Source organism: Phoenix dactylifera, chromosome 12, assembly GCF_009389715.1.
Source record: "Phoenix dactylifera cultivar Barhee BC4 chromosome 12, palm_55x_up_171113_PBpolish2nd_filt_p, whole genome shotgun sequence".
Classification (NCBI taxonomy): Eukaryota; Viridiplantae; Streptophyta; class Magnoliopsida; order Arecales; family Arecaceae; genus Phoenix; species Phoenix dactylifera.
The window spans coordinates 10,716,160-10,786,094 of record NC_052403.1 but is presented as its reverse complement, the minus strand read 5'-3'; the positions used below and the strand labels follow the sequence as shown (position 1 = coordinate 10,786,094).

Genomic DNA, 69,935 nt, shown 5'->3' with positions numbered 1-69,935 from the left:
CTTTCGGCTACCATTTGAAGATCCGAAGAGACGTGTCTCTTCGGTTTTGAAACCTCTTTAACATAGGACTGATTTAATTGAAATCAAACGGTTCAAAAAATTCAATAAAATCGTGAAACGTTTGGCGTTCACTCTTCCCTTTTGCCGTTTTCTCTTCCCTGGTTCAGCCTTTTCTTTGCCTATAAATAGGCTGGGGTTCTCTTCATTCTTTGCTAGAGATTTGATCTGGGGAGAGGGGAGATTCGTGATCTTTTGAGTAGCTTGAAAAGAGAGGAAAAGGAAACGGGAAGAAAGAGGAAAAGGAAACGGGAAAAAAAAAAAAAAAAAAAAGGGGGAAGAAAGAATTTTTGAAATTCTTTTCTTCCAGGGGCTTATTTGCAAAAGGGTTTTTGCACTATACAGACATCATCCTACCTTCCTGCATTTCTTGGCGTGCGTGTGAAGTAGAGGGTCCGTACATCCGGGCCTTGCATTGCACCAGATCCATCAGTACCAGATCCGGCACCAGATCCAGTTCCAGATCCAGTTTCCGATCCAGTACCAGATCTAGCATCTGATCCAGTATCTGATCCAGCACTTGGCCCTGTACCAGATTCTGTTCCTGAGTACCTTGACCATCTTCCGCTGCGGGATCGAGGTATGGTAAACATAATATAGTTATGTTATTTATTTATACCTGTTATAAATAATAGATAAAATTTTAAAACTGATTTTCTGACCTGGCATCCGATTTTATCGGATTTTGCGGGATATTTTTTCTTCACAACTGGCGATCCGATTTTTCCAGGTAACGCCTCAATTAGCATTTAATACCCTTCTGGTGTTCCCCAGGCGACGCTTGGAGAATAGGAGAAACACGATCGTAGCTGGCCACGGAGAAATCCCGTCGAGCGGCAAGCGACAGGCGCGTGGCCAACGAGCGGAATTTTCCGAGGCTCGGCCCTCGGATGCCAGGCTAACCCGATGATCATCCCGGGAGCAGACTAGCCTGAAGCCCCGACCGGTCGCCTCGGCTTGCGCCAGCCTTGGCCGACCAACGAGCGGAATTTCCCGAGGCTCGGCCCTCGGATGCCAGGCTAACCCGATGATCATCCCGAGAGCAGACTAGCCTGAAGCCCCGACCGGTCACCTCGGCTTGCGCCAGCCTTGGCAGACCAACGAGCGGAATTTTCCGAGGCTCGGCCCTCGGATGCCAGGCTAACCCGATGATCATCCCGGGAGCAGACTAGCCTGAAGCCCCGACCGGTCGCCTCGGCTTGCGCCAGCCTTGGCCGACCAATGAGCGGAATTCTCCGAGGCTCGGCCCTCGGATGCCAGGCTAACCCGATGACCATCCCGGGGGCAGACTAGCCTGAAGCCCCGACCGGTCGCCTCGGCTTGCGCCAGCCTTGGCCGACCAACGAGCGGAATTTTCTGAGGCCTAACCCTCGGATGCCTGGCCTAGCGCCGGAAGAATTTCCTGAGGCCTAACCTCGGATGCCTGGCCTAGCGCCGGAAGAATTTCCTGAGGCCTAACCCTCGGATGCCTGGCCTAGCGCCGGAAGAATTTCCTGAGGCCTAACCCTCGGATGCCTGGCCTAGTGCCGGAAGAATTTCCTGAGGCCTAATCCTCGGATGCCTGGCCTAGCGCCGGATGAATTTCCTGAGGCCTAACCCTCGGATGCCTGGCCTAGCGCCGGAAGAATTTCCTGAGGCCTAACCCTCGGATGCCTGGCCTAGCGCCGGATGAATTTCCTGAGGCCTAACCCTCGGATGCCTGGCCTAGCGCCGGAAGAATTTTCTGAGGCCTAACCCTCGGATGCCTGGCCTAGCGCCGGATGAATTTCCTGAGGCCTAACCCTCGGATGCCTGGCCTAGCGCCGGAAGAATTTTCTGAGGCCTAACCCTCGGATGCCTGGCCTAGCGCCGGAAGAATTTTCTGAGGCCTAACCCTCGGATGCCTGGCCTAGCGCCGGATGAATTTCCTGAGGCCTAACCCTCGGATGCCTGGCCTAGCGCCGGAGGAACTTCAAGAGTCAGGAGTCGGCGAGGCGCTACCGAGAGTTAAAAAGAGGAAGGATGAAAGTGAAATGAGGAAACACTCTATTTGCATTAACTTTCGTTGCACCAGGGCCGAGACCCATACAACATGGCAAAACGCCAACATACAAAGAAAAGAACAAAGAAAAATACAGAGGGTCAGCTTGGAGGAACCCCTGGGTCGGAAACGGCGAGCACACCCGCAAGGGGTAGGGAGACAGTTGGAGAATCAGCAGGCAATGGCATCGAAGGGGAGTCGAGGAGGGAGACCCCACTCAGGTCAATTTCGGGGTATCTAGCGGACACCCTCGCCAGGCCTTCATCGAAGCCTAAGACAAAGGAGTCGGACCCCGCGTCCGACATGTCACGGATGAACTCGGCGGACTGACGATAGGCCTGTACCGCCTGACGCCCGATTTCCGCGCTCTTCTCGGCCAGCGCCGCCTCCGCTCGCTCCGTAATCTGAGCTTTCGCCTCCATGACCTTCGCCACAATCCGGTCGTCCGCCTCGGAGGAGACCCTCAGCAGATCGGCCCGAGCCTCCATGTGCTTCGCCTCGGCAGCAATGCGAGCAGCCTCAGCCTCCTCCAGGCGCGAATGAAGCTCCTAGTTGCTCACGCGGGACTCCTCCAAGGACGATTCCAATTCGGCCAGCTTGGCTTCAAGAGATCGGGCTCGGTTGCGGGCGTTGTCGGCTGACTGCTGGGCCTTCTCCCACCTCTCCCGGAAGTCGGCAGCCTTCCGGGACTGCTCTTCGGCCCGCTCCTCCGCCTTCCTAATCTCGCCTTCGAGACCCGAGGCAACCTTGAGTTGCTCCTGAGTCTCCAACAGTTGCCTCTCGAGGGCGGCGAAGCCGAGTACCCGCTCTTCGGCCACCTGGAGCCTCGTCTCGAGGTCCCTGGTCGTCCTCCCCGCCGCAGCCTGGCCTCCCTCCTCTACAGCTTTCAGTCGGCTCTCGGCCCTCGCCAGAAGCCTCGCCTGTTCCTCGTGGCTCTCCTCCAGACGGATCATGTACTGGGCGAGCTAAGAGATAGGAAAAATGAGGGCGTCAGGCGGGGATCAATAGAGCCTATAAATGACGAAAGCGGCCAGAAGAACACTCACCGACATGAGACAGACGCAGCTGGCAGCTCCGACGTCAGGGATCCCCATCTGCCGGACCCGCCTACGGTCACTCTCCAGCAGCACCGTCTCGATGAGGTTTCGGGCGCCGGCGAAAGTGAAGGCTGACCCCGACTTCGCCCCGGAGCCGGACGGTGGTTCTGCGGCCTTACCCTTACCCATTGCTTGGGGGAGAGTCATGCTGACCGTGCTCGGGGCGGGGGCCGCTCCAGAAATCGACAGGGTCCCGCTCGGCCGGGGCCTCGGCGCGCTCCTTCTCGTATCATCCGAAGCCGACCGAGTCGAAGGCCGGGCTGGGGACCGATCGCGTCCGACCCGGCCGTCTCGGGCGCGCCCGGGTGACGCCTCCGGAAAAGCGGTAATCTCATCACCGGAGGGCTGATACGGCGTCAACTGTCGGTCCGAGCCCGCGGCGTCCCCCTGATCGGTGGGTCCGGACCCGTCTGTCGGCGTCGGAGTCGCCTGCTGGCGGGACTTCTTCGCCGGTGGGACCCCGCTCGGAGGAGTCCGTTTCTTCCTCCGGACCGCTTCCAGTAGGGACGCCCTACTGACAGCCATCGCCTTGTCCGACCGCATGACGTCGTCGATTTCTGCAAAAAGGACGAGATGGTCGGAGACTGAGAAACTGATGGAAAGAAGAAACGAAAGAGGAGAAAAGAGCTAAAAAAGAAGTGGTGGCGGGCTCACGGTCGGCGGGGACCGAGCTCAGACCGACGTTCACCAAGGCATCCTCGGAAATAAGGCGGGCCACCGGGGGAAGCCGGCCCTCGGCAACCAGCCCCCTCAAGACGGCAACGCCATCGGACTCCTCCCTCGACAACCTCGATAAGCCGATCGGGGACTTCATCGGCGTCTCCCAGGTTGTCCCGATTCCCCAAGAGGGATCTACGTCAATGAAAAAGAAACGCTCCTTCCAGCCGTGAATGGAGGAAGGAGCATCCTTGACGAGGCCGCACCCTCGCCGCGCCACGAAGCACCACCACCCTCTGTCCCGGGGGTGGCCGTTCAGGCCGTAGCATTCCCAAAAGACATTCAGGGTGGCGGGAACCTCATGCATGCGGCAGAGAACCTGGAAGGCCGTCAGGGTGCGCCATGAGTTCGGCACCAGTTGCGTCGGCGCCACTCTTAAACCCCGAAGCACCTGCACGACTAAGTCCGAGGGGGAAAAGCGGAACCCAGCCCGAAGGATGTCCTCATTGATGGCGACCTTCCCTGGAGGAGGATGGGACATCCTCTCCTCAGGCCCCGGGAGCGTAATGTTGCAGGCTTCGGAAAGGTGGTACCGGGCCACGAACCTATCTAGGTCTTCAGGGACCAGCTCCGACTGAATGCGGTCCGCCCTTACTTCGTCCATCCCTAATGGCCAGTGAACCTACGGTCAGGACGGGGTCAAGAGGGGGGAAGGCACCGGAACGACTGGAGTACACTAACACGAAAGGAGAAAGTACGGAGAGCCCTAAATTGAAGAGTGGGGCAACTCACCGGAAAGGAAGGAAGAACGGCTCCGAGAGCGTCAAAGGAGGAGCGAACGAACAGTTCGGCGGCAACGGCAGCGGCACAAGGGAGAAACTTGAAGATGCCTGTGAAGAGAAAGGCGGACGGGGGAGGGCCCCCGGTTAAATAGGCGGAAAGGCGGGTGACGCCTCGGTGACGCCAGAGGACGCCTGGCTGCCGAAAGTTTGTTCACGCCTCAAAGGCGAATCGACGCCATTAAGGAAGGATGTCCGCCGAAATCCGCAGACCGCCAGATCAGCGACAACTGCCATACGCCATAAAGAAGGCGGAAAGCTCGGAGCGCGCGCGCCTTTCCGAGAGATGGCGGCAATCTCGAAGCATCACTCCCTTCACCCGTTCCCCTCCTGGTTCCAAGCTCGGGAGTGGGGGGCTACTGTTACGGGGAAACTTAGCCACCATGCCCCACGTGACCAGCGCGCGCGCCCAGGAAGACTACGGCTGCCCCTTGATCCAGCAATCCGACCTCGGGTCGGATATCTTCGGCTCCGCAGCCCGACCCCGAGTCGGCTGCCCCTTGATCCAGCAATCCGACCTCGGGTCGGATATCTTCGGCTCCGCAGCCCGACCCCGAGTCGGCTGCCCCTTGATCCAGCAATCCGACCCCGAGTCGGCAATCTCTCGACAACAACAGACTGTTCCTCTGAGGCACGCCGCGGCCCCCTGCTCCACTACTCCCTGCAACGGCCGTATCCGGCGCTGCCCCACGATCCCCTGTAACAGCCGTACAAAGCGGAGCTCCACTATGCCCTGCCATGGCTGTACCCAGCGCTGCCCCACGACGCCCTGTAACGGCCATGTCAGTGGCAGCCCCATCGTGCCACACGATGACGAATCCCCGGAAAAACCCCCCAGCCTGATATATATGAGGCTGGGGGGGAAGGGGGAGGGTAAGATATATCTTCCAGAGTATCATCTCACCTGCTACCTTCTCCTTCTCCTTCTCCTTCTCCTTCGATCTCCTCTGACTTGATCGTCGGAGGGCCCCCACTGCCCCGGTGGTGGTGCGAGGCTTGCTTGCAGGTTTCACGGCGGAGGGCGGAGCGCAACCAAAGCAACTCAAAGGGAACCCCGTTCACACCGCTGTGCCAATCGTTCTCGGTTTGGACGACCAGCAACACTTTTGAACTTGAATCTTGGGCCAATGAAGTGTGGCTTTCTTCCAACTTTTCTTGAGAGCTTTTGAGGCCTTCTTGTATTTTTCCAACTTGCTATGTTCTTTGCAAAACAAATTATCTTTCTTCTTGCAACACAAACATTAGTAATTATACTTCAAAGTTTTATGATCATCAAAATCAATCTTTGGGTCAGCAAAGTTTTAGCATGAAAGCATGAAATCAGCATCAAACATTTATACTCGAGAGAGAATTTAGATTTTGAAAACTCAAAGAACGAAGTTATGCATATTCATCATCATGCAAGCACTAGAAGATTTCATGCTAAGGTTATTGAGATAAAATTTATTATACATATAAAGCATTTAGTAAATATTCAATAGCATAATTGAATTTACAAAGTTAAGCATATCAAGATATGAAATTACATTCACATATAATGAAATAAAATTTGTTTTTAAGTCATGTGTCATGGCACCTAGTTAAGAGTTTCACATGAGTTTCAAGGGCTGCTTTGACACATTTACAAGATAATTTTTGTTATTCATTTTAGGTACCCATGCTTGCTTGGGTCTTTGAGGGTTAGGATGTATGGTTCCTTTTGGAATCCAAATCTGTTTAATTGTAATAACTTTACCACTTGATTTAATTATGTCAGAATGATAGATAAAGTTATTATACCCATTCTTTTCATGTTTGAAATAAGTTATCTTATTTGATTGTTTGCTTGGTGAATTGATAACCTTTTTCTCTAGAGATTTATTATTAAACAAGGGAGTCAAGCGAAGTCTTGATTTATCAAAAACAGCATGTTGGCTTTCAAACATCATTTTTAATCTTTCTGAACTTACAGTGAATTTGTTAATAAGAGATTTCAATTGGTTAACTTCTTCACTTAAGTTTTTGTTTTCTTTAATTAAGTTATGATTTTTCTGAATCAATTCTTCTGAATTTAACCTTAAGCTTTCATTTTTAGAATTTAATTTGTCTTGTATTTCAGCAATAGAATTTCTTTCTTATGAAATTTTTGGATTTAGCTTTTTAAGATTCTTGTTCTTCATAGACAATTTTTTTTATATTCACCATACAAATCATGAAAAGCATTTAATAGTTCATCATAAGAGTATTCTTTATGAAATTCATTTAGTGTAAAATTAGATTCAAATTCTACTTTATCTTTTTGTGCCATAAAACATAAGTTAGTTACCTCTTGTAGTTCTTTGGAGCTAATGTCATCATTGTTGCTCCTACCTTTTAATTTCTTGCTTGACTCTCTCTTGGTTAAGGCTTTTTTGCTTTTAATTTCTTTCTTTCTTTCTTCTTGCTTCCTTTTCTTCTTTGTCTTTAAGAAGCTTTTGAATTTTTTTGATGTTTGAGGATGGATCCTTGGTTTCATCACTGAATTCTTCATTTATTGCTCTTTCTTCCTGATTGGAAGATTCAAAAGCTTTTCCTGCAGTCTCACTATTAGTATGTAATTGAAGCATATGTGAGCTAATCTAGGATTTATCATAAATATTTTCTAAAGTATCCCAGATCTCCTTAGCAGATAAGCATGCAGAGATTTTATTAAATATAATTTCATAAATAGCACAATATAATATATTCATAGTATTAGCATTTAACTGTGCTAAGTCTTTTTCATTATCAACAGTTTGAGAGAGTGTGTGAGGGCCATTTTCTATGATGATCCAAAGGTCATAGTTTTGTGATTGAATAAAGATTTTCATTCTAGCTTTCCATTGAATATAGTTATTTCATCAAATAGTGGGGGTCTGTTTGTAGAAAGTCCCTCAGTGAATAGTACATTATGCGGGGCTGCCATAATCTTTGGCTCTAGTCGGTTAAGACTGCAAATAATAAGAGAGCACCTGCTCTGATACCACTTGTTGTCTAGTGATGCAGCCCAAGAGGGGGAGGGTGAATTGGAGTTTTAAAACTTTTCAACTACTTCCAAACTTTTCAGTTAATTAAGCTAAGTTATATGGATGCATAATGGAATTTAAACTTAGCAACAGATTAAGTATAATCTAATTAAGATTAATACTTTTAAGCAGAGGATATATAAGCTCGGTAAAGGATTTGTCTAAGTATGCCCAAGCATGCAATTCAATGAATCTTTATACAGATTTATCAAGCGAAACTTTGTTAACCAATTTGAATGTAATTGCAACTAAAGGATGTGCGAATATGAGCAATTCAATCAGGTGTTTGTCTAAGTAAATAAGTGAAAAAAATTAAACAATAAAAGAAAGCATTGCAAACACAACAAACATATAGTGGTTCGGTGCCAACTGCATCTACGTCCACTCTCCAAGCTCTCTTGAAAATTCCACTATAATCCTAAGACTACAGTCCGGTTGTTTTACAAGCTCACAACCTAACTTGTTATATTTTTAGGATCACAACGAACCCAAGTTGGTTTTTCCAGGCTCACCAATCCAAAACCTATCCCGATTGTTTTCCGGATTTACAATCAACCTAGTTGATTTTTCTAAAGGCTCACCAACCAAAACCTTTACAACGTTTGTTTTCCAGGCTCACAAACAACCCAGTTGGTTTTTTCCAAGGCTCACCAACCAAAACCTACAACATTGGTTTTCACTAGCTCACCAACAAACCTTAATCCCTTGATTCAATTCCTTGATTGAATCAAGTTACAAGATATCAGAATAGGAGTTTAAAACAAATACAAGCTTCTCAAACAAGTTTTGCAGATGAAAGAACTCGGCTTCTTCTTTACTTGACCCTCTTCTGATTTTGCACGAGGTAAAGGATCATTGAGGCAGCACACAGTTTGAGAGGAAGCTTTGGGATTCTCTCAGCTGCTCTTCTTCTCTCTCTTTTGCTTTGAATGGCTCTTTCGTTCTTTTGGAAGATTTCTCTTGAAATCTCTTTGAAATCTTTTTCCTATGTGTTCTCTCCCACTTCTTGTTTTCTTCCCTTGCCCTCTCCTTGATTTTATAGCTTTGGATGGCGTGGATAAAAGATCTAGCCGTTAGAGACAAAAACAGAGCCGTTAGAGTTGAGAAAAAACTAGCTGTTATGCCTTCCAGCGTGCTCGAGTCGATCCAGCTGAAGCAGGAGTCGGCTCGTGAATAGGAGTCTGCTCGGCACTGTAGCTGGAGTCGACTCGGCGCTGTAGCGAATCGACTCGGCATTGTAGCGCTAAAAATTGCTTTCTGTCCTGACTGATAGTGAGTCGGCTCAAATAATAGGAGTTGGCTCGGCATTGTAGCGAGTCAACTCGGCACTATAGCTGGAGTCGGCTCGAGCACTATAGCGCTATGCCATGGCACTCTAAAGTACCAGAGTTGACTCTAAGCTTTCAGAAGTCGACTCGAGGACTGTTCTTTTGAATTTTTCTTTAGAATTGTCCCTCAACTTGATTTCTTTGTACTTGAAACTTGGGCCAATGAAGTGTGGCTTTCTTCCAACTTTTTTTGAGAACTTTTGAGGCCTTCTTGTATTCTTCCAACTTGCTATATTCCTTGCAAAATAAATTATTTTTCTTCTTGCAACACAAATATTAGTAATTATACTTCAAAGTTTTATGGTCATTAAAATTAATCTTTGAGTCAATAGTATCGTTCACTCTTGACTGATTGAGGAGGTTTTAGGTCTCATGGGCATACATCTAATGTAAATAATCTACCCAACTCAGCTCACATTCGCATCTCATGCAAATAAAGCACATTGCAGGCAGATATCAATTAATGCTAAAAGCAATAATTAAAAGCTGTAAATTTAAACTGGTGATGATTATGGATCCAGTTTGGGTTATATTACAAACACATGTACGCCAATCGGTTAGATCGTCTTCAACTCTTGTTCTGATCCTAAGCACCCTTGATTCGATCCTGATCAACACCTTGATCCATCACCATCAATCGCTCAGATCACGCCACGCATCTCATGCTTGATCATCAATCAACCGTTGACGTACATCACATCACAGATTGCAACCCAGAAATAATAATTAATATTACAACCCTTTTATGAGATGCACAGGTCCCTCAAATACATCAAATTAAGATGCACACAGGCATCTAAAATTTAAAGATTAGATGACATTACAAACATCACAGGTCTTTACAATTTGATACCAAAAGAGTTCGATCCATTGATCATCACCACATGCATCTCATGCATGAAAATCTCAAATCTGTATTTTTAATTCATAATACTATCCTCTGAAATTCAGATCATGCAATACTTGAATTTAAACATTGCAATCTCATTACAATTCTAAAAACAATATTATAAGATCAAAGAAAATAAAATCTGCATGCTAAAAATTTCAGCAATCTGAAATTTCTGTGCGCAGAAAATTTTAGCAAGCATTAAAATTAAAAATCAAATCTAATAATGACTTAATCAAACTTTTAAATCTTAATCATGCTCCCAAAAAATGTGGCTCTAATATCACTGTTGTGTTTTCCCATGCGCGATGCGATGATCGTAACGGAAATCATGCATGGGGCGTCGTTCATCAGATGAACTTGCTACGGATCGTTGAATTCAAAAAAAATTTTGGATTCAATAATCCAAAAGATCTCTTTGAATTCATAAGGGAGAGGGGATTAAGATTAAAAACTTGATTACAAAACCAAAAACAAAAATCAGAAGAAGTAAAGATCTCATCTTTACCTTTGTGCGGGTAGATGTTCGCCGCAATCTGATGATTGTTGTATAAGTTCTCCTTGTAGCCGTACACATGTCCGGCCTCTACAAGTATCCACACGAGGATCTGAAAATCAGAGAATAGGATCTCACCGGGGTGCTAGCTCCTTGCAGAGATCTCTCCTAATTGTCGTAGAAGAAAGGAAGAAGAATAGCAACCAATCCTTGCTCCTTGAAGAAGAAACTCTTTCTTCTTCTTCTACCTTGCTTGCTTGCTTTCGAAGAGGAGAAGGAAAGGAACTTTCCTTGCTGCCATGGAAGAGAAAGGAGAGGAAGAGGGGCCTTGGCGTGGAGGAAGAACTCCCTTTTTTTTCACACGCCTCCCCTCCCTCCTTCTTATACTAGGCATTTAGGGTTTAGTCCATCCTAGGATTAATGCTAAGTGTCCATGGCACCTTGATCCAGAGGATTAAAATCTCTTTATGTCGCCCACCCTTGGATGCATGCCATGTGTCCCACGGCTAAATCCTAATCAAATTAGGAGAAGGAGGGGAGGCACCATGCATGATTCAGTGTCATGTGGACTTTGGAGTCCGCGTGGTGTGAACACGACTTAAGACATATTTATCCTACAATGCTATGTAGACTTTAGAGTCCGCATGGTGTGAACACGACTTAAGGCATATTTCCAAGAATATACCCTGATCTAATCAAGGTCCAATGATTTGACCCAATCATGATCCAATTAAATTTGAATCGATTTGACTCATCAAATCAGCCTAATTGCAATCTAATTGCAATCAATTCTACTCAATTTTTCTTTCTTTAACTCACTAACACTTAGTGGGTTAATTCAATCACTAATCATATTAATAATTGATACTAATTGTGATTCTAAATCACAATTACGATAATCTAACTAATCAAATCCTCTACGTGTGTGACTCTATAGGTTCTATTCTGTCTGGTAGTGAAATATATTGAGATCCCCATCTCAATATCACTGAAACTCCTTTTAGTGGACTGAAACGATTTCAGTTTTACTCATTAGGATTTACCGATCATCAGATAAATGCCCGTGAGCCTCACAATCCCCTAGTGACAACTAGCAGTATGTAGTGGCAACCCAACAGAATGGAATGTATGAATCTGTAGGTAAAGTTAGCGTATGATATAGTCCCTCTATTATGGATCCCGATAGGACGGAGGTTATGTTGGGAATTGTGTCCCAAAGCCAATTTTTAATTGTAAGAAATTGGATTATGTATATATTTTATTAAAATGAATAAAAATTTATTCTGGCAATTTTCTATTCATCACAAGTGTTACATCTTCAAATTGAACTCCTGTGTATTGTGATGAAGTCCTTAGGACTAATTTAGTGGATAAAAGAGGTTTTATCATTTAGTCCTTAAACCAGTTCGCGACCAAATGATGAGCTGTCAATTGGACAATAGCTATGTCAAGTATAGGTCGTTGTGTGTCATTTAGTTGGTTGTCCTCTTAAACCAAGAAGTGTGGAGACACTGTATGGCATACAGGTGAGATGTAGGAGTACATCATCACTGAACAGTGACTCACCTGCGTAGCACTCTACTGTCGGGAGTTAGCTCGCAAAGCGTATGGGCATAAGTACCCCTTAGACCTGAGACTGTCACGGTGACTTGCAAGCAACTCACTGTACTTAGGCACTGGATGACCTGAATTTCTAATTCAGGGATCGGAAGGATGCTGGGTGCAGTCAAGTACTCGCGAAGTCTGTGTACGAGTCAAGATGGGATTGACCGCTCCAGATTATAGGAGTTGATGTCTCGCTGTATTTCAATTCAGTAAAACCTTGGCCAGGGTAAACCAAGTGATGGTCACTTGATTTGATTAATTGAAATACACTATGGATGACCGGACCCAGAGTTCGACAGTCCACTCTGAGGTCATCTTGAGCATCGATGGTCATAGGGATGAATTATGCAACAACCATACGTCTAGGTTCTTGAATGTTGCTTTGCATATTCGATCTATCCGGACGTCGGGTATCATTGCTAGATGGTCACCTCGATTAGTGCATGGAGTAGTCCATGTACTACCGGCTTAGTGTTCGAACCTATCGGAGTCACGCACATTAGTCAAACTAAGTAAGAAGGTCTTGACCCAATTTAATTAAGAATTAAATTGTGGGTCATTTGGAATTTGGTTCTGTCTATGTTCAGCTAGCACTGAACATGAGGTACATGCTAAATTTCATGGATGAACAACTAATTAAGTCTGTATTTCGGGTCAATCAAGTTTCAATTAATGTAATGGAACTTGATCAGGACTCAATTGTTGAGATTGGATTTGATTGGGTCTAAATTAGTGTAATTGGGCTCGATCATGATTTAAGTGGGATTTAATTTCGTATTTGTTCTGATCTAAGTCGGACTTGGATCGAGCCGAAACTGGACCCAATTGAATTCCCCATGAGTCGGACTCATGTGGAATTTTTTCCGAGTCAAAAATCATTTAAATCGGCTGTCAATTTGGATTAGAACCAAATAGGCTTGCTTTATTACAAAATGGGCTAACCCATTTCCTATTTGGCTAAAACCATTTCAATGGTTAACGGCTGACTTGGTTTTTAAATCCCATTTAAATACCTCCTGTGGACCCATGGACCCTTAAGCTCATGGACCCTTAAGAGATGCTTGTGAGCCGCGATGGAAAGGAAGCCTGAGAGCAAAAATAGAGTCTTCTCCATCCTTGGTTCAACGCCACGACGTGCCACCATCCGGACTCCGTTCGGCTTGCCGTCTGGACCGGAATGTTCGGTTTTGAACCGGCTACATTCCGGTTCATTTAGATCTTTGAAATCTGGCACGTTTTCATCGATTCATTAGTTTTTTCCCACCGTTTGTTTTGAAACAAGCGTTATGAAATTCATCCATAAATGAATTCTTTAATGCTTGGTCAATAGCGCCTCTTAACTCCTCTTAGCGTTGGCCTATTTGAGGCCACCGTATCATCTTGAAGACGAGAGGATGAGAATTTTCTTGAGAAGAAAATAGTCAGACAGAAGGAGTTTTTGATTCTGTGGAGAAGAAGAAGAAGAGAGAGGAAGGAGTCCTTTCTCTCTGGTGGTTTGGGGCTCGGCCCAGATCCGATGTCCTCTCCTCCCTTCTATTCCCTCTGTGATCAGGATCAAGAGACGGGCGTCTGTGGCTTAGGCGTGCTGTGAAGAAACGGGAGAAAAGAAACCGAAGAAAGAAAGAAAGAGAAGAAAGAAAGAAAGAGAAAAGGGAAGGTCCTTTTTCTGGATTTCTTTTCTTCCAAGGGTCCCTTTTGCAAAAGATTGTTTTGCACGAGTAAAGACATCATCCAACCTTCTTGCGAAGCTTGACGTGCGTGCGAAGTAGAGGGCTTGCAGATCCAGGCCTTGCAGAGCTACCTTCAGGGATCCAGATCCAGATCCAGATTCAAATTACCTCGACCAACTTCCGCTACGGGCTTGAGGTAATTTTATATAAAATTTAAATTTAATATTTATAATTGTTATAAATAAAATAAAAAAAAAATTTAAAACTGATTTTTCATGCCTGGCGTTCGATTTTATCGGACAACTCGGGAAATTTTCCCTTCAACTGGTATCAGAGCCAGGTTGGCCGATGGAATTGGCCTATAATATCTAGAATTATGCATGATTTAATTTTTAAATTTAGATTAGATCTAGATTTATTGATAAAATATCAATCTTGTGCTGAATTATAAGGTTGTCCTGCTATAAGGTTAACCCCTTATAGTGAAAAGGTTGTCCTAGCACAAAATTGAGATTAATTTATATCATAAAATAAATAGTTTATTTTTGTGAAATTATGCATAATTGATGTTTATGAAATTTCAGTTTTAAATTTATTATGACCACAAAATTTAAATATAAATTGTTTATATTTGGAATAAATTGACACCTTGAATCCATGATCATAATGCATTTAATAAAGAATTAAATGTTGAATTTAAAATTTAAAATTTGAATTTCAAATAAAGATTTAAAATTCAAAATTTGAAATTCGAATTAAAATTTAAATTTGAACATGGGATTTGGGGATGGGTTAGCACAATCAGATTAGTTGACTAGGTTAGACCTAATCATGAAATCAAATTGAAATGGACTAACTTAAGAAACATGATTTAATCTAATCAATAGTTGAACTAGACTAAATCAAGGTTTATAAAATGATCAAACTCAATAGTTGTAGTTTATCATATCCAAACATTTCAATTGGATCTGATTGTGGCTTAGTGGTCGAGCCCGAGTTCCCAAGGATAACCTAAATCAACTTGATAAACCAATTGGTGTCTAAGGTAAGTCGGCATTTGATCATGGTTTTTAATTGGGGCTACCTCTTACCTGGCCAACATAGTTGGTGTCTAGGAAAGAGGTTAATGGCGTAACCCTCCCATGATCTCTCTTACCTGGCCAATTTGGTCGATCAAGTTTTGATTAAGGTACCTTGATACTTGGCACTCACCCATGCCATTAAGAAAAATCAGTGTGACTGATTTAGGTGTCTAATAGACCAATAAGAGCTAGTCCTCTATATGATTTGGTGAAGTCAGTGGGAGGATTTAGAATTATCGGTCAGTGTTACATATCATTTAAAATCCTCTAAATTATTAGGTCCTTAAAATGATAAAGTTATATAGATAACTAGATCATAGCCTCCCATTAAGGTGAATGATAATAAGTCCAATATTACAGTTGAACATGCAGGACGCTTCCGTCTGGTGTTCCTCTAAATACTGGAATTATCCTTCATTATATGATAGCTTTTTGAGCTATCTAATTGTGATTAGGTTGGCCGAGCCTTCCTCGGGCCTGATCATACATTAGGTAGTATCATCGAGTTAGTTCATTAATGGTTGGACCTAACCAGGATTTTCAGTGGAGGCCTCCGCCTACTGATTACCACTTGGGGCAAAATTGATTGCTAGAAATTGTTTAGAGAAATAATTGGTAATGTACCTACACTTAGATGCACATGGGTTGGCCGAGCCTTCCTCGGGCCCGTATGCAGTCTATGCGGATTCTAGTACCCACTAGAAAATTAAAGTAATTCCTCGAATTAAAGGTAGAGGCTATTAATTCGATTAAAATAGTGGGAGAAAACTTTAGACTAAAGTCCAAGTCTTTAGGATTAAATAAATCATATACTGATTAGTTGGGTTTTTCCTTTATTTTTCAGATATGGCTAACTCATTGTCCCTCCGAACACTATTAGACAATGATAAGCTTAATGGACCTAACTTCGATAGCTGGTATCGAAAGATGAAAATAGTATTAGAGCATGAGCGGATCCTGTATGTGATATCGGATCCTGCACCTGAGGAACCTGCAGCCAATGCACCACGTGCAATCAGAGACGCTTATCAGAAGTGGCTCAACGATCGCACTACAGTGCGTTGCATCATGAGGGCCTCGATGAATGATGAGTTTAGTCGTAAATTCGAGGAAGCGCAGCCAGTGGAAATCCTTCAAATGTTGAAGGAGTCTTTCGGCACACCTGATGATGTTGAACGACATAAAACCTCCTGCGCTATATTCAATGCCCGCATGAGGGAAGGAGCATCGGTCACCGATCATGTATTGTACATGGTCGAACAAATCGATCGCCTAAGTAAACTTGGCTTTCCTTTGCACGAGCAATTGGGCAAGGACGCCATTTTAAACTCACTTCCCAAGTCCTACCTGACCTTCCTTAGTCATTATAGAATGACTAAACCTGAAGTATCCTATCATGGTTTGCTAGGTTTACTGCAGACCTATGAGAAGGATCACCAACTCAAAAAGGAGTCGGTGAATGTGGTAGGTGGGACTTCTGCAGGACTTTCTTTCTTTAAGAAAGGAAAGAAGAAGAAGGTGCAGAAAGCTCGTGCTGGGGTCTCTAAGCCCAGCCAGACTAAGAAGCATAAAGCCAATAAGAGCAAGGCAGAGTGCTTCTTCTGTAAGAAGATGGGTCATTGGAAGCGGAACTGTCCGGCTTACATAGCGTCCCTTGATCCAAACAGGCCTAAGAAGAAAAAGCAGCAAACAGTTGCTGCACAAGGTAATTATATGATAACACCTTGTAATTTTTCAATTTATGATTCTACCACTTGGGTATTGGATACCGGAAGTCCAATTAATATTTGCAATTTGTTGCAGGGACTTCAAGTTAGTAGAAGATTCAAGAATGACGAGAGATTCCTGAACGTTGGAGATGGAAGATCAGTTCCAGTCCTAGCTTTAGGAGTCATTCAGCTTGTTTTTGAATCTAGAGTAGTCATATTAGATGATTGTCATTATTGTCCAACATTTTTAATGAATGTCATCTCTGTAGGCCTTTTGGCCAAAAATGGTTATTGTTTATCAATAAAAGAAAATTTTTGTGATATCATTTTGAATAGTATTAAAATTTTTCGTGGACAATTGAAATATGGCATTTATACTCTATCACTGCCTGTGAATGTAATGTACACCTCTAATAAACGCCCTAAGTTAGATAATGTCAATGAAGCCTATTTGTGGCATTGCCGGTTAGGTCACATAAATAAAAATAGGATAAACAGGTTAGCCCAACAGGGCATTTTAGAAATCAATGATTGTGAATCATTGCCAACTTGTGAATCCTGTCTTCTGGGTAAGATGACCAAGTCACCTTTTTCTGGAAAGGGTGAACGAGCCAGCGATATTCTTGGCCTCATACATACTGATGTATGTGGACCTATGAACGTAAGTGCCAAAGGTGGTTATGCCTACTTCATAACCTTCACAGATGACCTATCCAGGTATGGGTATGTCTATCTGATGAAGCACAAGTCGGAATCATTTGAAATGTTCAAACAATTTCGTAATGAAGTAGAAAAACAGACTGGAAAGAGTATTAAGATCCTTCGGTCAGACCGAGGAGGAGAATACCTTTCTGGTGATTTCTTGACTTATCTAGAGGAGAATGGGATTCTCTCACAATTGACCCCTCCAGGAACACCTCAGCACAATGGTGTATCCGAAAGGAGGAATCGAACTCTGTTAGACATGGTTCGATCCATGATGGGGTTTACTAGTCTGCCTGTATCTTTTTGGGGTTATGCTTTAGAGTCTGCGTGTATAATACTAAATAAGGTTCCAAGTAAGTCTGTTGAGAAGACTCCATATGAGATATGGACTGGGCGTAAGCCGACACTTTCATACCTTAGGGTTTGGGGATGTCCGGCTTATGTTAAACGTTCTCAAACTGACAAACTTGGTCCTAGGTCCGATAAGTGTTATTTTGTAGGGTACCCCAAGGAAACTAGGGGTTATTACTTCTACCTTCCTGATGAACAAAAGGTGTTCGTAGGACTTAAGGCAACCTTTTTGGAAAAAGAATTCCTTAGTGAAGGAATTGTTGCCTCTAAGGTTGAACTTAATGAAGCTCAGCAGATGGAAGATTTAACACAAACTACTGAACCCACAGAACCGGATTCGATTAGATCAAACCCGGAGCCCAATGTAGAAGCACCATTAAGGCGATCAGGTAGAGTACCGCGTCAAGTGGACAGATACTACAATTTCTTGGTCCAAGATGCAGATCCTAATGAGCTTGATGAGAACAATGAGGATCCGATTACCTATATGGATGCTATGCAAAGGTCCGACTCTGAGTTATGGCTTAACGCCATGAGATCCGAAATGGAATCCATGGAAATCAATAGTGTATGGACACTAGTTGATCCACCCGAAGGGATAAAACCCATAGGGTGCAAATGGATCTTCAAAAGAAAAAGAGGCGCAGACGGAAAGGTGGAAACCTATAAAGTCCGTCTGGTTGCCAAGGGGTATCGTCAACGTTATGGTATCGATTATGACGAGACTTTTTCCCCTGTGGCAATGTTAAAATCTATTCGGATCATGCTAGCTATAGCAGCATATATGGATTATGAAATCTGGCAAATGGATGTGAAAACAGCTTTTCTAAATGGAGAGCTGGAAGAAGAGGTGTATATGATACAACCTGAGGGTTTCACATCCATAGACGAGTCCAAAGTATGCAAGCTACAAAAGTCCATTTATGGACTTAAGCAAGCTTCTCGAAGTTGGAACATACGTTTCGATAAAACTATCAAAAACATATGGCTTCGTTAAGAACGAAGAAGAACCTTGTGTCTACAAGTGGGTTAACGGTTCAGTGATCACATTTCTTGTGTTGTATGTGGATGACATTCTCTTAATTGGGAATGACATTCCTGCATTACAAAATGTGAAACTTTGGCTGTCATCACAATTCTCCATGAAGGATTTGGGAGAAGCATCCTACATCTTAGGGATGAAGATCTATAGAGATAGATCTAAGAAGTTGCTTGGATTGTCCCAATCCACGTACATCGACACTATGTTGAAGCGGTTCAACATGGAGAATTCCAAGAAGGGCTATCTTCCGATAGGCCAAGAAATTTCTCTCTCTAAGAAAGATTGTCCGACAACTTCCGAAGAGAGAGAGCGTATGAGTAGAATCCCATATGCTTCTGCAATAGGTTCTATCATGTACGCCATGACATGTACAAGACCGGATGTTGCTTACTCACTAGCAGTAGCGAGTAGGTATCAGTCTGATCCGGGTGAGAACCATTGGAAGGTGGTGAAAACCATCCTTAAGTATTTAAGAAATACTAAGGACCAATGGTTAATCTATGGAGAATCTGACTTAAAACTTGTGGGGTTTACAGACTCTAGTTTTCAGTCAGACCATGATGACAGTAAGAGTATGTCAGGATTTGTGTTTACCCTGAATGGAGGAGCAGTCTGCTGGAAAAGTTCCAAGCAGCATTCAGTAGCCGATTCCGTATGCGAAGCAGAGTATGTTGCTGCATCAGATGCGGCAAAGGAAGCTGTTTGGATCAAGAAGTTTGTAAATCAACTTGGTGTTGCTCCCTCAATCAATGGTCCAGTTCTTTTGTATTGTGACAATACTGGAGCCATTGCACAAGCAAAGGAGCCAAAGTCTCACCATAGAACCAAGCACATTCTGCGTCGCTACCACCTTGTACGAGAGATTGTGGAACGAGGTGACGTCAATCTTCAGAAGATCGATGGAAAGGAGAACCTAGCTGACCCATTCACTAAAGCCCTTTCTGTAAAGGAGTTCGATTATCACAAATTGAAGATGGGTATAAGATACTGTACAAATTGGCTTTAGTCCAAGTGGGAGTTGTTGGGAATTGTGTCCCAAAGCCAATTTTTAATTGTAAGAAATTGGATTATGTATATATTTTATTAAAATGAATAAAAATTTATTCTGGCAATTTTCTATTCATCACAAGTGTTACATCTTCAAATTGAACTTCTGTGTATTGTGATGAAGTCCTTAGGACTAATTTAGTGGATAAAAGAGGTTTTATCATTTAGTCCTTAAACCAGTTCGCGACCAAATGATGAGCTGTCAATTGGACAATAGCTATGTCAAGTATAGGTCGTTGTGTGTCATTTAGTTGGTTGTCCTCTTAAACCAAGAAGTATGGAGACACTGTATGGCATACAGGTGAGATGTAGGAGTACATCATCACTGAACAGTGACTCACCTGCGTAGCACTCTACTGTCGGGAGTTAGCTCGCAAAGCGTATGGGCATAAGTACCCCTTAGACCTGAGACTGTCACGGTGACTTGCAAGCAACTCATTGTACTTAGGCACTGGATGACCTGAATTTCTAATTCAGGGATCGGAAGGATGCTGGGTGCAGTCAAGTACTCGCGAAGTCTGTGTACGAGTCAAGATGGGATTGACCGCTCCAGATTATAGGAGTTGATGTCTCGCTGTATTTCAATTCAGTAAAACCTTGGCCAGGGTAAACCAAGTGATGGCAACTTGATTTGATTAATTGAAATACACTATGGATGACCGGACCCAGAGTTCGACAGTCCACTCTGAGGTCATCTTGAGCATCGATGGTCATAGGGATGAATTATGCAACAACCATACGTCTAGGTTCTTGAATGTTGCTTTGCATATTCGACCTATCCGGACGTCGGGTATCATTGCTAGATGGTCACCTCGATTAGTGCATGGAGTAGTCCATGTACTACCGGCTTAGTGTTCAAACCTATCGGAGTCACGCACATTAGTCAAACTAAGTAAGAAGGTCTTGACCCAATTTAATTAAGAATTAAATTGTGGGTCATTTGGAATTTGGTTCTGTCTATGTTCAGCTAGCACTGAACATGAGGTACATGCTAAATTTCATGGATGAACAACTAATTAAGTCTGTATTCGGGTCAATCAAGTTTCAATTAATGTAATGGAACTTGATCAGGACTCAATTGTTGAGATTGGATTTGATTGGGTCTAAATTAGTGTAATTGGGCTCGATCATGATTTAAGTGGGATTTAATTTCGTATTTGTTCTGATCTAAGTCGGACTTGGATCGAGCCGAAACTGGACCCAATTGAATTCCCCATGAGTCGGACTCATGTGGAATTTTTTCCGAGTCAAAAATCATTTAAATCGGCTGTCAATTTGGATTAGAACCAAATAGGCTTGCTTTATTACAAAATGGGCTAACCCATTTCCTATTTGGCTAAAACCATTTCAATGGTTAACGGCTGACTTGGTTTTTAAATCCCATTTAAATACCTCCTGTGGACCCACGGACCCTTAAGCTCATGGACCCTTAAGAGATGCTTGTGAGCCGCGATGGAAAGGAAGCCTGGGAGCAAAAACAGAGTCTTCTCCGTCCTTGGTTCAACGCCACGACGTGCCACCATCCGGACTCCGTTCGGCTTGCCGTCTGGACCGGAATGTTCGGTTTTGAACCGGCTACATTCCGGTTCATTTAGATCTTTGAAATCTGGCACGTTTTCATCGATTCATTAGTTTTTTCCCACCGTTTGTTTTGAAACAAGCGTTATGAAATTCATCCATAAATGAATTCTTTAATGCTTGGTCAATAGCGCCTCTTAACTCCTCTTAGCGTTGGCCTATTTGAGGCCACCGTATCATCTTGAAGACGAGAGGATGAGAATTTTCTTGAGAAGAAAATAGTCAGACAGTAGGAGTTTTTGATTCTGTGGAGAAGAAGAAGAAGAGAGAGGAAGGAGTCCTTTCTCTCTGGTGGTTTGGAGCTCGGCCCAGATCCGATGTCCTCTCCTCCCTTCTATTCCCTCTGTGATCAGGATCAAGAGACGGGCGTCTGTGGCTTAGGCGTGCTGTGAAGAAACGGGAGAAAAGAAACCGAAGAAAGAAAGAAAGAGAAGAAAGAAAGAAAGAGAAAAGGGAAGGTCCTTTTTCTGGATTTCTTTTCTTCCAAGGGTCCCTTTTGCAAAAGATTGTTTTGCACGAGTAAAGACATCATCCAACCTTCTTGCGAAGCTTGACGTGCGTGCGAAGTAGAGGGCTTGCAGATCCAGGCCTTGCAGAGCTACCTTCAGGGATCCAGATTCAAATTACCTCGACCAACTTCCGCTACGGGCTTGAGGTAATTTTATATAAAATTTTTATAATTGTTATAAATAAAATAAAAAAAAATTTAAAACTGATTTTTCATGCCTGGCGTTCGATTTTATCGGACAACTCGGGAAATTTTCCCTTCAGGTTATGGATAACTCGTCAAACCCCATCATCTAATATATGTAAGATTTATTTGACTCTAGTTTGAGATTTGGAAAACTCCTTTTTCAAAATGCCTGGCCAGGAATTTAATCGAACTCAGTCTCATAAATTACATAAGATCACTCCTAATCTATCAAAGTCGATAGATCCCTTCTGGATGCACTCCTATTCCTACAGTGAACCTACTGCAGCCAATATGTATGATAAGGACCCAAATGGCTAGGGCCCATGTGTATGTACTCGTTAAACTACAACAACCTCATAGTGAATAGCCGAGGTACCGCAGGTTAAAGGACCAGTCATACAACTGTAGCATAAGTATGTCACTGACGAGTGGATAGACATCCATGTGACTACTTGCTTTGGTCACGCTTAGTACCCTTGTTCTCTATCAAGCATTGGCACAATCACTCCAGTGTTCCCATACTGTGGACTCGAGACTCATCCATCTGACTAAGTGATATGTGCACTAATCTCATCGGATTGATCACCGTCCTCGTAAAGATCCATCGATTAGGAGCATTTTAGGAATTAATCACTAATGACACATGCCTCAAATTCTCAACTCTTGAGAATATATGTCATCATCTTATTAATTCCTTAGACGATTCATGGACACATACAAATATGAATGGAAATAATGCCCAATCTTATTAATAAATAATAAGGGTCAAGTACAAATTTATGTCCTAGATTATAAATATGCGTCAGCCATATTGGCCTCTAGGGCATACTTCTACCAAAATGATGGGAGGCAAAATGGATCGTCCTACTCTAGCATGGAGTCACCTAATTCCGGCCGAGCAGACCTCAGAACCTTGTGGGCCGAAGAGGCTCCCTCGACCGCAGGCAACGACGCTTTGCCAAAAGCCGAGCAGACCTCGGTCCCACTAAGAGCCAGGCCGACCTCGATCAGAGGCCAGGCCGACCTCAGCCCGCCAAAGACCGAGCCGACCTCAAGAGGGAGGTCCGGCCGACCTCAGCCCGCCGAAGGCCAAGCTGACCTCGAACCTCGCTGAAGGTCGAGCCGACCTCAGCCTTGTCAATCTTGATCCCGTCGAAGATCCCGCGGATCCCATGCCCAGGGCACCGAGCGGCCAGATCGTGCCATGTGGCAGACCCAGAGGCTCCCTCAGCAGATCTTCTTGAATCATGGTGTTAAAAGCCGACCATTATGACAGCCACCTTAGGGGGCAGAGCATTGATGACTGGCCCCTCGCATACCAATAGGTAACGCCTCGGAGTGAATGCGCACACAATGCATTAAAGAACTCCCTCGACCACCTCCGTTTGGAATGACGTGGCAGACCCTCAGAATAGATTCGAAAAGATATCTCCCGAATTCTCCGCCCGCAGGATTGATCTCTATGCTGTACGACGCCTCTAATTGATGACAAGCTAACCACGAATCGATCGAGATTTCAAATAACGGCCGAGACCCTTACCCTATAAAAAGGAGTAGGGAAAGGCCTTCTGTTAGCCATTATAAGCTATTACAAGCATTATCAAGTGATAAGAGGCCATATAAGGCATTCAGAAACTTTCCATAAGTTCGGCTAACTTAGCCATCGAAGGATCTTTTGCACGATGCCATGGAATTGTGCCTCATGTACATATGAGGACACTTCAAATTTTATCTTTTCTCAAACTGTACGGATCTCAAATGATAATTGCACTATTTATTGGTCGATTCGTGAGAAGAAGGATGAACTCTTTTTTGACCCAAAAAAAAAAAAAAAAAACAAAACCTCTGCCGTTGCTGGGTTGCGTTGAGCGGAGCCTCAAGGTGGCTTGGTTCGAAAGGAGGCTTCTATCCAACGGCTCAAGATCTGTCCCCAGACGTCAGACGGTAGGCCCACCCCCGTCCGCTCGTATCCGCCCGCAGAATTCGCCGCCCCCAGCTTTTTCCTTTAAGATCTTAACCCTTTTATTTAGGTACGCCCAGCCACAACACATCTCCCATCATGACCATCAAATTCATATCCAACGGCCATAATCCTACTCCAGATCGATTCCCGTCACGTCTGGACACGCACCCGTACCGACTTCAACGCCTCTGTCTCAAGCCCCTATGCAACCATCCCGTCTCCAACTCTAACCCTAACCCTAACACTAACCCTAATCCCCAAATAAATCGCACCCAATTCCCGTAAACCCTAATCCCAATTTGGTCTCCAGTACTCTCTGTTCTCCGGGAAGCCAAGACGACGACGACGATGGCGTCCACCGCCGAAGACGACGAGCGCGACGCCGCCGTCTACGACGAAGAGGTCGACGGACGACTCTGACGATGGCGTCGACTCCGACGAGGAGTACGACGACGACGTCGTCGCCGACGGCCACTTGGCGGCGCCGCCTGCCCCTCCGCCCCCCGCCGCTGCCGCAGACCAGCAAATACTCCGTTCCTCCTCCTCCTCCTCCGTCCCCAATCCTAACCGAAATCCTTCCGCCTCCTTTCCCAATCCCCAGAACGGGCGCCGGCGGCGGGGCCTGGGGCGTCGCCTTCGTGGCCTCTCCCGACGGAAAGCGCCAGAGGATCTCCCCTCCGGGGGAGGAGAGGAAGCCCCTGGCGGTGGCGTACGACGAGTCGCGGCGCATATTCCAGAAGCTATGGACGGATGCGGACGAGATCACGATTCTGCAAGGGTTCTTGGAGTTCACGTCGCAGCGAGGGACGACGCACGCCAACTACCAGCACGACACGGGGCCCTTCTACGACCAGATCAAGAGCCGCCTTCAGCTGGAATTCAACAAGAACCAGCTGGTCGAGAAGCTCCGCCGCCTGAAGAAGAAGTACCGCAACATGGTAAGCCGGATCGCGGCCGGGAAGGAGTTTGTCTTCAAGAGCCCCCACGACAAGGCTACCTTCGAGATCGCCAGCAAGATCTGGAGCCCCAGCTTCAAGAAGACCCGCAACCGGGACTCCTGCAATGCGCCCAACCTCCAGCTTCAAGAAAGAAGCAATCTTGTCCCCGTCCAGGTCGCCGAGGACGTTCGCGCTGAGCTCCGATCAGATGATGTCGATGTCTCGGAGAAAGAGATCGGATGGAGAGGTGGCGCGGGAGATGGAGGTGGCCGTGGCTACTCCGGTGGTCTTTGTCCCCGTGGTACAGCAGACGCCATGCTCATCCGCTCCGATCCCAAATGCCAGTCTTATCGAGCAGACAGTGAAGAGCTGCCTCTCGCCTTTGTTCAAGGAACTGCTTCAATATGCCATTGGAGGGCCGTGTGTGCCGGGAGGGGCTGGTGATGGGGGAGCGGCGCTGAATCCTCTTCTGCTGAGCAGTGCGGGCGGCTCAGGGGCAGTGCAGGTGGACGAGAAGTGGGAGAGAGCAGCAGATTCTGGAGCTGGAGGTGTACTTTGGAGCGGGTGGAGCTTGTTCATGAGCAGGTAAATCGAAACTTGAGGAGCTTAGGTCGATGGGGAGCAGCTGATCAGAGGTTTTCTTCACAGAAAAAAAAAGAAAAGAAAAAAACTTGATGCTTAAGCTGTCATACTTTTACTAATTTATGGTAGCATGTTAGATCTTCTTTGTTTTGTTGAAAGGTATAGAGAACATTTGAACAATGCTGCTTTTCTTTTTTCTTTTTCCTATTTTTCTTTTTTCTTTTTCTTTTCCTCCTTTGTTTATAAAATCCTCTCCTTTCTGTGAGTTTTCTTTGAGTTCAGTTTTCTTTGGTGCTGTGGTCCAAAACTTTCATAAACAATGAACTGGAGGAATCCTGGAAAGAGAAGGGGTGAGAACAGCTATCATTTGTGTATATATTCAATAGTAATATTTATTTTACTTCTGGAATTAATGGTATGCGGACTAGCCCGTCTTGTTATTTGAGTTGCGTGCCAAACATCACCTAGATGTTTTTTACCCTCCTGCATTCATGTGATTATCTCAAGAATTACTTCTAATTTTTTTCATGCATGCTTGGAGACGTCTCTGTAGATAAGATTTAGTTATGTTGAAAGGATGTTATCTTTGTTTTCTTATATGCACAGAAAGTGTTGTACAGTTCTTTTTAACCTATGAATGACAAATGTTCTCCATTAAACAGCAAATCTAGTTTTTCTTTATCTGTGATGTACAATGGTGTTGCTAAATTTGCTATTGATCGAAGGGAGGCTAACATCTGCTGATATTCACAACCATGGCTTCTAATTCTTATAATTTTCATTGAATTTCGTACAGTTTATTGATGGTGAAATGGTGAAGGTGGTGTGTTTGGACATACAAAAGTATCAGGCAATCCATCACATATTATGATTTTTATTGTGATGCTGCCATTGAGAATAACTTATGTTAATCTGCTGGAAATTTTACCTTAATCGTCAGTCTTTACTCTGGATATTCAATCCTACTTTCTTGTCACTATTCTAAACCTTACATTTAGGCGCTTCTCTTCTTAACCTTTATGAGAACCTTTGCTTGATCCATTCTGCTTTATTTTTTTGGATACAATGTTTTTTGCAATTCCATATCAATCAATGTTGAATCCACTGATCACAAGATAGGTTATAGTATGCCCAAACTATGCTCAATCTATTTTCCTACGGTACAATCATAATTCACTTGGGCTGCCAAGCAAATCATATGGTCAAAAAGCTTCTCAATTAGAATGGCTTGACAAAATTTTCCTATCATTTGCATTGGTAATTTATATTTCTTTGCTTCACTTACAATTAAAGAGTGGATCATTCATGAAGTTGATATACATTAAGAAGAACGGGAAATCTGGTTCTTTCAATTTGCCATTTTAGTTCTTCATTCTCTATTTGCTAGTTTTTTCCTAGGATATGTGATATTGGAAAAAGCATTTTATAGATTGGAAAGGTAGTTAGATGTGTGCTAGGAATGCTATTGCATGTGTAAATGTTATATATGAAAGTGTGATGATTAGATGAGCCTGCAGAATACATGGACATGATCAAGGAAAGTGCCATAACGTTCTAGACCTATTTCTGGCTTATTGATTGCAAGTCTTTATGCAGGTGTGCTAACACCCACAGTCTAAACTTTAGATTCCATCTTGTTGCACATGGTTTTTTTAATTAAATTGATTATTGATGGCTTTCTAGATGTATTTCTAACATTAGTAAGCTAAGTGATCTCAAAGTATGTATACTATTTCTAAATGAGAAAGACTTTGTAAGCATCCATTGTAATACGAGGGTGATTTAACATAGATTGGTGAACATCACTTACGCATAACCTCGTTCATCTTTGATATAGGTGAAGCTGTAAGACAAGTCTCTGGCATGGGGGACTTCTTAAAGTGGATATTTTGATATATTCTGCTGGGTGTCATAAAATAAATGGAAGCACTTTTATAGACTGGAGGTAACATGGTACGGACAAAGTGCCAACACAGTTCTGGAGTGATGAGTAACTAGTGTGCTTTGAAGGCAAATTATGGAACAAAGTCATATGACCAGAATTTTTCTATTCAAAGTGGTGGGCGATCAAGATGCATATGCTGCCAAGGTCTAAGGAAGCCTTGAACAAGGGATGTGCTTGAAGTGGTGTTGACCTAAGAGAAGGTTAAGTTAGGGTTCAGGTGATGGGACATTGATTTGGTTGTCGTCGCTGTCTGAACAGAAAGGTTGTGAAGTTTAGAAATAATAGACCAGAAAATTTCTATTCCAAGTGCAAAGCAGTTAGGAGTATGTGCAACAAAGATCCAAGGAAGCTTGATCAAGGGGCATGCTTGAAGCTGTGTCAAAGGATCTGGCAAGAAGATTCAAATGGGGATTATGTAATGTAAGATTGGTTGAGTCGGTCATGTGAAAGAAAGGTTGTGATGTTCAGAAAATAACGTGGGCAGAAGTGTTGTATACAAAGTGGTGGGCAATCAAGATGCGTGTACAACAAAGATTTGAGGAAACTTTGATCAAGTGATGTTCTTGAACTTGAATTGAAGGATCTGGAATGAAGATTCAGTTGGGGCTAGGTGATGGAAGATAGGTTGTGGTGGTTGCTCATGTGAACAGAAATGAGAAGTTACCTTGACTAGATACTAAGATTAGATCATTTTAGAGGGTTAAAGTGGAAGTTTGTGGAAGATGGAGAGTTCCGGAATAGAGGGGACTCTGATCCAGGACCTTGTTGATGGTAGAAAGGCAGAGTTAGGTTATAAATTGACATATTTAGGGATTTTTGTTAGTGCTTTTAAATTCAAGATCAAAGATTGTAAAAGCCGTTATTCCACCACCCTCTTTCAGCCAAGCATTTATTTGGAACACATGGATTAAACCATTTTTTCAGAAAGATGAAAATGGGCGTTTCTTTTTTGGTAGTGATGAAATGGGTATTTATGAAAAGTTGGTACATAACTTTTTGCCTTCTAAATCTTTTTTCTCCAATTAACCTAGGAATAGATTACTCCACTATGTAAGGTGGACTAATTTATTCCGGAGCAAAAAGTGGGAGTAAGGTAACCCATTTACTCTAGGTTAACTTTTTCTATCATATGCCAGTCCTCAATTTTCTTTCTTCTTAGCAATGCTAGTCGGGGCTAAATCTTTTATGTTTTCGTTGGCATCTCTTGCACGCTATCTATTCTAACACCAGCAGCAGGCTGTTGGAGGAGTGGAACGTGCAGTGACATGTGGAGAGGTCTAGGTTGTTGCTTTTGGGCTGACATTCATAAGTCCGTAAATAGCAATCAGTTGAGAAAGTATTCAAATAAGAAGCTGGTTAATATCACAATACATAATGATCGAATGAGTTTCTCTAGTGGGGGAATCGGGTACTGAATAAGTTCTAACCCTGTATTGCATAGTCCACTGATGGTGACTGAGGGCATTGGAGTGATAAACCGTGTGTGTTGGATCTTTTCAATGCCCTTATCTTAGGGTTGAAAGTGGATTGGATAATATCCGTCCAGATTCATTTTTATATTCAAATCTATCTGGATATACATAAAAAATTTTAGTATTCGACTAATATCTGTATCTATATCCGTCAAAGAAAAACAGATATGGATATAGATAGGGAACTATTCAATCCATATCTGAATATCTGATTTTATTTGTATTCTTATAATATAATGTCTTTGGAGATTATATATTTTCCATCTTGTGATTTACCTTGATGAATCTATGGACCAGGATACTACCATGAGCATGTAGATTGTGAACCAGAGAAGTTGCTGAATGAAATTCTATTTTGATTCCCAAAGGTAAGAAAAATTGGAGAAATCTTAGCCGCAGGAAGTCTTCAGACCATTCAGGAACACAGCTTGAGCGATTTCTTGATCAGTAACTCGAGCTCTGATTTCCAGATAGATTTTAGGCAAAGCAGATTGTTTTCTGAAGTTCTGTCAGGCCGAATTATCATACAGCTTTGTAGAAGCTGTAACGTGTCCAGGTAGAAAATAGTGATCGACTGTTGTGAAGTCTGTAAAGATGGGAGTGACTTTTTATAAAGTTGGGATTGCTTTCCAGAGAGCCTGTAGGAGGCACGAGACTTGGCACCGCAATCATTCAGGTAGTTACAATGCCGCAATGGCCGTTAAAACAGTAAATTGATACCCCGGCATGCTAACGCTGACAGTATGTAGATAAATATTGATTATTATCTTGCTATTATCTCATCATAAGGGCCATTATATGGGAGAAATAATGGTCACTGATTAAAACATAATCTTCTAAACTCATATAGTTTGGGGAAAACAAAAACTTTATTCTATATCATCATTAGGGTTGCTAGTGGATGAATTCATTTGCTTCAAATATAAACCAGCCATCATTTCAAAAGCATGACCTGCTTCAAATATGAATTAGATTTGGATTACTAAATTCCTGATCTAAACTTGAACCAACCTAAACCGATCCTAAACTAGTATAATTTTCGTTTCGTAATATGGTCAGTCAATAATTTATATCATTAGCTATAAGTCTATATGGTTAATAATCAAACCTTATGTAGATTGTACTTTTTTATCATGTCTATATGTTACATATTGTTATTTTGTTGTATAATATATTTATGATGTAATTAGATAATCAATTTATATATGTTTATTATAGTTTTGATTTAGATTACTTTTGATCCAATTTGATCGGAAAAAACCGATGAATTGGTAAAGTTAATATCATACCCAATCCGATCCATCTTGAACGGAAATGCATTAGGTTTGGATTCGATTTTTTAACCCAGTACAAATATGGATTGAGTTTGGCTTCTATCCATCCTGATCCAGCTCAACTCGAGCCCTATTCATCACTGCTGTATCTCCCACTACAACGCTAACAATGTCTTGCAATGGCCTGACGCAGTCGAAAGCTCTGTCCAAGCAAAGTAACAATGACAACAGGTTTTGAGTTCTTTATCATTGGGGGAGTCTGCATAATGGTCGCAGACTTCTAATGCTGAAGCTGCAGCACTATGGCTTCCATCTGCGAGAAATTCCACCTAGTCATAGAACCAGGAATTTTTTTAAGTATCAGGAATTCCCATGCCTAATTTGTTCAACCCATAGTTCACGGCAACCAATCTGTTGGTTTTCTATGAGGAAACTATTGTTTGCATTCCACAAATCACATAGAAAAATAAGGGGTCAGTACTTGAAATACTTCTTTAAGCATGAAAAATGACGTGTATATTGAACCACTTATTAATCTCAAGGAGCACCAGAAGTAGCTTTACCCAATGAAAGTTTGTCCCAGAGTTGGCTTCATGCTCCAAGATTCAGGAGACATTCGGTATGTTCGATACTACTTAACCTTTCAAGGCATTCAGTACGTCTGGAACTTCTCCTTGGTCTTCTTGAAAGCCTGTTCTGCCATGATGGCTTCGTTACCATCAGCTCTTTGAATCTCCAAGTAGGCCTTCTGGTAGAATCCAGTGCCTCTCAATGCTTCAGCAATGAAATCATCGAACCCAATACCTATTGCCGCCTCTGCCTGGGCTCCATAAACCAGCCTCTTCATTGTAAGATCGCCATGAATCTAATTTAAAGGTGGATGAAAATCACATTATAATGAACTAAGAAGTGGAGAGACCCGCCTTAATCCTGGAAAGATGAATTGAACCAAAGCACATCGGGCAAGGTTCGCAGGATGCATATCTTTCATGTTGCCTAAGGTGACAAGCCAAGAGGGGGGGGTGAATTGGTTTTTCTAACTTTTTGATTCCTTAATCGAGTTAATTGATGTAAGTAATATTGTAGTAAAAGTAAGACAAAAAACACAATGCAAACACACAAGAAATATAGTGTTCGGTGCTCTCCTAAGCACCTACGTCCACTCCTCAAGCGACCCCTTGTGAATTCACTATAATCCTGCGGATTACAGTTGGATTGTTTCCGGGCTCACAATCCAAAAACCTTTACACTTTGGTTTTCCGGGTTCACCAAAAACTTATGTTGGTTTTACGGGCTCACCAACGAACCTATGTTGGTTTTCCGGGCTCACCAACGAACCTTTACAATTGGTTTTACGGGTTCACCAATCAACCTACACCGTTGGTTTTGCGGGCTTACCAACAACCTTTACAAGGTGATTAATAAAAAGAAGTAAGAAGATTTAAGCTCCTAGATGAGCAAATATAACAATATAATCTATAAAGAAGAGTTTAGAGAATAGTTATCACTTGATGAGACTTCTCTCTTCTTTGTCAAGGATGCTTCACTCTTCAAGGGTGGATGGAGCTCTTAATGACTCTTGGAATCTGCTCAACCACTTTCTTTTTACTCTTGAATGAAGCACTTGGATGAAGAAGATTAGGGCACTTGTCTTTCTTGTGTACTCTTTGATATTTTGCAAAAGGATATTTTCTCTGATGAATAGTGCCACTTTAAATAGTTTCCTTCATCCATTGGACAAGCCCCAATGGTTAGAATTCAAAAATTAGCCGTTACTCACTGTTGGAAGGACAAAAAGTACTTCTGCAGAACTAGCCGTTATGCTTCTGCCCGTGCTTGGGTCGACTCAACTTTTACTGGGGTCGACCCAACTTTCACTTGGGTCGACTCAACCTTTCCTTGGGTCGACCCTCTCAGAACCACAGAACCTTGCAATTCAGCCTTCCTTCACTTGGGTCGACTCAACATCTTTTTGGGTCGACTTAAGGTTCAGTTGGGTCGACTCAACTTCCACTTGGGTCGACCCTCTCAGGGTTTCCAGAGAACCTATTTTGAATGTCATTGCCTTTGGGTTGACCCTCTCAATGTTTGGGTCGACTCAAGTTTGGGTCGACTCAATCCTCTTTGGGTCGACCTTCTCAGTGTTTCCAGAGAACTGCTTTCTTGAGGCTTGAGAGGCTTGAGGTTTGGGTCGACTCATGCTTTCCTTGGGTCGACCCAACTACTGTTCATCCGTGCCATTTTTGCAGAAGTGTACCAGATGCTTTCTTGATGTGCCGGGGTCGACCCAATCAACCTTGGGGTCGACTCAATCCATACTTTGCTGCAACGCAAGGTTAGATTCATCCATATAAACAATAAATGCATCTTTATCTTATTACACGAATATACTGAGAGTAACAGACTTATAAATGAAGTATCGAATTAACTTGTAACATACTCTTGATTATTGTATTAATCATCAAAATACCACTATCATCCTCATTTCACAATCAGAAAGTTCAATTTTCCTAAGTTTCTTGCAAGCCTGAAATTAAGAAGATTAGTTACTCTATATGATCTTCACCAAAGCCATAGTTTGTACTTGTATAACAGATTTACTAGACTTGCATAAATCCACACAATTGCATGCATATAGGTCCCGCATATTCTAATAGTAAGCACTCTAATTTCTAGCTTTTGAAAGACCTTTACCAGTCAGAGCATCGAAGACAACAAAAATATCTAACAAATTCACCTGGTAAGCAGCATTCTCATGAAACAAAAGAAGATCAAACAATGTCAAACTTTGTCCAATCAAACCATAATTCCGAAAGATGCCCCATGTATATGAAGTATGACTTGTCAGTTAAGGTCTCAAACATAATGTCAAACAAACTAAATGAATGTCTTTAGGAGCTCTTGGCCATGGTAACTTTGGGCAACGGAGCAGCTCACCCTGAAACCTAGAAGGCCAATTACAAGACAAGGAGACTTACCTTACTAGCTATTTGAACTATTTGAGCTCATGCAATTGGGGAGCAACTATTTGAGTTCGGGGTTTCCCTAAACCACCAAAACGTCTTGACAAAGAAGGGCAGGATTGAGCGTATGACCCTTACCAGTCATTTGTTTTGTGCAAATATCAGTATATCGCACCTTTATCGCATCGGTATGATGTACAAGTTGAGATACATCACAATATCTCAACATCCTTGAAAGGAATGATTACTTCTGGTGGTCTCAATAGATCATGAAGAATATGCCACCCATTGACACTAGTAGTCACATGGACAAGATGATGAGAACTTAAAAGAAAAATTAACTGAATGAAATTAAAAAGAAAAAAATAAAGATGGACAAAATAGAAAGAAAGAAGGAAATGAATTAGTTTTACCCTATCGTGTCTGAGAAGGCTTTCATAATTGTAGGAAGGTCAGTAGTTTTTGTTAGACAATGCCTGAGAAACAACTGGGGGCCTGAAGAAATCACCAATGCCATGGGATATGTTGCTGGAAAATTTGGACCCGGGGCGATCGTCCGTCGAGGAGGGGAGCTGTCGGCGGACGCGAGGGTAGGATGATGCGTCGGCGGGCCGGCGTCCTCTGTCGGGGGTGCCTGCAGAAAAAGCCGGGTGGCCCGGTCTTCCGGCCGCCCGGCCCTCCGATGCTTAGTCAGAGGGGGCCAAAAATAGTGTTCAAAGAAAATAGGGCAGCAAGTAGTGTTTTTTCTCTCCCTCTCTGTTCCCTCCCCCACCCTTGAGAAGCACGGTTCCCTTTTATAGGGGGGGTTTTACCTGCGATGTGACCGGACAAGGCCGTCGTACAGCTCGGCACGTTGCTTGATCTGGTGCACGGACAGGTAATAATTACACTGATGTCGGAGGTAAGGCCGTCGTACGACCTGAGCCGTCCGCGATCGGGTGAATCATTGCATTGATGTCGGCGGTGAGGTGGGGTCGACTTATCATGGCGGACAGGACTCTGCCGAGCTGATTTGCCGTGGAGAACTGAGGATCCGTAGATGAAAGGAGCCACGCGCATTAATTGTTGCGTAGGCCGGAGATTCATATTAATTGTGCGTAGGCCGGAGATTCACATTAATTGTTGCGTGAACTGGGGATTTGCCGGGATCATGTGTAATAAATGCTGGGGCAGTGGCAGGATATGGCCCTTGGCCGGACCTCGGAGAGGTACGGCCGCGGCAGGTGGTCGACAAAGACCAGCCTTTGAGGTCGGAAGTCCTCTAGGTCGGATGATCCGGGATCGGACGTTCTGGGTCGGGCGCCGACCTCAGTCGTCCGGGGTCGTCGACTGCGTAGTCTTCCGGTGGCAGGGTTATTGTATTACTGGGGGAAACCGTATTCCCCAACACTACCCCCCGACTTCGAGTTCGAGCTGCAGGCTCAGACGTGGGAAGTAGAAGTTGTTATCGTGGTTATCGAGGTCGAAGGGGATCACGCCCGCACCCCTAAGCTTCTGTAACGAAGTCCGCGCCTTTTGAACCTTCGAGGTCGCTTCATGTGGTGGATTTATGATGAGGTCGTGCCCTTAGGCATTTCGAGGTAGTTATGGCGTGGGCTGCGCCCTTTGGCCCGTCGAGATCGCTTTATACAGCGGACTTATGACGGGGTCTGCACCCTTACGTATCTCGAAGCAGCCATGATGATGATTACGCCTTTAGATCTCCGAGATCGCTTGGTACGGCGAGCTCATAACGAGCTCCCGGGCCCGATGAGGTGGCGCCTCGACCTTATAATCGAAGCCGCCTCCTTAAATAGGCACGCGTTCGCGCTTCGAAATGAGCACGTGGCATGATCTGAGTCGGACGTTTCCGATTCGTATTAGCGGAATAACGATTTGGGAGGCTGGGGTTATCTCGGCGCTCCACGTGTCCCTGAGGCTTATTAAATGAAGGGAGCGGAGGTGATGTCCGCTCGTCTTTTAAGGTGATCCCGGTTTAGTGGGCCTATGATGAGGCCGTGAGATCCGATGGGACGGCGCCTCGGTTGCGTACCCGGGATATTGATCCGGAGTGAATGCGGTGCTTCGGGTTCCGGAGGTTGACACCTGGCGCGATCTGGACGGGGGATGGAAACTAAGCCCGCCAATCCGGGCCGTCAGGGGGTCTATATAAGCCCCTCGAGTCTGCCCTAATAGTCCTATTTGGTCGCCCTTTGCTTTTGTCGTCCCTACCTCCATTCTCTCTCCCAACGATACTTTGCCGACGGTCCCCGGAGCAGTTTCCGGCGACTCTTTCCGTAGGTTCTTGCCCCGTGTTATTTTAGGGTTTCCCTTCTTCTCCTACCTACTCCTCTCATCTTTTAGTTTACTTCAATTTTCTGAAAAAAATGGGTCTTGGTCCGGAGGAGGTAGGGTCCAAGCTTATCGAGGGAGGAGCTGGAGTTAATCCGCTCCCGGTTTCTTCTTCCAGCCCGGGGTTTCGTCTCGAAACTGCAGGGCCGGAAGACAGGGTGACGCGGCCGCCCCCAGGTCGGATCGCGATTTACCACGAGACGCTCTGGGCCGGCCTGCGGTTCCCTGTTCACGAGTTTGTGAACAACTTGCTGGTGGAGTATCAACTCGTCTCAGCACAGCTTGCTCCGAACTCGTGAGAACTATCATCGGTTCTTGTCCTTGTGCTCGCGCACGGGATTCCGATCTCGGTGAGCATTTTCCGCCGGTGTTTTTTATTAAAGAAAAAACCCGGGCGGATGCAGAGTGGCTATACTTCGCCTTTCGGGACGGTTATGGTCGCTCTTTCCAGGGTGCCCCTTCCTCTATTCATGAGTGGAAGGAAAATTTTTCTTTCTTGCATCCGAGGTGCTGTGGGGGTTCAACCCGAGGTGGGGGCATCCTTGGTTGAAGACTCTCAACAGGCTCTCCGATCCTCGGGGAGGGAGCTGAGGGTCTTGGACTCCCTACGGGCCCTCGGGAAAGGATTCAACCTAACCGAGCTCCTACGGGAGGCGGCCTTGCGCGAGCGTGGGTTTGAGCTCGGCGCGCCCCGAGGGTAAGAATAGTTGTCTCGTCCTATTTTTACCGTATTTCTTCTTTTCGCTTAATACTGGTCTGACACTCGAAAAAATTTTTTGGCTTTCAGACATCCCCCACATGCCGACTAGCAGCACATCCCTCTTTTCTCGGCTGAAGAGGCGGGAGGCCGAGGCCGGCGGGGCCATCCCTCAGCCCCGGAAGAAGTCGAAGTCGGCCGCTGCTTCCACCTCGGCCGGGACGGGAGGCCCGGAGGCGGGGGGTCTCTGCGGAACGCCCGAAGGCGGGCGCCAGATACCGGCGGATGCGGCTCGGCAGCCCCACTCCGTCCTACCCCTGTCGCCCAGCGGAGAGGACCGATGGTGATCCCGACTGCGGCCTTCAGAGCCCGGGCCGAGCAGGGGGCCCCGAGGTCCCCAGCTCGGCGCGAGCTTAGCTCCCCGAGGGATCAGGCGGGGGGTCAGCCGAGCCGGGGTCCCCAATCCTTGAGGGGAGCTCGGCCTTCACGATGTAATACTGTTCGGGTGAGCTATTGCCGGGGGTCCCCCAATCCTTGAGGGGAGCTCGGCCTTCCCGCGCGCGCGGTATGTCGGCACGCCTGCTTCCAGCGGACCGAGCCGAGTTCTGGAGGGCGTCGCTGGAAGAGATCGTCGACAGTACCTACTGTAATACTGTTCGGGTGAGCTATTGCCTTAACCTCTCATTGGCTACTAACTTATGATACACTGCCTGCTTTTTACTTATAGCTGCTTTCTTCTTCTTTTTTCCTCTTTTGCAGCGTATCCATGAGTCGATCCCTGGTGTTATTGCCCAAAGTTGTCAGGCGGAGACTCGACGACTCAGCCGGCAGTTTGGAGCCGGCCAAGAAGAGGGTCGCTGAGCTGGAGGCCGCGCTGGCCGAAGCGAAGCGCGAAGGGAAGCCACCGAGGCCGGGCGACTCGCCGTGGTCGAGGTGCTCGAAGAGGAGAGGGCCGCCCATTCGTTTGACGAAATCGGCCCTGCGTGCCTCGGAGGCGCGCCTGGGGGAGGCCCAGTCCGAGGTCGCGCGGTCTGAAGTACGAGGCTGGGGTCTTCCGCCTCAAGATCGAGCAGCTCGAGGCCTGGGAGAAGAGGAGCGCTCGAGCGGGCCGAGAACGCCGTGGAACTCTTCAAGGAGTCAGAAGAGTTCCGCGATATGTTAGAGGAGGAGACTGTGGACGGGTTCCTCCGGGGCTTGACAACTTCCAGAAGCAGATGGCCTGGATATATGCCCCCAGTTCGACCTCTCGACGGTCCGTCCGAGGATGAGGTTCGGGTACGGCCCGACGACGACGATATCCCCGCTGCCCTCGTGTCCGAGGAGGACCTTGCTGAGGCGAAGCCGAGGCAGCTGAACCGGCGAGGGCGGACGGCCATACCTCGTGAAACCAGCGAGGTTGTTCCCGCGGCGCAGCCGAGGCCCCCGCCGTAGACCCTGAGGCCCGCGCTCTCGCCGGGTCAGACCTGAGACCCGCGCCTACTGAAGACCCGCAGTCATTCCTGTGAGACGGAGCGGTGATGCTAATGAAGCCGCTCGCTCTTCTTAGGACTTGCGGTTTTTTCTCTGTTCATTGTTAACGAGGTCGGCCTACAAACTTTATTAAAAAGGCCGGCTTCTAGTTTTGTAGCTTAGCCTTTTGGCGTTTTCATCAATGAAGCTTTTTTCTTTCACTTCTACATTTATTCTTCGTTCTCTGTCCTTCTTTCACTCGGAAACGGAGGTTCGGTACTTCTGCCGAACTTCTCGACTTCGTAGTCCGAGCCTTCGGATAATATTAATAAAGACATGTTCTTTGGCTATGGTCTTACCTTTCTTCTGGTGTGTATAAGTGTCCGAACACTCTGAATTACGCTAGCTAGGGGGGCTCCGAGCTTAGACTTTAGGAAATTTTCACCAGTCTGTAGCTCGGATTCGTAGGTCGCAGAGTCGCCAAGTTTGGCTTTTAGGTTCTCATGGCTCCGGGTTCGGGGCTTCGGGGCTCCCAAGTGGGGCCGCGCTAGACCTATATAGGTCGCTACCGAGGTGCTCGGCCAAGCTTTGAAGCCTGGCTCTTGGGGCGCAGGCCCGTAAGAAAGTTGTCCCCCAAAGGGGAGCTTAGGCCAATAGTCACATCGTCGCCAGGTTTTTCGCAGTCATTGCCCTCGGACTCTGCCGAGATTCAGGCGAGCGGGATTGGGGCCTGTAAGGAACACCTCGGCCTTTGAGGTTATCTTCACAGGTTGACATCGGAGTCGGGGCATGAGGGCTGAATTTGGCCCTTGCCCATAAGGGTTTATATGAGTTGTGGTGGAGATCGTCGGTAGACGAAGCATGCACAAGGGTCAACGGGAAGATTAATCTTACCACCGACTTGTAGAAGCAATCCGACCTTGGCCAGATTAAGTCCCGATTTCAATCGGGGTTTCACTGTCAATACGTAGATAAAATATAAACAAGGCGAGCATCAAAATAGGATGTACCTTTGTGTCTCCAAAATTGCCGCCCTCATATCAGAGTAGGTGGCCTTATCTCCTCGCCAACTTCCGGAGTCATTCTTTGACTTTTGAGGAGCTTGGGCTTCTCATGAGCCCCTATGGCGCCCGCCGAGGTTGAGGGGGTTTGGGGATCTCCATCAATCTGCGACTCTTCCCGAGGTCGAGGGAGTTTGGGGACTCTACGGTCGAACCTCGGGGCATCCGATCTTAGTCAGGGAGGTCGTGCGCCAGGTCGCTGGTTTGGGGAACGCGCTACCGACCTGCGACGCTTTCCGAGGTCGAGGGGAGTTTGGGGACTCTACGGTCGACCCTCGGGGGCATCTCGACCTTAGTCGAGGATCGTGCGCCAGGTACGGTGGGTCTGGGAACGCGCTTACCGGACCTGCGAGCGCTTCCCGAGGTCGAGGAAGTTTGGGATCTACGGTCGACCCTCGGGGCATCGTCGACCTTAGTCGGGATCAGTGCGCCAGGGTCTGGTGGTCTGGGAACGCGCTACCGACTTGCGACGCTTCCCGACGGTCGAGGGAGTTTGGGACTCTGACGGTTCGACCCTCGGGGCATCCCGACCGTTAGTCGAGGGATGCGGGCGCCAGGTGGTTCTGGGAACGCGCTACCCGACCTGCGACGCTTCCCGAGTCGAGGGGAGTTTGGGACTCTACGGTCGGACCCTCGGGGCATTCTCGACCTTATCGAGGGATCGTGCGCCAGGTCGGTGGGTTGGGAACGCGCTACCCGACCGGCGACGCTTTCCCGAGGTCGAGGGAGTTTGGGACTCTACGGTCGACCCTCGGGGCATCTTGACCTTAGTCGAGGATCGTGCGCCAGGTCGGGGGTCTGGAACGCAGCTACCGACCTGCGACGCTTTCCGAGGTTGAGGGAGTTTGGGACTCTACGGTCGACCCTCGGGGCATCCCGACCTTAGTCGAGGGATCGTGCGCCAGGTCGATGCTCCGCTGTCCTGCAATACCTCCCGAGGTCAAGGGAGTTTGGAACTCTACGGTCGAGCCTCGAGGCATCCCGACCTTGGCCGAGGAATCTGGGGATCACAAACGACCCAAGGTTAGAAGAGATAACTGTTAATTATTGGAATGGTCGGATCATATGTAAAAAGGAGACCGAATCCGTGTTTTTGGTTGTCTTGAACCCCTAGGGGTCTTATGGTAGTACAATTCGTAGATTCTCGGAATTCCAGCTTCGCGGAATGGGGGTCCCTTCGAGAGATTTCAGCTTGTATGCTCCGGGTCGTTGTACTCGGGCGATTTGATACGGCCCTTCCCAATTCGGGGCGAGCTTTCCCTGCTCAGTTGGCTGAGAGGCCTCGGCCCTCCTGAGGACGAGGTCCCCTACTTTGAAGAGCTTGGGCTTGACCCGAGAGTTGTAGTATTGAGCCGTTTTTTGTTGGTATCTTGCCATACGGACCCGGGCGACCTCTCGTGTCTCTTCGACGAGATCCAGGTTGTTTCTGAGCCGAGAAGAGTTGGAGTCAGGATCATAATGCTCCACTCTTGGGGAAGGGGAGGCCGATTTCCAGTGGGATGACAGCCTCCGTGCCGTATGCCAGGTTGAAGGGGGTCTTGCCGGTGGGCAATCGGAATGTAGTTCGATAAGCCCAGAGGACGTTGTAACAGGTCCTCAACCCATTGTCCTTTGGATCGGTCAAGCCTGGCCTTGAATCCCTGCAAAATAGTACGATTTGTTACCTCAGTTTCCCCGTTTGTCTGGGGATGGGCGACCGAGGTGAAGCGGGTGGTCGATGCCGAGCTCAGAGCAAAATTCTCTGAAGTGGACGTTGTCGAACTGCCGGCCATTGTCGGATATAAGGATACGGGGGAGTCCGAATCTACAGATAATGGACTTCCACACGAAGTCCCGCATCTTATGCTCGGTGATCCGAGCCACAGGTTCAGCTTCGACCCACTTGGTGAAGTAGTCGATGGAGACGACCAGAAATTTTCTTTGTCCGGTTGCCAGAGGGAAGGGTCCCAGAATGTCGATTCCCCACTGGGCAAACAGCCAGGGGGCGGTGATTGAGGTCAGCAGGGCCGAAGGTCGGCGTTGGATGTTGACGTTCCGCTGGCACCGGTCGCACCTCCGAACGAAGTCCGTCGCATCCTTCTGGAGGGTGGGCCAGTAATATCCTTGTCGCAGGATCTTATGGGCTAACGACCGACCTCCAGGTGGTTTCCGCAAATTCCTTCATGGACCTCTCGGAGGGCATAGTCCGCCTCAGAAGGGCGGAGACATCTGAGGAGGGGAGAAGTGAATGATCGACGATAAAGCCTATTTTCGTATAGGACATACCGTGGAGCTTGACGCCTGATCCGGCGAGCCTCAATCTCATCTTGAGGGAGGGTTCCGTCCCGGAGATAACGGACGAGCCCGTCGATCCAGCTCGGCTCGAAGTCGATGCATATGGTGGGTTCGGGTTCCTCCGTGCTGGGTGTCCGAAGATATTCGAGCGTCGTCTCCTTAGAAAGCTCGCTTATGCGGGAGGTCGCTAGCTTGGATAACAGGTCCGCCCTGAGATTCTCCGCTCTGGGAATGTGCTGGATGTTGAAAGAGCCTAGGGCGGACGTAAGTTCCCGCACTTTTTGAAGATACTTTTGCATTGATGGCTCTTTCGCTTCAAAGTCCCCCTGGACTTGGCTCACTATCAGCTGGGAATCGCTGAAGGCCTTCAAATCTTCCACTTTCAGTTCTTTCGCCAATTTAAGCCTAGCAATAAGCGCCTCGTACTCCGCCTCGTTGTTTGAGGCCGGAAACTCGAGGCGGAAGGCTTGCTCGGCCACCACTCCGTCTGGGCTGGTGAGGATTAATCCAGCCCCGCTACCCCCCGAAGCTGAAGACCCGTCCGAATATAGAACCCACGGTTGCTTCGGGGTTCCGTCCATAGGCGCAGATGGTGGCTCAGGGTCGTCCGGCAAGGTACATTCCATAAGGAAGTCGGCGAGAACTTGAGCTTTGATGGCCGGCCTGGGCCGATATTCGAGGTCGAATTCTCCGAGCTCTACCGCCCACTTGGCGATCCTCCCTGCACGATCCGACCTCTGCAATATTTGCTTCATAGGCTGGTCGGTCAGTATGACTATTGTATGTGCTTGAAAATAAGGGCGGAGTCTCCAAGCCGAGATGATAAGGGCAAAAATTGTCTTCTCAAGTTTAGAATATCGGGTCTCAGGATCCCTGAGGACCCGGCTGATGTAGTAGACTGGCTTTTGGAGCTTGTCCTCTTCCCGGACCAGGACTGAGCTTACTGCGGTCGGGGAAACGGCCAAGTATAAGTAGAGGACCTCGCCCCGCTGAGGCTTGGTGAGCAGCGGGGGAAGAGGCCAGAAGGTGTCTGAGCTCTTCAAAGGCCCGCTGGCATTCTTCTGACCACAGAAAGTCCTTTGGCCGCTTAAGGATCTTGAAGAAGGGGAGACAGCGCTCGGCCCGATCGAGAGACGAACCTCCCCAAGGCAGCGACCCGTCCAGTGAGTCGCTGTACTTCTTTGACTGTCTTTGGGGGCGTCATCTCCTGCAGCGCCCGAATTTTCTCGGGGTTGGCTTCAACTCTACGCTGGGTCACTATGAAGCCCAGGAATTTGCCAGAGGTGACTCCGAAGGCGCATTTTGCTGGGTTGAGTTTCATTCGGTACCTCCTGAGCTTGGAGAATGTTTCGTTGAGATCGGCCACATGGTGCTCCGCCACTTGGCTTTTCACCAGCATGTCGTCCACGTAGACCTCCATATTTCGGCCGATCTGGTCCTCAAATATTTGGCTGACCAGCCTCTGATACGTGGCTTCAGCATTCTTCAAACCGAAAGGCATCACCTTGTAGCAATAGGTGCCCTTGTCGGTGATGAAGGCCGTCTTCTCCTTGTCTTCCGGCGCCATCCGGATCTGATTGTATCCAGAGAAGGCGTCCATGAATGTCAGCAGTTGATGTCCTGAGGTAGAATCCACGAGCTGGTCGATACTTGGGAGGGAGAAGCTATCCTTCGGGCAGGCCTTGTTCAGGTCAGTGTAGTCCACGCACATGCGCCATTTCCCATTGGCCTTCTTTACAAGGACTATGTTGGCGAGCCAATCTGGGTAGGAGACCTCCCGGATGAAGCCGGCTTTGAGGAGTTTGTCTACCTCCTCGGCTGCGGCCCGTTGTCGCTCCGGGGCGGAGCCCCTCTTTTTCCGCTTCACAGGTCGGCTGGTTGGCTTCACCTGGAGTCGATGGACTATGACCTCAGGGTCAATTCCTGGTACATCAGAGGGCGACCAGGCGAAGACATCAGCATTGTCCCGCAGGAAGCTGATGAGGTGACCCCTCTCGCGGACGCCAAGGCCGGAGCCGACCTGCACAGTTAGCTCGGGAAGATTTTTTCGTAGGGAAACTTGAACAAGCAGCTCACCAGGCTCTACTTGCTTCTTCCAGGGATTATCCCTTGCGTCCAGGGTTTCTATGGGTAACGAGGGACCCGTTGCCTGGGCCGGCGCCTCGTTTGGCTGCTTCACTCTGTGAGCCGCCATGTAGCACTGCTTGGCGACCAGCTGATCCCCGCGGGCTTCGCCTACTCCTCGGTTGGTGGGGAATCGCATGAGTAGATGTCGGGTCGAGACCACAGCTCGGAGGGCATTTAGCCCTGGTCGCCCCAGGATGGTGTTGTAGGCCGAGGGTAGGCGGACCACAAGGAAGTCCGTCCTCACAGTGCTTTCTCGAGGAGCGAGGCCGACCGTAACAAGAGAGCTGACCTCGCCCTCGACCGGGACCGAGTCTCCGGTAAACCCGACAAGTGGGGCATTAATTTTTCGGAGTTGTCCTTCTGGTGACCCCATTTTTTGGTAGGCATGATAGTACAAAACGTTGGCTGAACTTCCATTGTCAACTAGGACACGTTTTACATCGAATTTATTGACAATCATGGAGATGACCACAGCGTCATCGTGAGGGGTCTCAACCCCTTCCAAATCCTCGTCCGAGAACGAAATGACTTCAGCAGTACGCGGGCGCTTCGGAGAAATTCCTTGGGCTGGTCCTCCCGCCGAGGCTTCTCCGATGACATTGATGGTGCCGGCGATGGGCCTGTTGTTATCCGGATTCTCGGACGGTGCTGCGTTTTCCACTGGCCTTCTTTCTTCGCGTCGGTTCCGAACGAACCGATTGAGCACCCCACGGCGAATAAGCGCCTCGATCTCGTCTCGGAGCTGAATACAGTCCTCCGTGTCGTGTCCGCGGTCTCGGTGGAAGCGACAGTACTTCCTGGGGTTGCGCGGGAATCCCGTATCCCGCATGGGAGGTGGAGGTCGGAAGAAATCCCGGCCTTCGATCTCCATCAAAATTTCGGCCCGGGGAGCGTTGACAGGGGTGTAATTTTCGTACCTCCCTGGGTGTGTCCGAGGCCGTGGTGGGGACCTTGGTCGTGGTGAGGTCCTCCGTTGAGGTTGTCCCCGCTGCCGAGGCGGGCTTCTCAGTCGGGGGAGATTCTTCTCTCGGCGAGGGGATCGGCTTCTTTGGCGGCCGCGCTCCTCGCGGCGTTTCTTCTGCTTTCTTGAGGCGGGCTCGATTGCGCCTCGCCTAGAGACGATTGCCTCTTCGGCCTTAGCGTACTTCCGAGCTCGGGCCAGCATCTCGGTGAAGTCGGCCGGAAAGCTCTTCTCGATAGAGAAAAGGAATCGATAAGAGCGGGCCCCAGTCTTTAAAGCCGACATGGCTATGGACTGGTCCAGCTAGCGAACTTCCCATGTGGCGGCGGTAAAGCGGTCCAGATACTCCTTCAGGGACTCTCCCTCCTTCTGCTTGACATCCAGGAGGGAATCTGACGTCCGCCGTTGGCGTCGGCTGGCGGCAAAATTGGTGGCAAATTGTCTGCCAAGTTGCTCGAAGGAAGATACTGTGCTCGGCTTTAGCCCAGAAAACCAGAGTCGAGCTGTCCCTCGAAGAGTCGCCGGGAAGGCCTTACAAAGCACAGCCTCCGAGGATCCTTGTAGGGCCATAAGAGCTCGGTAGCACTCCAAGTGATCGAGGGGGTCGGTGACTCCATTGTAGGGCTCCACTTGAGGCATTTTGAACCTCAAGGGGACCGGCTCATCCTCGATCTGGCGGGAAAAGGGGGACTTGGTGGTGAACTCAAAATCCCCATCTTGTCTTGTCTTCTTGCTGTGGAGTGCTTCAATCTAGCGCTCCAAGTGCTCGACTTTCCTATCGAGCTCCCCAACCCGAGGAACCGTCGCCGTGGTTTGCTCCGGCTCACGGTGGTCTGGGGCAGATTCGGCTTCAGAGGGTTGGGGTCTTCCGTTGGGACCTTCCCCAGGCAGCTCTCTCCGGGGGGAGGTCCGCCCTTCATTGTTGGCCCTTGAAGAGCCATGAAGATTCTGGCCCTGGGGGACCGGACCGTTGGGAGGGGACTCCGGCAAGAGCTGGGCCTGCGGGGGAGCGTTGGTAAGGCCTCCTCACGTCGCAGGCCTTGAACGGCGGCCGCCAAGGCCTGGACTTGCTGCACCAGGGCATTGAATTGCTCCGGCTGGACCTGAGGAACCGGGTCAGCCGGAGCAGGTGAATTCTGGACGGAATGTCCAGGACTCTGTGGGGGACGCCGGGAGATGTTGGAGGCTCCCTTACTTCTCAACTTCATGATCGCAACTCGGGCCCTTCCTCTAGCGCCAACTGTTGCTGGAAATTGGACCCGGGGGCGATCGTCCGTCGAGGAGGGGAGCTGTCGGCGGACGCGAGGGAGTGATGATGCGTCGGCGGGCGGCGTCCTCTGTCGGGGTGCCTGCAGAAAAGCCGGTGGCCGGGTCTTCCGGCGCCGGCCCTCCGATGCTTAAGTCAGAGGGGGCAAAATAGTGTTCAAAGAAAATGGGAGCAATAGTGTTTTTTCTCTCCCTCTCTGTTCCCTCCCCCACCCTTGAGAAGCACGGTTCCCTTTTATAGGGGGGGTTTACCTGCGATGTGACCGGACAAGGTCGTCGTACAGCTCGGCACGTTGCTTGATCTGGTGCACGGACAGGTAAATAATTACACTGATGTCGGAGGTAAGGCCGTCGTACGACCTGAGCCGTCACGCGATCGGGTGAATCATTGCATTGATGTCGGCGGTGAGGCTGGGGTCAGACTTATCATGGCGGACAGGACTCTGCCGAGCTGATTTGCCGTGGAGAACTGAGGATCCGTAGATGAAAGGAGCCACGCACATTAATTGTTGCGTAGGCCGGAGATTCACATTAATTGTTGCGTAGGCCGGAGATTCACATTAATTGTTGCGTAGGCCGGAGATTCATATTAATTGTTGCGTGAACTGGGGATTTGCCGGGATCATGTGTAATAAATGCTCGGGCAGTGGCAGGATATGGCCCTTGGCCGGACCTCGGAGAGGTACGGCCGCGGCAGGTGGTCGACAAAGACCAGCCTTTGAGGTCGGAAGTCCTCTAGGTCGGATGATCCGGGATCGGACGTTCTGGGGTCGGGCGCCGACCTCAGTCGTCCGGGGTCGTCGACTGCGTAGTCTTCCGGTGGCAGGGTTATTGTATTACTGGGGGAAAACCGTATTCCCCCAACAGGATAAATTCATGATTTCATGCAAAATTACATTACTAGGATAGGGGTGATAAATTTTTGTTTTGATGCAAAACTACACTACTAGGATAGGATGACTCACATAACAAAAGGTACGAATTGCACACTGTTTTCTTCTACTAATATATGCTTGTAAATAAGAAATTTGAAATTTTTGATAACATATGTTAGATGTTCACATTTACATGTCAAAAGACCGTGCCATAGAAGCTGATTAGATTCTACTATATCTCCCAGACTACATTTCTTGACATTCTGAACCTAATCTCCAATGATTCACATGCCAATCGAAACACAACCATTCAAAACAGTTTTTTCTGAACCTAATCTCCAATGATTCACAAGCCAATCAGCCACTGTGTCATACTAAAAAATATGAATTACTAGGTAATTTCAAATGAACTTTTCAAGATTCTCCCAACCTCTTTCCATAATTCTTCTTTTCTTTATTTTCTACTACAAGTTCATTTTGTAATAACTTTTTGGGCAACACAGATTTCTAACATTACTGCTAGAAATGCAGTAGGGAGAAGGTCATAAAATCAACATAAAAAAGAACAGCACCAGATTGCTAGAATAGTATTGAAAACCAATCTGTTGAGGTGCCTTAAGAGTCCCAGCCACTCAAATCCATAACCAACATATGATCGATATAGGTTTATCTTTCTATAGCCCCTGAAAAATCATAATTCTATGTTTTATTAGTGGACAATAAAGTTTGTTTCTGGAAAGGATTGCAATCCACTCCTCTCCAATCCTTATGTTCATAATCACGAGATGACCGGTCATGTTTGACCCACAACTCAAGGTTTCCTGAATTTTTCTATGGAAGTAATTAATAAATTAGAAAGCAGAATTACGATGATGCGAAGCATCTATTCATGGTCTGTTCATTTCTACAATTGATTCAATCACAGCGATATATTACGAACACAACCAATACCAATAAAATGCATCAGGTGCTCTAGCTTCTAAAGTCTTGAAGAAATCAGTAAAACATTTTAGGATCATAATACCATTTGACAGATTCGCTAGATATATGAGGCATAAAGACTTGCCAAGTCCAAGGTAAAAATAATCACTGATTATGTATTACAAATCATGGGGGATGAAGTAACTTCATCATGTGCATTAAATTATATAGGAGAAGTTGAGAAAACTGACAATCTCGGTGAATTAAAAAGACTTGAGTTATTAACTGGACCAAAGTATCAGTTGAAGGTACATGGAAAACTAATAGTTCTGATAACTATCAGACTGCTTTCTTGGACTTACCTTCCTTATTACAGTCACCTCAGCATGAGCAGTTGGATCTGTGTTCCTCAAGACCATGTTATGGCAGCTAACAACTATTTCATCATTACGAACGACAACTGCACCAAAGGGGCCTCCATCACCACAATCAACTCCACTGTATGCTTCTTCAACTGCTTTTGATAAGAATTTGTGATCTCTGTCCTGAACAGCTGCTTAGTGCATCATGAGACTATGCAAGAAAAGATTTATGACTTGAAATACAAAAAGCCTTGAGTTCAACGAGCGAAATGATAAAGATAGGGCAGGTTGGCAGGAGCATAGATAAAACAAAGATATCAATCAAACGTACCATGCTTCTTGCTGCACTTTAGCATGTATTAGGTTATCCTCTTCCGACAGAAATCCAGAGAAGATGCAATATAACTGGAAATCCCAGAATTACCTTCATGATGACCAGCAAATGCAGAAGCCACAGAGAAGGTCCCATCTTTGGACTCCACCACTGGAACCAAAATGGACGAAAAGAAAAAAGTGAGGCACATGAACCAAGCGAGGTTCACTGCAATCCATTCCCTTATAGTAAATATGCTCAGTAACAACATTAGGCATATCATTTGAAAAATAATGAAAGAAGGTGAGAAAAGGGAAAGGGGAGTTCAAATATAAACTAGCTACCACCCTAGAAAACGAAACTAAAAATATTAAAAAATTCATTTACATTAATGCTCCAAATAACAAAACATGGCCTTGCAGCAACTCTTCCTTTCAAATTCATAAAAGAACAAGTTGCAAACACCACAGGAGGCTGAGAGATTCATAAGAGGAAAAAGTTGGGGCAAACATATTTCATTGTATAAACACCAAATATGCCTTAGAAAATGCACTTGATGGTGACACTCAGCAAAACAAAATAAACATGTAATTGCATCCTACATTCACTATGGGAAAAAATCGTGCAGATCAAGAGAACTGAGGAAGAAATAAATCATGAAACCAAAGAAAGGCACCACTAATATACAATCTTTGGTGCTTGATGTTTCGCTCGATGTTTCATTGAACAATAATGCATATATCTCCATCAAAAAGGGCAAGCTAGAGAATATGCAGGTGTCACAAGATGAGATTCCTTCATAATTGCAAACCACTTAGGCCTTGTTTAGGAGAGCTTTTGGAGGGCCAAAAAGTACTTTCTAACCCTCCAAAAGTACTTTTGGATGAAACGAATATTTGGTAAAAATTTCAGGAAGCTGTTTTAGCTTTCTCAGAAAGCTATAAATAGCTTTTTGGGAGAAGCTACATTTTGGAGCTTTCCGAAAAAGTTATTTTAAGCTTTGTCGGGAAGCTGTTTGTTTAACCAAAATACCCATAATAAAATATAATAATTACATAGGTAGATAAACCTAAAAATCTGCTGGAGTCAAGATCCCTAGCTGTCAGACTCTCTTCCGCAAGAAAATGTATTTTTTTTTATTTTTGTATGCATCTTTTGAATCACGCTTTAGAAGAAATTTTTTTTAATTTCTTCTCCGTACCTTCCAAAATCCATCTTCTGTTTTTTTTTTCATCGACTTCGCGGTCCACGCTGAGATCCTCCTCGAACGTGGACCGCGAAGAAGAGCACATGGGCCATGGCATCGCAGTCCAGGCTCAAGCCGCGACACCGTGGACCACAGCACTGCGGTCCATGGGTGACTGCGAGATCTCTCTCTGTTACAGAGAGAGGATCTCTCTCTGTCTCTACCGTGGACCGCGAACTCTCACTGTACCCTTACTGATCTCGTGGTCCACTGTGGACCGCGAGATCTCTCTCTATTACAAAGAGAGAGTTCTCTCTGTGGTAGTTTTGTATTTAGAATTTTGATGGTGAGCGGTGCTTTAGGGTTTGGTAATATTATTGTTGCCTTCTAACTTAAGATTGGATCATCCTCTGCTAGGTACTGTCACCAACTGGCTCAAAAATTTGCAATCATCGTTGCACTTTGAAGCTTTAGGTGGCCCAATCCTTATCCTTTAGATCATGACTCAATTGGACTCTTAATCCTTATCTAATAAGGAGTCCTTTTGCAATTAGGATTCTTCATTTAAGATTCTCAGTCCTAATCTAATTAGGACTCTAGGAGTCCTACTCCAAGTAGGACTCTTAAAATTTTCAATCCTAATCTAATTAGGACTTTAGAAGTCCTACTCCAAGTAGGACTCTTAAACCTTATATCTAATAAGGTTAAGTCTAATTCATTTAGTCTAATTGAATCAATCAAATTGCAATCCGATTGCAATTCTTCTTTCTCCAACTCACTAACTCTTAGTGGGTTAAACCAACTATCAATCAAATTGATAATCATGATCTATTGCGATTCCAAATCGAAATCCAACCATCGGATCAGTTAAAATCTCTTATATGTGTGACCCCATAGGTTCTATTATGTCTGGTAGCGAGATATATATTGTGATCCTTATCACAATATCATTGAAACTCCTTTCAATGAGTTGGAACAATTTCAATTCATCTCACCAGGGATCATTGACCATCAAGATAATTCCGGTGAATCTCACTATCTACCAGTAACACCTAGCAACATGTAGTGGCAACCCAACAGAATGGAATAAATGAACCTCTAGGTGCAGTTATCGTATGATACAGTCCTTCAATCGTGGATCTCTACAAGATGGAGGTCATGGATAACTCGTCAAACCCCATCATATGTCATATGTCAAAAATTATTCGACTTTAGTTCGAGAGCGGAAAACTCTTTTTCCACTGTACATACTGCCTTGGCCGAGGTCTTTCGAACTCAGTCTCATAAATTACATAGAATCACTCCTTATCTACTAAGATCGATAGATTTCATGTAGGTGCACACCCTACTCCTACAGTGAACCTACTGCAGCCAATCTGCATCACAAGGACCAATATGGCTAGAGACCATGTATATTGTGCAGTCAAACTACAGCAGCCTCACTGTGAATAGCTAAGGCACTGCAGGTCAAAGGATCAGTTATACCACTGCAGCATCAAGTAAGTCACTGACGAGAGGATAGACATCCAAGTAACTTCTTGCATTGGTCACGTTCGGTACCTTTATTCTCTAACAAGCACCTGCACTATCACTCCAGTGTTCCTATACTGTGGACTTGAGACTCATACATCCAAAAAGAAAAACAATCTGTGCACTAATCTCATCGTATCAATCGCCGTCCCCGTGATGATCTATCGATCAGGAGCATTTAAGAATTAATCATCAATGACACATGGCTCAAATTCTCAACTCTTGAGAATATGTATCATCATTTTATTAATTTTTGGACGATTTATGGACACATACCCAACATGAATGGAAAAAGATGCTCAATATTATTAAATAATAATAAAGTCAAGTACAAAACTATGTTCCAGAATAAATAATGTGTCAGCGATATTGGTTTCTAGGGCATACAACTAACAGTAAAGGCTCTTCAAAAATTTAAAATATGAAGATAAGCATCTTAAACCACTTGCCAACTAAGGGTTGGACAAGTGTCACTCCTAGATCGTGTGCAGGTTGGAGTTTAAATGGATAAACTCTAGCCGCACGCCATTCCTATTCCAACTAGGATTACCCCTTGCCGCATGGCACTTCTCCTACTCCATTTAGGATTTCCCCCTTGCCGCAAGGATCTAATCCTATTACCACTAGGACTTCATCTCGTGAGACACATGGAGCAATCCCATATACTCTAAGACCTTTTCAACGCTTGAAAATCATCCTAATTGAGGCGTTGAAGACCCTAATCAAATGTGAACTAATTTCACTTATTATGAGGACTCAATCTCACCATACTTGGACTCGATTTTACTCTCATGATTCAACTAAATCCTTCACGCCCAAGGGGCTAGACTCAAGACTCTACGCCCATGGAAATTAAGGGAGATACTCCTATATCACTATTACTAGTTGATTGGAGGCTCCGTAGCTAGCTCTGATTGGTTGGTATGCCATATCGGCTGTGGTCGTTTCCGAGGTGCATCATTTTCCATCTTGTATAGGATGTTATAACTTTTCGAAGACAAAAGCTGAATATTGATTCAATTCTAAAGAAATATCAAGGAAAGTTCATTTTTAAAAAGTAATCTTCTTTCATAGATGTTTCTTGTCATTGGACATGTAGTCTGGAATGAATCCGGTTCCTTTAGAGTAGGTGTTGGCTTTCGGTAGACTTTTCTAGCTAGGTAACTTGATAATGGAAGAACTATTGCCACTAGTTGCTAGAGTAGGCCTCTGGTCTACACAAAAAGATAGGCATAAGAAATTAAATGATGCTTTTGCTCAAAGGAAAAAAAATGGAAAAGAAGTTAAATGATGCTAAGGATATGTATAGCTGTAGATTGAAAGTTCTAGATGATGATGATGATGATTCACTTTGGCTACAGTTCTGGCATAAAGAAGTGTAATAACCCGTGATATTTGATCTAAAGTTTAGCTAAAGAATTGTGTGGCTTAGAACTGGATTCCAAAGCAGAGGATATTGTTAATTGATTATTGTTTTTCAAGGAAGTGGAGGATATGCCAAGTGATGATATACTCATATTAGAATACAATAGATTACACTAAGACACCTCTTTGAATTAGTTGGACCACATGGGAATCTCTCTCGGACCTATCTGCCGACCTCGGTTGTTGCACTTCTATCCTTTGTGATTCCGGGAAAGCGTGCATGTTTCTCATGGGTGGAAGCTTTAGGATCTGGGTGGTTGTCATCCGATGACGTATACTGGCTGACATGATTAATTCGCAAAAACTGCGATGGACTTGAGGAATTTCACCGTGGCAAGTGGAAGCAGAGGTGTGATCCTACAGTGTGTTGAACCTACACTCCATCTCCTTCTGAAGCTTACCGAGTTTGACAAGTTTCCAAGGGTCAAACACCTGTACTGTAGAAGAAGCATCACATGTCTTAGAAGGGTTTCAGCAAGAAAAACTTGATATAGACTTACTATTGAATACTAATGACATAGCATTCACACATAAAATTCACCTTACTAAACTCGTGTTGAGTATGATACCACATATATATCCAAGTAAATTAGCTAGCTACATCAAGGGAACTTGACATGCGCAAGTAATATCTCAGAAATGTTTTAGTTTGCACTGAGAAAACTTAAGAGTCACTAAATGTGAGACCCTGAAACTGGGCCCGGTCCATTGACCGGCCCAGCCCAAAGATTTCGGCCTCATGTGCGGCGCACGTGAGGGCGTAGGGGGGAGCCATCCCGAAGAAGCCGGCTCCCCTGTTTTTCTTTTTTTTTAGGGCTTCTCCTCCTCTCGTTGAAAGTATTTTGAAGAGGAGCCGCTGCCGGCCGAGAGAGAGGGGGAGAGAGAGAGAGAGAGCCATTAGAAAGGTGGGTCTTCTTCGGCACGGGGCTTCCTCTTCCTCCATTGCCGCCGGAGAGAAAGAAAGCCACCGGATCATCATCGGGGCTGAGGTAAGGACTCCTAGCTTTCCTCCCTTCCTTCCGTGATGTTTAGCCTTGATTTATTGTGGTTTTTGAGCCGGTCAATCGCCGGAAATTGGGTTCAAAATGGGAGCTTTGTTCGGCCGGAGAACACTCGCCACAGGCCGTGTTCGCTGCCGCTAGCCATCGGGGGTGGTCGGCTTTGCTCCGCCACCTCCTGTCGCCGTCAGGGCCGGCCACCATGGCCGCCCTTGGACTCGACCGAGGAGGGAAGAAGAAGAAGAAAGGGGGAGAGGTCACGGTCCCCTGTTCCGCCAAAGAAGAGAGGCTTCGGGAGAAGAAGGAAAAAGGAAAAGGAAGGAAAAGAAAAGAAAAGAAAAGAAAGAAAGAAAGAAAGAAAATAATAATAATAAAATAAAATAAAAGAAGGAGGGTGGTTTACGGGTATGAACCCGAATCCGAATCCGAATCTGAACCCAGGGTGCTATACACTTCTGCAGGGTCGGCCTTGGGAGATTGTTAAAATTTAAGTTTTATATATATTGTGATAAATTTTAAAAGAAAAATATGATTTTTGGATATTAGGTTCTGCGAGGGATTTGTAAGATTAATTGGATTTGTTGTAGATCGTGTTCAAGGTAAGTAATGAACTGCCTTTTCTAGACTCTTCATTTATATAATATTATTTTTTATTAAATAAATTGTTAATGAATTTATATGTGATTTATGAATTTTACGAGATGATGATTTGAATGAAAAATTAGTACGTGAACTGGAATAATATTTTTTGGATTATTGTTATATTTACTGTTCTTGCATCGTATATGCATATTTAGATCATATTATGATATATCTATTATATTACCAAAAAAATTTTGATGTGCATCAGATTTAGAACTCTCAGCCTGACTATGTTCTGGACCCTGCCAATTGGAGGTTATGCATTGGCAATTCTGGCCCCACCACAGGGTATAAGTGTGGTATTCTGGCCCACTCTGTAGGATATAAGTCCGGTATTCTGGTCCACTCCGCAGGGTATAAGTGCGGTTCTGATTCTGGCCTAGCCACAGGGTATAAGTGTGGTCAAAGTTAAAGGCTGTTGAGTTGAATGTGATTTGTTTCAAATTGGATTTATAATTATGTATATGGATATTTGAAAGATACGGATTTCAATGGATTTGTGTTTGAAAAGAAATTGATTATGCCTTTATGCTGATTCATCGTAATTTGAATTTATATTTTATGTTATTATATAAATTGTCTAGTTAAGGTGTTTATTACTTACTGGGCTGTCTAGCTCATTATACAATTTCTTATTATTTTATAGATTTTGAGAACTAACTTATCGGGGATTTAAAATGGAAGAGCGACTAGAAGAACTGAAGCACAAGTTATCTTAGATTAGGCTTTTTTTAAATTGATGTTTTATCTTTATTGTTCCGCTGCATATTGAGAACTGTGAGACTTTATAATTTGGGTCAATCAATAGAGTAACATTGCATTTATTTCAGCCGAATTATTTTAGTTATAATTTTTGAGATTTGGTTAAGATGCCTTGCATGCTCGTGGGGAGAGCTTCCTACGGGTGTGCGACGGTTGGCGCGACCCCTGGCTCATAATCTCGGGCCGGGGGCGTGACAACTTTTATGGTATTAGAGCATGAATGGAAAAAAAAAATTCTAAGATAAGAAAATCTGACATGACATGAGTGTAGGTGGGTAACACTAGGGACATTGGGACGTTAGTTTATGATAATTGTAACAAGCCATCCTATATACTATTAATTAATTGGTAAGCTTATTATTGGCATGCTGCTATTTGATACATATAAGTCAGGATGCCTCGACGACGGATGAGAAAGACTACTTGCAGAGCTACTGATAAGGCACCAAACCCACAAAATAGCAGTGCACCCCAACAAGTTGGTAACACCTCTCAGCAGGAGAGAGTCGTCAATCCTGCTAGTGATACTCAGACAAGACAACAAGAACCGGGCTTAGGACAGGTTATGCAGACCATAGTGGGCCTTATGCAGATGCAACAGCAGGTGCAACAGCAGTTGCTCCAACAAGCGCAGTTGCCCCAGACACAGCTACAGCAAGGACGAGGGGAACAGTATGAACAACGTAGCAATATAGCTGAATTTAAGAGGTTGGCTCCTCCAGCTTTCAAGGGGACTACAGAACCGTTGGAAGCAGACAATTGGCTTACAGAGATGGAAAAAACATTTGATGTCTTGAGATGCCAGGATAATGAAAAGATTTTGTTTGCATCATACATGATGTAAGGTGAGGCATTCAACTGGTGGCGGATGTTGGAACATAAATATGAGCAGGATAGGGAGCCACTCACTTGGGAAAGATTTCGAGGAGCATTTTATGATAAGTATTTTCCTTGGAGTGTAAGGACGCAGAAAGAGCAGAAGTTTATTCATCTAAAGCAAAGAAATATGACTGTTGCAGAATTGAAGCTAAATTTACCGAGCTAGCCAAATTTGTTCCAAAGTTAGTCGAGGATGAGCTAGATCGAGCACATAAATTTGAGTTGGAACTAAAGACTGAAATTAGAAAACAAGTGGTACCTTATGAATTGACTACCTATGCAGCTGTGGTAAATAAGGCTTTAATAATTGAAAGGGAAGTTAATGATGAACGGTTGGAAAGGAAAAGAAATTAAAAGAAGAGGAACAGGTCAAATGAATTTCAGGGGCAGAGCAATGAAAACGCCGAAAGTTCAAACAAGAAATCCACAAGTAACAACCCTAAGCAGATGAATAGCAATAAATGTTCCAGATGTGGTAAGGCTCATGCTGACAAGGATTGCCATTGGAACACCGATGCATGTTTTAGATGTGGTAAGATAGGTCATAAAATTGCAGACTGCCCACAAAGAAATGAGAATAGATCTACTCAGGCAATGGAAGGAAGCTAGGGGCCAAAGACTCAAGGAAAAGTATTTGCACTTACACAGCAAGATGCACAGGCTTCTGATGTGTTGACGACAGGTATTAATCTAGTCCCAATATTGATTTCTGTTTATTGTCTAGCCATGCCCACTGCTCTTTGTTAGATAACTCATTATGCTGCTAGAAAAGATTAAATAGTTACATAATATTTTTTTGATTAATTGTCAAAAGAAGAATATGAACTTTTAAATTTCAAAAGTGTTCACACGGATTAAGACATAATAATGAATGTACCAATAAGCAAGTAATTCTAGAAGAAAAAAAATCTAGACTTGACACGAGTATGATGAGGCTTAAATCAGTGTGTGCAGAGAAAGTGTGGTGAATGGAATTATTTGACATTGATCAGACAAGACGACTTTGATTTGAAGAGTATTATGACTTAGTTTGGAAGAAGTATTCTCTACTCTTGAACTGCATGTATGAAAATTTTGTGGACGAAATTTTTTCAAGGGGGGAAGGATGTGAGATCCTGAAACTGGGCCCGGTCCATTGACCGGCCTAGCCCAAGGATTTCGGCCTCACGTGCGGCGCACGTGAGGGCGCATGATGAGGGGGGAGCCATCCCGAAGAAGCCGACTCCCCTGTTTTTCTTCTTTTTTAGGGCTTCTCTTCCTCTCGTTGAAAGCATTTTGAAGAGGAGCCGCTGCCGGCCGAGAGAGAGGGGGGGTGGAGAGAGAGAGCCATTAGAAAGATGGGTCTTCTTCGGCACGGGTCTTCCTCTTCCTCCATTGCTGCCGGAGAGAAAGAAAGCCACCGGACCATCGTCGGGGCCGAGGTAAGGACTCCCAGCTTTCCTCCCTTCCTTCCGTGATGTTTAGCCATGATTTATTGTGGTTTTTGAGCCCGTCAATCGCCGGAAATTGGGTTCAAAATGGGAGCTCTGTTCGGCCGGAGAAGGAGGGTGGTTTACGGGTATGAACCCGAATCCGAACCTGAACCCGGGGTGCTAGACACTTCTGCAGGGTCGGCCTTGGGAGAATGTTAAAATTTAAGTTTTATATATATTATGATGAATTTTAAAAGAAAAATATGATTTTTGGATATTAGGTTCTGCGAGGGATTTGTAAGATTAATTGGATTTGTTGTGGATCGTGTTCAAGGTAAGTAATGAACTTTCTTTTCTAGACTCTTTATTTATATAATATTATTTTTGCATTAAATAAATTGTTAATGAATTTATATGTGATTTATGAATTTTATGAGATGATGATTTGAATGAAAAATTAATATGAACTGGAATAATATTTTTCGGACTATTGTTATATTTACTGTTTTTGCATTGTATATGCATATTTAGATCGGATTATGATATATCTATATATTACCAAAAGAATTTTGATGTGCATCAGATTTAGAACTCTCAGCTTGACTATGTTCTGGACCCTGCCAATTGGGGGTTATGCATTGGCAATTCTGGCCCCACCACAGGGTATAAGTATGGTATTCTGGCCCACTCCGCAGGATATAAGTGCGGTATTCTGGCCCACTTTGCAGGGTATAAGTGCGGTTCTGATTCTGGCCTAGCCACAGAGTATAAGTGTGGTCAAAGTTAAAGGCTGTTGAGTTGAATGTGATTTGTTTCGAATTAGATTTATGATTATGTATATGGATATTTGAAAGATATGGATTTCAATGGATTTATGTTTGAAAAGAAATTGATTATGTCTTTATGCTGATTCATCGTAATTTGAATTTATATTTTATGTTATTATATGAATTGTCTAGTTAAGGTGTTTATTACTTACTGGGCTGTCTAGCTCATTATACAATTCTTGTTGTTTTACAGATTCTGAGAACTAACCTATCGGAGATTTAAAATGGAAGAGCGACTAGAAGAACTGAAGCACAAGTTATCTTAGATTAGGCTTTATTTAAATTGATGTTTTATCTTTATTGTTCCGCTGCGTATTGAGAACTGTGAGACTTTATAATTTGAGTCAGTCAATGGAGTAAGATTGCATTTATTTCAGCCGAATTATTTTAGTTATATTTTTGAGATTTGGTTAAGATGCCTTGCATGCTCGTGGGGAGAGCTTCCTACGGGTGTGCGGCGGTTGGCGCGACGCCCGGCTCGCGATCTCGGGCCGGGGGCGTGACACTAAACTAGATCGCGAGCCGGGGGCATGACACTAAACTAAATGACTATTATTAAATTCTGGGGCGTGACACTAAACTAAATGACTATTATTAAATTCTGGCTTGAAGTAGGACCAGAAGGGAGACAACTTGCTTTGTATGCAAGAAGAATGGAAGAATTGAAGGAAATCAATACAGTCTAACATCATGATAAAGTTGAAAAGTATAATTAGATTGCTCCTTTTCATAAATCACCATGAAAAATGTAGATCACATGCATAGAGTCGCCCATCTTTTTGTCCCATCTGGGCGAGCGCCAAGGAACTCGAGGTCCCGGTGAACTTAGTTAGCCAACAGAGAAAGGCGTCGAGTCTCAATGACAATGAAGTTGGTATGCGCAGGCATGCTATCGGTGTTTGATCAGCCAAAAATATGATGATAGGGATTGAAGGGAGGATAGAAAGTAGCGTAGATCCATGTGCTTTGACCTTAATGATTTTCACCATCATCTAGCGCTGGTCTATGGTAAGGATATAGTGTTGGGCTATGATAGAAATACAGCATTAGGCTATGGTAGAATTCTAAGTTATGAAATGTGTTATTAAACATTTGTGAGAATAGGCCTAAATGGGATGAAGCCGGTAGGCCTAGTTGACTTTAGGCTAGGCCCCAAATCCATAACAGGGGAGCTCTTGCTCCATCTTCCTCGGAGCGAACAGGCCGAGGAGTTGGCATGACTCCGCAAGTAGTTGAACTCCCCGACCATGTGAGGAGTTAGAACGACCGTCGACCGTCTCGTGGTGCTTATCCGCCCACGATCCACACGGGTGGTGCAACCGCCCTTGGGCTTATCTATTCGGAATTCTTATAAAACACCCCCTCATCCCTCTAAGAGCACCACCTGAGCTCCCACTCCTCCCTCTCCTCCACCTTCTTCGGTGGCCAGTGTGCCACCCCGGCCGAGCGCCCTTTGAAATTCCATCTTCGAGCTCTGTTTTCTTTGTTCTGAGCCCTGTTTTGAGCTCTGCCACCGCTAGATTCATCACCTCCACGGCTGAGATTCGTCGCCTCCATCAATCGCTGGTAAGCTCCATTCCCTCTACTCTTCAACATTTAACCGAATCCAACTGCCCTTCTTTCTCTGTTCTAGCCCTAAACCGAGACTATTTTCAGTTTCTCCTTCTCGCCAATCGTTGCAGCGGCTGCTGGCTACTACTGCGGTCGGCTAGCCGTTGACCAGACGACGGCCTCCAGCCACCCAAGCTCGGCCAGAGCATCGCTTTCTCCTTCCCTCTCTTCCTTCTTTTCCTTCTTCTACCCTTGTTTTTAAGCTTAACGGGATGAAGAATATTTTGGGCCGTGAACATTCATTTGGGCCATGTTCAAATTTGGGCCCAACTTAGTGATTTTGGGCCCTATTGGGCTGTTCCCATTGTGCGCCAAGTTCGGGCCTATTGGGTCGTGCCAATTGTGGGTCGAGTTTGGGCCTGTCGGGCCGTTCCCATTATGGGCCGAGTTCGGGCCCTATTGGGACATGCCAAATGTGAGTCGTGCCCATTATGGGCTGAGTTCGAGCTCTGTTGGGCCATGTCCATTGTGGGCAAAGTTCGGGCTTATTGGGCCATGCCTGTTGTGGAATAAGTTTGGGCCCTATTGGGCTGTGTCCATTGTGGGCCGAGTTCGGGCCCTGTTGGATTGTGCCCATTGTGGGCCGAGTTCGAGCCTGTTGGGCCGTGCTCTTTGTGGGCCGAGTTTGGACCTATTGGATCGTTCCTATTGTGGGCGAAGTTTGGGCCTGTTGGGCCGGGTCCATTGTGGGCCCAGTTGGAGCCCTGTTCACCCTTTTAGGTCGTGCCCATTGTGAGCCGAGTTCGGGCCATATTCATCTTGGGCTTGTTCATGAGGTCGTGTCCAATAGTATTTTTGACTTTGCTTGGCATCTGAAATTAATAAAAAACTTAATTATATTTTAACGATATTTAAATAGGTGAACCTGATCCGCCTACCTGAAGTAGGATTTAAAGCGAGAAGAGGTAAGTAACCTAATACTTCAAAGTGTGTTTTCCAAATTATTTGATAAATTAATTATTAGTGAATTAAATTTTGATATATATTTTGTACGTACTTAGTTAAAAAGGGTTAGGCTTGTTAATGATTATTTTGAATTTATGTCATATGTATAAAATCTAAAAAATATAACTGCACAAATTATGAAAATATATTTTGTATGTAGGTATTCTCAGCATGGCTATGATCTGTTCTGACCCTGCTAATGAAGATTATTCATTGGCCCTGTCGACTTGTATCTGTAAGAAACTGATTTCAACATCGCACCACCGGTGATTAGAATAGTGGTATTTAGATACTGTTGCCACCGGTGGTTAACAATAGTAGATTTGGCACTTTGTACAACCCATAACATTGGGCTACATAGCCGTAACCTATTTATGTTAGAATTTTGTTATTAGTTTTGTGAAAATGATAATAAATTTTAAAAAAAAAATATGTTTGCTGATGATTAATTTTGCAATCATTATTTTATGTTTAAAATAAATATTTGGCATGCTTTGACCCCACTTTGGGGTATTATGTTGCTTACTGAGCTAGTGTAGCTTATCATATTGTTTTCTCTATTTTTCAGATTCAGATGTACAACGCATGATCGCTCAAGGCTTTAGGAGTGCGCTAGATTTTCTGGTGACTCCTTCAGTTATTGGCATTTTAGTTAGATTAGTTAGGTTATTTGATTTATTTTAGCACATGTTACTTTGAAACTATTGTAAGAACTATTTGAATAAATTAATGCATAAATAAATTTTAGATTTGTAATTACTTTGATATGATCCGTTGTCTTGCATCCCTGTACAGTTCGCCATATAGGTATGCGGCATCTGTCGCGCTCTGGGCTTGGGACGTGGCAACATTATACCATTTTAGCAATAAAAGCATGATGCCCAACTTTATCCATAGTTATGAAGAGTTTTCAAGTATGTAAAATTTTCTAATTCTCTCTATGGCATACACAACCATCAATTTGGTCATTCTATCCATAGGCGACACATGAAATTTTTTCTTAAAGACTAATTATAACAATCCGCTAACTGTTTTGGACTATGGCTTGATTTACGGATATTGTAGCTTTCGGCTTAAAAAACTATTTTTGACAACCTATATTTTGAGGTTAATATATCCAAAGTAACTTCTACTGTAAAAGTATTTGACTCTCAAGATCTAAAAGCTATTCTCAAGCTATGGAAGTGATTTATTGTAGGTTTGGTTGTCAAACCTAAAGACTGTTTTTAAAAACAAAATGAAAAAAAAGAATAAATATCCAAAAATGACACCAAAATTGTGTGGCTCTAAAACAAATGAGCACCATCATACAAATAGAGTTTAAAATTAAACCGTTCGATACAATTTTTTGCTTATATTAATGTGAACAAAACAAAATAAAATAAAATGATTGTTAAGCCCTGTCACGCGTCCGGCCCGAAATCGCAAGCCAGGGGTCGCGCCAACCGCCACATACCCGTAGAAAACTCTCCCCACGAGCATGCAAGGCATCTTAACCAAACATCTCAATTATATAAATCTAAAATAATTTAACTGAATAAATGCAATCTTATTCCATCGACTAACTCAAGTCATCAGGTCTTACAGTTCTAAATACGCAGCGAAACAATAATTTACCAACAAGCAGAAACCTAGTTCTTAAAATAACAAAACCTTGCAATGTCCAGTAATCATAATAAATGTCCAAAATAACAGATCAACTTAAATAATCCTAATCTAAGATAACTTGTGCCACGATCCTTCTAGTCACTCTCCCATTTGGGAACCCCAATAGACTAGTTTTCGGAATATGTAAAACAACAAGAAATTGTATAATGAACTAAACAGTCCAGTAAGTAATGAACACTCAAGCAATAATATGTAGAAAATAAATATATATGCAGTTCCAAGGTACAAGTCAAATATTTCTTAAATTCTTAAGATTCTTTTTACGGTTTCTAGATTCTTTCACATATTCAATTCATCTTGTCGATCCTGGACTATGACCACATATTCCCTGTGGCAGGGTCATCAACACCGACTAATCTTCTTGTGGTGAGTCCTTCAGGACAGTCAATTGCCAACGTATCTGCCCCCATTGGTGGGGTCCTCAATATAGCCAGGTCGAAGTTTAATTAGTTCTCTATTTCATATTTCAGTCATGAAAACATACAGTATCAAAACCAAATATCGTTCATATCTTAATTTCTTTCAATTTATCAGATTCAACTCAACAGTCAGGAACTATGGCCACATGTTCCCTGTGGCAGGGTCATATCACCGACTATTCTTCTTGTGGTACCAATGTATTAGCCCCCATTGGCAGGGTCCTCAACATAGCCCGACTGCAAGTCTGAATCTATTTCAAGTCATTATCTTTTCTTACATTATGTTCAGTGTTCTAGGCCGAAAGGCACAATGTCATAGCAATTAAATACAATTCAAATCAGAAGCAAATACGTTCAATCAGAGTCATACAATATTCTAAAAATATACATATAATTCATGCATCAAATTCGAAATCACGAATAATTCGATTCGTAAAATATATATATAGTTGCCGATAAATCTAGAAAAGAGGTTACATCACTTACCTTGCGAACATGATCCACAACAAATCTAATTAATTCCGCAAATCCCTCGCAGAACCTAATATTCAAAAATCGTATTCTTTTTTTAAAATTCATCATAATATATATATACGAAGACTTAAATTTTAATATCCTCCCATGGGTGGCCCTGCAGAAGTGCCTAGCACCCCGAGTTTGGGTTCATACCCGTAAACCACCCTCTCTCTTTATTATTATTATTATTATTTTCTTTTATTTTTATTTTTCCTTCTTTTCTCTTTTATTTTTCCTTCTTTTCTCTTTCTTCTTTCTTCTTTTCTCTCCCGACTCCCCTCTTCTCCTTCGGCGAAACAGGGGATCCGTGACCCCCCGCCTGTTGGGAACCCTGGTGGTCGCATGCATATATTTTTAAAAATTTTACAGCGGAAGCATGAATTAAACTATTTAATTTCTATGCATGCTAGTGATCATATATCTACAACAAAAATAGATCCAGAACTTTAAAGATTTATCCTAAACAAGTAGGCATGATTCTATGTCTAACATGTAGTCATGCAAAATTTCAGCAACCTAGTTGATTTCTAATCTTAATTTTTAATGAGATTAGATCTCATACCTTTTTGCTTTGAGAACTTTGATGATGCCTTGATCACCTTGTATAGCCACACACGCGTCCGGCCTCTACGGATAGTCCACGTGAAGCTCTAGGAAGATCCACAACTGCAGGAGTGCTAGCTCATGCAGAGGTGCTGCAGTGGCTGAACTTTTCTCTCTCGAAGCACTCAACTTTTGATTTTTCTTTGAGAGGATGAAGGATGCAGATGAAGGAGAAGAAGGAGGTGAGAAGATGGCTGGCTCTCAGAATTTTTCCAGAATTTAGAACCCTTTCTAAAGACCATCTTTTTCAAACCCTAGGCGTGGGGGTCTTTTTATAGCCAAAAGACCCCCACGCCTCACACCTCTTTTGGCAAACGAATTTGGCTGATAAAATTCCCAAAAAATTCTGGTGAATCGGAAGCTAATAGATGAACAAATTCTCTTTTAGTCTTATGCCAAGAATCCCTAAAAATCAGAGGGTTATTGCACCCCAAACTTCAGCTGCACGCCACCTTGCTTGATGTGCCATGCAGTCCCTACAAATTAGGGATTTGATTCCTATCTTTTTAGAAAGATTTGGGGTGCCATATTTTTCTGAAAAATATCCCGTGCCTCCTCTTTCCTCATGCCAAAAATTGGCCAAAAATAAAGAGGATAGGCACCACTGCTTTTAAGGATAAGAATGAGGTGTCTTTCTTCTCCAAGAAAGAAAGCTAGGATCCTAAATTTTAGGAATTCTTCTCCATAATAAATTCTGATTATTTGGACTCTTAATCCTCATCAAATAAGGATTCTTAATTGACTTGAATCAAGCCCAATCCAATTGGGTCAAGTTCGATCAATTAGGTTATGCCCAATCGGCTCAGGTCGAATCCGATCGAATTAGGTCAAACCCTAATTTAGCTCAAATTGAATCTAATTCAATTTGGCTTAATTAAAGTCCATTAATACAATCAAATTAAATTTATTAGTAATCCAATTACTAATTAACCCTCCAATAATTCAATAATTATTTTAATGCAACTTTTGCTTAGGATAATTTGTCAATCGAATTGACCAAATTATCCCTGAATGATTCTTAATTATCAATCAGCCATTTGATCAATCTAAAAACTTCTATGCGTGTGACCCCATAGGTTCGAACCTAAGCCGGTAGCACAAGAACAACTTCTTGTACTAATCGAAATGATCATCTAGCAATGGTACCCGACGTCCGGATAGGCCGAATATATGCGAAGCAAATATTCTGGAACCCTGGACTATGGTTACTATATAATTCATCCCTTTGACTCCTAATGCCAGGATGACTTCAGAGTTCTATCAACTCTGTAATAAGTACATCCTCTATGTGATCAACTTTAGAAATCCCGTGACTCCTCACAAGGATTATCCTGGCCAAGGTTTTGCTAAATTGAACACATATCTTCTGTTTTCAAGAGGGGTCAATTCCACTTGACTCACGCACTGATTTTGCAAGTACTTGACTGCACCTAGTAACCTTCTGTCTCAGAATTAGAAATTCTGCTAGTTCGGTACCAAAGTACAGTGAGTTGCTTACTAGTCACTGTGGTGATCTCAGGTCTGAGGGATACTTATATCCATATCCACTCGGAACATCTCTCGACAGTAGAGTGTTCCGAAATTGATCACGTTCAGTGAAATGTACTCCTATACTTCATCTGTGTATAATATCAGTGTCTCCACACTCCTTGATTAAGAGGACAACCAACATATATGTCACACAACGATCTAATCTCGATAATGCTGTCGTCCTAGTAACAGTATATCATTTGATCGCGAGCAGTTTTAAGGACTTGAAGATAAATCCTCCTTTATCATAAAATAAATCCAAAGGACTTCATCATATAAGAGTTCATTTGAAGATGTACAATGAAATGTTGAATAATGCCAAATAACACTTTATTAATTTGTGAATTCATTTACAAAATTCAATCATCAGCACACTGAAGATTGACTCTTAGGATACAATTCCCAACACTGCCGCCCCCTCTTCTTTCCTCTCGATCGAACCCAAAGGCGGCCGCGGTGGCCGGCCTTGACAGCAGTAGGAGGTGGCGGAGCAAGCCCGGCCACCCCCGACGACTGGTGGCGTCGAACACGCCGACGGGTAGAGCAAGCCGTTTTGGACCCAAATCTAGCGATTGGCCTGCTCCAACCCACAACACGTCATGGCCAAGCATTGAGAGAAGAGGAGAGGAAGGCTGAGGATTCTTACCTCTGCCCTAACGAAGTCCGGCGGCTTTCTTACCTCTGCCGTTTGCATGTGATGTGAATGTGAGTCGGGTAGATAGGTTTACATGTGATGTAGCAAACCCAATTGAGACCTAAATTAAAACCTCCTCAATCAAGTCGAGAGTGAACCGACATGAGCAAGTCATATTAGATTAATTGATCTAATTGGTGTCTAGAAAAGCATGAAAGGTGGTTACTTAATTAGGACCTTACTCTCTGAGTAAGGGGAGCCTTCCACCTGCTTACCTGGCCAATTGTTCGATTACCTCTTATGAAAAGCTCAAGTTGCAAACACTAAGACCTGATTAACCAATATTAAGTCAATAGGTATTCCACTGTAGTAGAGCTGCTAAGGCCTTTCTGATGTTGATTTGTCTCGGCTGGATACAGTGGTCAAGTTGCATCGGGGGGCTGGACCTCTCTATAGACATGAGATGTTGTAGGGTAAAGGTGGGGTTGGGCACCAATAACTGTTAGGTGAGGACCCAATGACGACTTTATTTCTACGGTTATACAGTGGGTATGACTTAACTAAGAAATGGGACCAATAACTGTTAGGTGAGGTCTTCATGGCTTAGAGACCAAGTAGCACTGCAACATGCTTGAGAAGCATTGTACAAGAGTTGTACATTCATCAATTTATGTGTCACCAATAACTGTTAGGTGAGGTGGCATGTAAATCGGTGGGACCGCAGTACCCACTAGAAACCCTAGTCGTGTAGGATTTTCGTTTTCCTACCAGGGGAGTGTGAGGAATTCGAGAAAATAGTGGGAGGTACATTTGTTCTAAAAGACCTTAGAACAGATTAGGATCAAGTACAAAAGTCTAACTAGAATCTTTACTCTCTGAGGATTATAAAGTCAGCTTCTAGACTCTTAACTCATATCCTATAGAACAACCGTTTGACCAAACCCAATTATAAAGATTGGCTCAGCAAATTTCAAAAATAGTTTTGAATTGTGAGAAATTCGGGTATATGCTAGACCATGGAATCCCCACGTTACCAATCCGTCCGATCACTAATCAGCGTAAGACGCTTGTTAAGTGGACGAACAATGACAATAAAGTTAGGTGCTGCACAATGGCATCCATGTCCAATGCATTACAATGCCAGCGTGAGAACATGAAGACTGCCAGGGACATATTAAATCACCTACAAGAGTTGTATGGTGATCAGAGTCACGCAGCTCGGTTTGAAGTGTCCAAGAGGCTCTTCAAAGCCAAGATGCACGATGGGCAGTCTGTCCATGATCATGGTTTGACCATGATAAAGGACTTAGAGAAGCTTGAGAAGCTTGGCATGACCATGCACAAGAAATTGCAAACGGATTTGATCCCGCAATCCCTTCCAGCTTCATATGAATAGTTTATAGTAAACTACCATATGAACAAGGTTGTATGCACTAAAATAGAATTGTTAAATAAATTGGTAACTACCTTAGGGACCTTGAAGAAGTTCAAGGGGCATCGTTTTCGCTGTCAAGTTAGTTTCTACTTTCAAGAGAGAGTCTATTTGGAAGAAGAAGAAGCCTGCGAAGAAGCAGAAGACTAAGAAAACACCAAGTAAGGAAGTTCCAAGAAAAAGGCCAATTGCAAGGAAAAATGTTTCCATTGCATAATGGACGGCCATTGGAAGAGGAACTGTCCTACATACATGGGAAGCATAAAGAACATGAAGGGTGATAGACCTTCAGAAGGTTTGTCAGATATGCTCAGGATACTTAGGGACTGTTATCTATTGCTAGCAGAAATTTGATTTCTGTATTTTATTTAGCACAAAAAAATTTTTATTTATTTGAAAATTAAATTGATTCAAAATGGTTTAATGATTGACAGTCTCTATCACATACATATGGATGTATCTGTGAATATATCTGAGCAAACAGTGAATACCATAGGATCTAATAGATTAAAAAATGAGATAAATCTAAAGTATTTATGGCACCTCAGGCTTGGCCATATAGGAGAAGATAAAATAAACAAATTGGAGAAACATGAGCTTTTGGGCTCATTGACTTTCGAGTCATATTTGATTTGTGAATTCTGCCTTCAAGGAAAGATGGCTAAATTATCCTTTGTAGGACACAGGGAGGTCCACTGAAATACTTACCCTAGTACACACTGATGTGTGTGGCCCATTCGATGTGCAGGCTAGGGGTTGTAATTTTTTACTTCATTTTACCGATGATTACTCACGGTATGGATATGTGTATGAGACACAAATATGAAACTTTTGAAAGATTCAAAAAGCTTAGATATGAAGTAGAAAAATAAGCACAAAAACTCATTAAGGTTCTTCAATCAGATCGAGGAAGTGAATACCTTAATGGAGAATTCCGTGATTATCTCAAGGAGAATGGTATAGTTTCATAATGGACTCCTTCTGGTACACCTCAGCTCAATGGAGTGTCAGAGAGGAAGAATCGGACTCTATTGATATGGTACAGTCCATGATGAGCTTCACTGATTTACCCTTGTTTCCTTAGATAGATGCCCTATTTTCAGCTATTTACTTGTTGAATAGAGTTCCCTCTAAAGTCCATTCCTACCGCACCATATGAGATATGACATGGTAAGAAACCAAGTCTTGGTCATCTCAAGATTTGGGGATGTCCGGCCCACGTCAAGAGACTATAGGCGGACAAACTAGAGGCTAGGACCATAAGTGCTCGTCTTATAGGATATCCTAAAGAGTCATTAGGATACAATTTTTTTGTCTCAGAGGATCACAATGTGTTTGTGAGCCGTCATGCCATCTTCTTGAAAAACCAGTTTATCCTTGATAGAGGCAGTGGGAGGAAAATTGAGCTTGAAGAGAAAGTCTCTGAAAAGCAACGAGTCATGGATCCTATCGAACCCATTAATACAGGGCCAGTACACGATGTCCCTCAACCACCTCGCAGATCAAGTAGGGTCTCCCATCCTCCCGATAGATACTTAGGTATACTAGAAGAGGATACCGAGGAAATGTTCCTAGTGGGAGATAGGGATCACACGCAGGATCCCAAAACCTACGACGAGGCGATATCTGATATCGATTTCGAGAAATAATTGGAGTTAGACTCCATGCATTCCAACCAAGTTTGGACCTTAGTAGATCCACCAGAAGGTATTGTACCTATTGGATGCAAATGGATCTACAAAAGGAAGATAGGTTCGGATGGAGAGGTAGAGACCTATAAGGCAAGGCTTGTGGAGAAAGGGTATAGTCAGCGCGAAGGCATTGACTATCAGGAGACCTTTTCACCTGTAGCCATGCTAAAATCCATCCGAACATTGCTTGCCATTGCAGCATTTCATGATTATGAAATCTGGCAGATGGATATGAAAGCTGCTTTCCTGAATGGATATCTTGATGAAGATATCTATATGGAACAGCCTTTGGGTTTCACTTCCAGTGATGGAGATCACAAGGTCTGCAAGCTGCAAAGGTCCATCTATGGACTAAAGCAAGCATCTCGAAGTTGGAACACTCGTTTCGATGACGTAATCAAAACGTTTGATTTCATCAAAAACGAAGAGGAACCGTGTGTTTTACAAAAGGGTTAGTGGGAGTGCTGTTGTATTTCTCGTACTGTACGTGGACGACATCCTCCTGATAGGGAATGATATTTCCATGCTAACCTCGGTCAAGGTCAGGTTGTCAAAAAGGTTCTCCATGAAAGACCTTGGGGAAGCATCCTATATTTTGGGAATAAAGGTTTATAGAGATAGATCTAAAAGGATGCTTGGCCTATCACAGAAGATGTACATAGAGAAAGTGCTGAAAAGGTTCAGCATGGAAAACTCTAAAAGGGGTCTCTTACCCCTAAGACATGGAATTCATCTCTCCAAGAAGATGTGCCCCAACACATCTGAAGAGATTCAACGCATGAGCAAGATATCCTATGCATCGGCAATAGGGAGCCTCATGTATGCCATGCTATGTACATAACTTAATATAGTACATGCTGTGAATGTCACGATCATATGTCAATCAGATCCAGGCAAAAAGCACTGGATAGCTGTGAAGAACAGTCTTAAGTACTTGAGAAGAACTAAGGACTTGTTCTTGGTCTTTGGGAGAAGATCAGAGTTGAAGGTAGAAGGATGCACACATATTGATGATAGAAAGTCTACATCAGAATATGTGCAATGGTGGTTCAGTAAATTGGATGAGTTCCAAACAATCGATCATTATAGATTCTACCTTAGAAACTGAATGTTAAGCCGTATCTAAGGGTGCAGTGGAAACCTTCTGGTTAAAAGTTCATTGCAGAGTTAGGTGTAATGTCATTAGATGCCATAACACTTTACTGCGATAACATTGGCACCATAGCACTAGCTATGGAGCCAAGGTCTCATCAGAAGTCCAAGCACATAGAGCGGCGCTTCCACCTCATACGTGACTATGTTGAGAAGAAATATGTAGAGGTGCAGAGAGTAGACTCCGCGGATAACGTGGCAGACCCATTCACTAAGCAGCTAAGTCAGCAAAAGACTGAAGTCCACCTTGAGAAGATGGGGCTTAGATATATGACTGATTGGCTTTAGTGCAAGTGGGAGATTGTTAGATGTATGCCCTAGAAGCCAATCTGGCTGACACATTGTTAATTCTAGGGACATAATTTTGTACTTGACTCTTTATTATTGAATAAATAAAAGGCATCTTTTCA

The 69,935-nt window shown here is 44.5% G+C and overlaps 2 protein-coding genes across 2 annotated transcripts; one reads left to right on the top strand and one right to left on the bottom strand.

Annotated features, from left to right (window-relative positions):
* The first annotated feature begins 24,274 nt into the window (after positions 1-24,274).
* LOC120112801 lies at positions 24,275-28,240 on the top strand. The gene is made up of 2 exons (XM_039132689.1): positions 24,275-25,375; positions 27,210-28,240. Exon 1 carries the CDS (start codon positions 24,275-24,277, stop codon positions 25,232-25,234), a length of 960 nt encoding a protein of 319 aa, XP_038988617.1. The 3' UTR covers positions 25,235-25,375; positions 27,210-28,240.
* Positions 28,241-30,715: 2,475 nt separating this feature from the next.
* LOC103720322 (guanosine deaminase-like) lies at positions 30,716-47,874 on the bottom strand. Its single transcript, XM_039132688.1, has 5 exons — positions 47,775-47,874; positions 47,351-47,541; positions 32,546-32,590; positions 30,987-31,046; positions 30,716-30,928 (listed from the first exon to the last, which is right to left on the bottom strand). The coding sequence occupies exons 1-5, from the start codon at positions 47,872-47,874 to the stop codon at positions 30,716-30,718; spliced, it is 609 nt and encodes a 202-aa protein (XP_038988616.1).
* Positions 47,875-69,935: the final 22,061 nt, after the last annotated feature.

Coding starts and splice junctions, on each gene's coding strand:
- LOC120112801 (XM_039132689.1), top strand. CDS start 24,275: ATGGCGTCGACTCCGACGAGGAGTACGACGACGACGTCGTCGCCGACG.
- LOC103720322 (XM_039132688.1), bottom strand. CDS start 47,874: ATGTGCCTCACTTTTTTCTTTTCGTCCATTTTGGTTCCAGTGGTGGAG. Junction 31,047..32,545: donor AACTTTCTGATTGTGAAATG/AGGATGATAGTG, acceptor CAACATGAAAGA/TATGCATCCTGCGAACCTTG. Junction 30,929..30,986: donor TTCATCTTTCCAGGATTAAG/GCGGGTCTCTCC, acceptor CCTTTAAATTAG/ATTCATGGCGATCTTACAAT.